Source organism: Giraffa tippelskirchi, chromosome 13 (genome assembly GCF_054371585.1).
Source record: "Giraffa tippelskirchi isolate mGirTip1 chromosome 13, T2T-mGirTip1v1.2.pri, whole genome shotgun sequence".
Taxonomy (NCBI): Eukaryota; Metazoa; Chordata; class Mammalia; order Artiodactyla; family Giraffidae; genus Giraffa; species Giraffa tippelskirchi.
Window position 1 is genome coordinate 95,336,446 of NC_137287.1, and position 72,089 is coordinate 95,408,534.

Genomic DNA, 72,089 nt, shown 5'->3' on the forward strand with positions numbered 1-72,089 from the left:
TATTTCAAATCCTAAAAGATGATGCTGTGAAAGTGCTGCACTCGATATGCCAGCAAATTTGGAAAATGCAGCAGTGGCCACAGGACTGGAATAGGTCAGTTTTCATTCCAATCCCCAAAAAAGGCAATGCCAAGGAATGTTCAAACTACTGCACAATTGCACTCATCTCACACACTAGCAAAGTAATCCTCAAAATTATACAAGCTAGGCTTCAACAGTACATGAACTGAGAACTTCCAGATGTTCAAGCTGGATTTAGAAAAGGCAGAGGAACCAGAGATCAAATTGCCAACATCCAATGGATCATAGCAAAAGCAAGAGAGTTCCAGAAAAACATCTACTTCTGCTTTTATTGACTATGTCAAAGCCTTTGACTGTGTGGATCACAACAAACTCTGGAACATTCTTCAAGAGATGGAAATACCAGACCACCTTCCCCACCTCCTGAGAAACTTGTATGCAGGTCAGGAAGCAATAGTTAGAACTGGACGTGGAACAACAGACTGGTTCCAAATTGGGAAAGGAGTATGTCAAGGCTGTGTTTTGTCACCCTGCTTATTTAACTTATATGCAGAGTACATCATGCAAAATGCTGGGCTGGATAAAGCGTAAGCTGGAATCAAGACTGCTGGGAGAAATATTAATAACCTCAGATATGCAGATGACACCACCCTTATGGCAGAAAGTGAAAAGGAACTAAAGAGCCTCTTGATGAAAAAGAAGAGTGAAAAAGCTGGCTTAAAACTCAACATTCTAAAAACAAAGATCATGGCATCTGGCCCCATCACTTCATGCCAAGTAAATGGGGGAACAGTGGAAACAGTAAGAGACTTTATTTTCTTGGGCTCCAGAATCACTGCAGATGGTGACTGCAGCCATGAAATTAAAAGACACTTGCTCCTTGGAAGAAAAGCTATGACCAACCCAGGCAACATATTAAAAAACAGACACATTACTTTGCCTACCAAGGTCCGTCTAATCAAAGCTATGGTTTTTCCAGTAGTCATGTATGGATGTGAGAGTTGGATGATAAAGAAAGCTGAGTGCTGAAGAATTGATGCTTTTGAAATGTGGTATTGGAGAAGACTCCTGAGAGTCCCTTGGATGCAAGGAGATCCAAGCAGTCGATCCTAAAGGAAATCAACCCTGAATATTCACTGGAAGGACTGATGCTGAAGCTGAAGCTCCAATACTTGGGCCAGCTGATGTGAAGAACTGACTCACCTGATGCTGGGAAAGATTGAGGGAAGGAGCAGAAGGGGGCGACAGAGGATGAGATGGTTAGATGGCATCACCAACTCGATGGTCATGAGTTTGAGTAAGCTCTGGGAGTTGGTGATGGACAGGGAAGCCTGGCGTGCTGCCAGGGGTCCATGGGGTCACAAGGAGCTGGACAAGACTGAGTGGCTGAACTGAACATAGAAAGAAGAAAAGTCGGTCAGTCATGTCTGACTCTTTGTGACCCCTTGCACTATACAGTCCATGGAATTCTCCAGGCCGGAATACTGGAGTGGGTAGCCTTTCCCTTCTCCAGGGGATCTTCCCAACCCAGGGATAGAACCCAGGTCTCCCACATTGCAGGCAGATTCTTTACCAACTGAGCTATCAGGGAACTAAACATATTGTCACATAAAATGTAAATATAAACTGGAAATTAGCATAACCTCAAATTTTGTTGAAATATGTATACATAGCTGCTAGCCTTCACTGAGTTGTTTCTGTATTTGGGACTGTCCTAGGTGCGATAAATAAATACTAATTAAATAAATATATATATAAATAAATACTAATTTATTCCAATACACCTACAGGTTTTTTCATTATTATCCCCATTTTCCATAGAAACTGAGGCTCAGAAAGGTTAGGTTACTTTCTCAAAGCCATAGCACTAAGAAGTGATGGAGCTTGGTTTCAAACTGAGGTATGTCTGATTCCAAAGCTGGTGGTACTTATATATACTCATGTTAGTTTCTACATACATAAAGGAAACATTTGGATAAATAGTACTCTACATGCCAAAAAGAATTCTCTCTAGGTGATTCTTTCAACATTTCTGTATTATTTGAACTTTTTAGGTATTTAATATTTGGTATTAGTTTTTAAGTACTTTTTTGTAGATATAAAAAGAAATAAAATTCAGTTTACAAGAATGTGCAATAATGTAAACTGCACTTCCTTGCTCACTTGCTTACTGAGCATCGATTAAGCTCCTACTGTCTGCTGGATTAGAGACTGAGATGAATGAAACCCAGTTCCTGTCATAGAGGAACATAGGATCTTGTGAGGACCAGAAAGAAGCACTGAGTCCTCAGTGTTTTCTAGCTGTATTGCACTATGACTTTCCTGGATATTTTGGTTGGCCAGAGAGAAATGAGGTTGCGGCGTTGGTATCAACATTCAAAGTGTTGCCTCTTTCAACTGATGGTACCAGGTATTGTGCAGAGACCTGAACATAATACACTCTCAGGATCTTGTTATGAATAAGGCACACTTTCTGCTGGCAAAATCTAGTATTGTGAGGAAAACTGCTATTTTTCTGAATAGTTACAGTTCCCCACTGGGGAAAATAATGATAATAACTAACACTTAAGAAGTACTCACTAGACACTGATTCATATACGTTTTTAGGTGCTTTTTTTTTTTTATTGTAGAAGTGTAGTTGACTTACAATGTTGTGCTAATTTCTGTTGCATAGCACAGTGACTCAGTTATATATACATTCTTTTTTGTAGTCTTATCCATTATAGTTTGTCCCAGGACACTGAATATAATTCTCTGTAGGACCTATAATTCCCAGTAGGACCTTGTTGTCCGTCCATTTTATATGTAATAACTTGCACCTATACTCCATACTTCCCATACATTTCTTACATATACTAATTTGTTGAATTCTTAACCCTCTGAGATACTGTCTTTATCTCTGTTTTACGGATGAGGAAACTGAGGCAAAGAGAGTTTAGGCAACTTGCCCAAGATCACACACCTAAGAAATTCCACTGAAGACCAGGAAATTCCAATCCAGGTAAGTGCTTAGAAGAGCACAACTAAAGAACCCAATGTGTGGGAGAACAATCATGATTTAAAAAATTGTATTAACAACCCTAACAGTACCTGTCACAACCACACAGAGCTTTGTGAGTTTTAAATGCTTGTGAATACACATCTCCATGATAGGTGATCCCCAATATAAAATGATCCTCCCATTTTTCACAGTGAGAAGTTTGCAAAAGAGAAAATATTTGGAGGCCCATCTTGAATGTATAAATTCTTAAGGCTGTCGATAAAATTATCAAATGTCTATGTATAATATTTATTATTTTAGGTATGTACATGTTTTAAATATTATTAATATATTTAAATGATATTTAAATATAGCATATATTAATGACTAATATATTAATTTAGAAATACTGTTTTTTCCCCCTAATCTGACACTTTACAAAACATCTTTATTCCATCTCATCCTGTGCATCTTTGACCTCATATCTTTATCACCCCTAGAATAGGAAATGGCAACCCACTCCGGTAGTCTTACCTGGAAAATTTCATGGACAAATGGTTTCTGAATCATCCAACTCACTTTCTAGATGACATACATTTCACTCCTATATAATTTGTTTGTTATCCAGAACTTTCTGAGCTTTATATGATGTTGTCACTGAGATATTTTATACTTAAAGTCCCAGTTCACTTAATCTTAGGACAGTATTGTCTTTTTGCATGTCTTATTGGTTTATATTTGTGATCACAACATCCTTTTTAAAGTCCTCTTTATGAGGCTTGCATCTTTACAAGGGATATGAAATCAACACCTAGTATAATAACTACATCTGTGTCAAAAAGTTTTTTTAAACCCCTTCCTTCAGATGACTTCTGTACATTGGTCTTTTGCAAACAATACTTTGTTGTTTAAAGTAATTGAAGAGGGACTTCCTTGATGGTCCAATGGCTAAGACTCCGCTGGTCAGGGAAATAGATCCCACCTGCCACAGCTAAGAGTTCGAGGGCTACAGCTAAAGAGTCTGCGTGCCATAACTAAGACCTGGTGAAGCTGAACAAACAAATACATAGAAAATAACTTTAAAAATATAGTAATTGAGATAGTCTAGGTAGTACAAAAGACCCTGTGAGGCTTTGTAAGAACTGAAACGCAAAGCAGTTCCCACTTTTCTCTGAGGGATAATTTATGGGGAAAACCACCCTGCCTTATATTCAGGTGTAGACCACACATTAACCTTATCTATTAAACTCGGCCAACTTGCCTGTACATATCTGTATAGTGGGCCCTATCCTCACTTAACACATGAGTAATCTGAGACTTAGAGGTGAGGTTACTTGCCTGAGGCACCTCACAAATGGCAGAACTGGAACACAACTCAAACCAGAGTCTGTCTGATCCTTTCACTCACCCTCTCCCATTAAAGCCACGGGGAAAGTTTCTAAACTGCCTTCCTAATTTAGATGGCTGGCCCTGGTAAGAATGTGGGGCTGTGTTGACAGAATACTAACACTGATTTATTTATTGTTCTCTTATTGCCTTATGTTTGTCTAGCTGTGTGCAGTATTTCATAAAGAGAATGGCAAAGCAATTTGCAAATATAAAACCCAGATGCTTAATTTTAATTTCTGGGTTTCTGTTTCAAATTTAGTGCAAGGCAGTTTGTTTATACTGTAAGTAAATGCCCTAGTGTCTGTAGAGATCCCTGGAAGCTGCTCTTGGGTCCTGAAATGGTTTATTTGCTTACATTTGTTTTGTTGTTGTAATATAATCCCTTCAGGTATGAAGTGGGAAGAGTCAATGGTGCCTGGTTTGGGGGTGCACGTTCCCCTACAAGGCTGCGCTGGAGCTGTTTCCTCGAGGCTCATGAGAGCTGTTCGTGCACATCTCTCCCAAGCTCTGCTCAGTGACATCAGGGCGGCAGCTGGAAATCAGCTAGGGGGAGTATTTATTTTTTTTATTTTTATTTTATTTTATTTTATTATTTTTTTTTTTATTTTAGTTGGGAGCTAATTACTTTACAATATTGTAGTAGTTTTTGCCATACATTGACATGAATCAGCCATGGATTTACATGTGTTCCCCTTCCTGGACCCCCCTCCCACCTCCCTCCCCATCCCATCCCTCTGGGTCATCCCATTGCCAAGCTCTGCTCAGTGACATCAGGGCGGCAGCTGGAAATCAGCTAGGGGGAGTATTTACACCATGGAGATTGGTAAGCCTTACAGAGGAAGTCCTTCCATTCCCCCTCTGCCCCTTCCCCAAATGATTTAACCTCCCTGTACCTTATGAATAGTTAAGAGTACTTTCTTTCCAGGTTTTCTGAAGATTTAGTGAAATAAAACATGGCAATGCTTCTATGTTTATTGATTTAGATAAATAATGCATATGCAGGGTTGAAATAATCAAACAAAAAGGGTTACAGTGAAAAGTAAGTTTCCTTCCCAATCTGGACTTCCACTCCAATTCCTATCCTGAGAGGCAGACTGTTTCTTGAAATCCTTTCAGAAATGTACTCTGCATATATAAGCATATAGTGAAAAAGGAAAGTAAAGTCGCTCAATTGTGTTGGACTCTTCACAACCCCATGGACTGTAGTCCACCAGGCTCCTCTGTCCGTGGAATCTTCCAGGCAATAGTACTGGAGTGGGTTGCCATTTCCTTCTCCAGGGATCTTCCTGACCCAGGGATCGAACCCAGGTCTCCTGCATTGCAGGCAGATGCTTTACCATCTGAGCCACCAGGGAAGCCCTTAAGCATATAGACAGGTATACAAATGTAGATCTGTAAGCCAGTTTAGAATAATCACAGATGACAGAGATAAAATATGTCTCAGTGTTTGTGTTCTGCCCCTTGACACACACACTGACACATATATTTTATCTCTGTCTATCTGTGATTATTCTAAACTGGCTTCTAAGCTCTGTTATTTTTTTTTAATTATTTTTTTTATTTGGGTCTTCATTGCTGCTCCGGCTTTTCTCTAGTTTCGTTGAGTAGGGGCGACTACTCTCTAATTGCAATGCATGGACTTCTCGTTCCAGTGGCTTCTCTTGTTTCAGCTCATGGGCTCTAGACCACAGGTCAGTAGTTACGGCACACAGGCTTAGTTGCCGCATGGCTTGTGGGGTCTTACCAGAGCAGGGATTGAACCCATGTCTCCTGCATTGACAGGTGGATTCTTTACCACTGAGCCACCAGGGAAGCCCTAACTTGTTATTTTTAAGGGTTGCCATTATTCCATTTTTAGATGCACCATGTGTTACTTAACCAACCCTCTGTGGGTGATATTCAGATTGTTTCCCATCTCTTGCCAGTACAATGAGCATGAAATAACTTGTCTTTTGCACATAAGCATGAGTGTATCTATATGCTCAATTCCTGGAAATGGAACCACTGGGTCAAAGAGTATAGGCGTTTAGAATTCTGGTTTGATTGTCAACTGCCTTTCAAGAGTTGTACCAATTTTCTCTCCAACCTATGGGATAGGTGAGTGCGAATCCCTACAGCCTTGGGACATTGTCCAACTTGTTGATCTGTCTCATCTGGCAACCTGGGTACATAAATGGTCCTCATTATTATTATTGATGGAAAAACTTAGGTGTGGGAGTGGCCCTTCGGCACTGGAGTTCCATGAACTCTGCTTTTATCATCTCCGTTTTTCTTGAGAGAAATTTCTCAGGAACATTAAGGATCAAGAGGGTGAGAAGCTCTAGTGCTCTGGGAAGTTCTAGTACAGCTTATTCCCTGTCACTGTAACAGAATCAGCTTTCTGAAATACAGACTTGCTCTTCTTGCTCTTCTCTCTAAACTTACCGTGGCTCCACATTTACCAAAGTTCTTGAACCAGCAGTGCCAGCATCCCCTTGAACTGGTTGGAAATGTACATTTTTAGTCTCCTCTGCAGACCTACTAAATCAGACACTCTGGAAGAGGGGCTAAGTTCCAACAAGGGTGATGCTGCTGTGAGCTCAAGTTCGGAACCCCTGACTTACAGAATGAAGTGGCCCTCTTTCGACTTGTGACTCAAACCTACCTTTCCTACTGTGTTTCCTTCTCTGTCCTACAACTTTTAAACACGCCTAGTTATTGGCTTCTCAAACCTCCCTCCACTTTCTCACCTCTGTGCTTGGGGCAGGAACCTCTAGTTGTCTGCCAGTTTCTTATAGAGCAATAGATGCTTGCATTTTAAAATTGCATTTCCCAGCCTTCCTTGCAACTATGCCCTGGCAAATGGGAAGTAAAGTGTGTGACTTCTGAATTGTGCCTTCAGAAGGAAGGAGCATGCCTAGCCTTCTGCTTATGCACTCCCACTGGCTGCCTTGATGATTCTGAACTGCAGAACAGATGAGGGCCAGGCCTCAGGTGTGGGGGGCATCAGGAGGGATAGGCCTGGGTCCCTGACCCTGTGGGGTCACTATCGGGGCCAGAAAACCACTTAAGCCTAGACTGTGATGATAGAAAGAGATAGACTTTCATTTTACTTATCCCACTGTTCCCTGAGGTCAGCTTGATCACCGTTGACCATCTTCCCTAATACAATGCCCTCTGGTGTGCTGTTCCTCCACTTGCCTGGCAACAATCTTCTCTTTCCTTTCAAGGACACAATCCGCCTCTCTCCCTGATCCTATGAGAGGTGATTTCTCCTCACCAGGAACTCATTTCACTTCAGAGTCCCTGTTCCCAGCCAGTGTGGAGTCAAATCATTTCCCCACTAGAGCAGAGGGGCTCCTTGAAGGGGGGCAAGGGTCATCATCCGAAACTATCCCACCATCTGGTTGAGCGTCTGACACAAAGCGGATACCAAAAAACATTTTTCAGAGGCAGTTTTAAGCCAGCCTCTGCCTTTTCTGTGTTCTCTGATAAACTGTGCTTTGGTGAATACCTTGGATGAGACTGAGAACAATTGGCGGCCTGGTGACTAGAAGCTGTTTTCCTCTCCCCAGGGCAGCTGTGTACCGAGTGGACCGAGATCGGCCACTGAGGGAGCTACGGGGGCGATCTAGGGAGTCAGGGGCACGAGAGGAAGAAAGAAGTCAAGAGAGAAGCGTTTACTGTGTCTCTGCACAGCCCACTTAGCCATCTCCTCGCCATGCTTGGGCTAAGCGGCGTGGAGAGACCTCAAGTTCAAGACTGTGAGAAACTGCCACTGCGAGACCTTTCTCAAAAGGCCAATCAGTCATTGCAGACCCAGGTTTCATGCTCCGGGAGTCAACTGATTTCTCAGAGCAATGTTTGTTCCGTGGAGCCAAGCTCCACCAGAACATGCTGACCTTTACTCTGACTCAACTGAAAGTCTGAAGTAATACACGGTCAACCAGATTGGCGATATCTGCCCCCTACCCCCTCCTTTCTCCTTCCCCTCCTCTCTTCCCCACCCCCCCATCCCCCGCCCTGCAGGGCTAACAAATTGTTACTATTCCATTGGTTCATCAAATAGTCATTCAGTGTCAGCTTTGTGCCAGTCGCCGTGCAAGGCGCTTGGACTTAGAGATGAAGATGTTCTCTGGTCCTTACTCCGTGCAGGAACACGTGTCGCACTAGTGCAGGAGTTTCTCAGCTGTGGTCCCTGAGACCCTTTTAGGGGATCTGTATTATTTTCATAAGAATACTGACTCTGTTTGCCCCCTTTACTCTCAATTTTCCATGTGTGTACCGTGGAATTTTCCAGAAGCTGCATGATGTTTAGAAACGGATGTGAAAATCCCGTTGTCTGTGAAGTTAGACTTTTAAGACGTTTGTCAACTTGTAAAATATGGTCATTCTTCTCAATATTTTTGAAAATATACTTGTTTTTTACAAAAATGTTTTGTTGTGTATTTACACATTTTAAATTTATGCATATTATTGTTTCAAAGATAAGTCACTAAATAAATACTGTTAAAATGTCCCCCTTTTAATGTCAAATTTGGTAATATAGCCCAAATAGTGCTTCCCTGGTGGTTCAGACGGTAAAGAATCTGCCTGCAATGTAAGAGACCTGGGTTCAATCCCTGGATTGGGAAAATCCCCTGGAGGAGGAAATAGCAACCCACTCCAGTATTCTTGCCTGGAGAGTCCCCGAGGATAGAGGAGCCTGGGGGGCTACAGTCCACGGGGTCACACAGAGTCAGACATGATTAAGCATAGCACAGCTGAGCCGAAATAAACAAAAGTCTCTTATGGCCTTCAGTTCTTTTTTTAAACTTTTCATCTTGAGATCATTGTAGGTTCACATGCAATCGTAAGAAATAATATGGCAAGATCTGAATACCCTTCCTCCAGTTTCCCTGAATGGTAGTGTCTTGCATAACTTTAATACAATATCACAAACAGGAAACTGGCCCTTGCACGCATCTTTTCCAGATTTCACCCATTTTACCTGTATTTGTGAGTGTGTTCAATACTGTGCAGCTCTATCGTGTGTAGATTTGTGTGACCACCCCCAGAGTCAAGATACAGAACAGTTCCGTGACAAGGGTGCCTCAGTGCCCTTTTGTAGACACAGCCACCTCCTTCCCTCCCCTCCCTAACCCCTATTCTCCCACTCTATAATTTTGTCAGTTCAAGAACATTATATAAATGGAATAATTCATTTACATTATGTAACATTTTGAGGTTGGTCTTCTCAGTATAATTCCTTTGCAACCTATCCATGTTGTTGCAAGTGTTAATAGTGTGTTTCCTGCTACAGCTTAGGACTGTTCCAGGCACAAATGTGCCACCATTTGTTTAATCGTTCTACATTAGGGTTGTTTCTGATTTCTGGCTATTATGAGTAAAGCTGCTTTACGAATAAAGTTACTTTATTATGAATAAAGTACCTGAATGTTTATAATTCATGTACAGATTTTTGTATGAACATAAGTTCTCTTCTCTGGGATAAATGCCCCAAAGTACAGTTACTGGGTGGTATGGTAAGCACATGCTTAATTTTGTAACAAGTCACTGCAACTTTTCCTGAGTGGCTGTACCATTTACATTCCTACCAGGAATTTATGACTGATCTGATTTCTCTGCATCCTTACCAGCATATCGTGTCATCAGTATTTTTTGTTTTAGCCATTCTGATAGTGATGTAGGGATATTTCAGTGTGATATTAATTTGTATTTCCTGATGGTAATAATTGTTACACAATGTTATACAATTATACAATGAGTTGACTCATTGGAAAAGACCCTGATGCTGGGAAGGATCGGGGGCAGGAGGAGAAGGGGATGACAGAGGATAGGATGGCTGGATGGCATAACCGACTCGATGGACATGGGTTTGGGTAGACTCCGGGAGCTGGTGATGGACAGGGAGGCCTGGCGTGCTGCGATTCATGGGGTTGCAAAGAGTCGGATACGACTGAGCAACTGAACTGATGGTAATAATGTTGAAAATACTTTCACATGTTGTTGTTCCTTCCCTAAGTTATGTCCGACTCCTTGCCACCCCATAGATTGCAGCACACCAGGCTTTCCTATCCTTCACTATGTTCCAGAGTTTTCTTGAATTCATGTCCATTGAGTCAGTGATGCTATCCAACCATCTCATTCTCTGCCACCCCCTTCTCCTTTTGCCTTTAATCTTTCTCGGCATTGATGTAGGAGATAGATGGGCCCATGGGCCAGGCAGCTGATGTTTGTCAAATGGAGCAAAACTGAAGTTTTTGTCTGCAGTCAGCCAAGAACAATACCTGTTTCCTTTTCTCCACTGATACAGAGGCAATAACTAACGGGGGGAGTTTTTTGCAGCAAACAGAAATGAGTGAACAATCTTTGGCACATACCAGTCAAACAGGCCTATGAGAGTTAAACAATCTTGGTTATCCTTTAACTGTTATTACAAACAAATACTTGTAGCTGGATTTGTCCTTCCAGAGCCAATTACTCTCTGACTCCATATAGATTATACTCTGCCCCTGGCATACTTTTTCCCCTACACTCTCTTGTAGCATTCTGCATTTCAGAAAGAAGGTCATGGGCCAATAACTTCAGGGACACAAGACCCAGTTGCTGAGTTTCCTGATGCCAGCTGTAGCCGTTTTGAAATTTTGCAGGAGAGAAAATTAAGCCAGACCTTCAAGAGGGTATAAAACCTCTTCCTTTTCCTGAGAAAGGAGGGCACAGTTCTTGAGGTGTTAGCCTGCTATGTTTCCCTTTTGCCTGGTAAAAATAATAAAGCTATTTTTTTCTATTTCCTCCAAACTCTGTCTCCATATTTCAATTTGGCATTGGTGGACAGGGAGCCAAGATTTTGGCAACAGCATCAAGGTCTTTTCCAATGAGGCTGCTCTTCGCATCAGGTGGCCAAAGTATTGGAGCTTCAGCTTCATCATCACTCCTTCCAATGAATATTCAGGGTTGATTTTCTTTAGGATTGGCTGGTTTGATCTCCTTGCTGTCCAAAGGACTCTCAAGAGTCTTCTCCAGCACCGCAATTCGAAAACATCAATTATTTAGCGCTCAGCCTTTACATTCAGTTCTTACATCCATACGTGACTACTGGAAAAATCATAGCTTTGACTATAGGGACCATTGTCAGCAAAATGATGTCTCTGCTTTTTAATACCCTGTCTAGGTTGGTCATTGCTTTTCTTCCAGGGAGCAAGTGTTATTTTTCATGCCTGCAATCCCTGTCCACAGTGATTTTGGAGCCCAAGAAAATAAAATGTCACTGCTTCCACTTTTTCCCCTTCTATTTGCCATGAAATGATGGAACCAGATGCCATGGTGTTAGATTTTTGAATGTTGAGTTTTAAGCCAGCTTTTTCTCTCCTCTTTCACCTTCATCAAGAGGCTCTAGTTACTCTTCACTTTCTGCCATTAAGAGTGGTATCATCTGCATATCTGAGGTTGTTGATATTTCTCCTGGCAATCTTGATTCCAGTTTGTGATTCATCCAGTTCAGCATTTCACATGATGTACTCTGCATATGAGTTAAATAATTAGGATGACAATATATACCCTTCTCATGCTTCTTTCTCAATTTTGAACTAGTCTGTTGTTGCATATCTGATCTGACTGTTACTTCTTGTCCTGCATACAGGTTTCTCAGGACACAGGTAAGGTGGTCTGGTACTGTCTTGGGTGGCCCTGCATGGCATGGCTCATAGCTTCATTGAGTTATGCAAGCCCCTTTGCCACAACAAGGCTATGATCCAGGAAGGAGTTTTTCACATGCTTATTTGCCAACTGTATATCCTTTTCATTGCTGTATTTGTTCATGTCTTTTGCCCATTTTCTAATTGGGTGGATTGTTTGTTTTCACTCTTGAGTTTTGAGAGTTGTTTATGTATTCTAGATACCAGGCCTTGTCAGTTATGTGATCAGCAAATATTTTCTCCTAGTGTGTTTATCCCCTTCACAGTCTCTTTCTCAGAACAAAAGGCTTTCATTTTGAATGATTCAATTTATCTTTTTTTTCCTTTATGGATCATGCTTTTGGTGTTAAATCTAAGAACTCTTTACTCAGCCCTAGGTCCTCAAGATTTTCTTTTTTTTCTCTAAAAGTTTTGTAGTGTAACATTTTACATCCAATCTTTCATACATTTTGAGTTAATTTTTGCATAAGTTGTGGGGTTTAGGTGAAGGTTCGTTTGCTATGAATGTCAATAATTCCTAAGGGATCCTGGGACCAAAGATGTGAGAACTTCTACAATAAGGTGTATAAGATACTCTGAAACAGGTAAGTGCAGAGAGCTAAGGGAAGGTTAACTTTGAGCAAGGTGGTACTGGAAGACTTCCCCAAAGAGGTGACATTTGAGTTCTGCTTTGAAGGATGGATAGGGTTATTGGTTTTCCCTGTCTCCCATATCCAGAGATATTCTCAGTGTTGGGGTTAATTTTAAAAGAGGGAGATGTGGAAAATAAAGAGAAGGACCTAAGAAATCGGGTAGATCTTGGTTGAAATCCTTCTTAAGTAGCTAAGTTACCTTCCCTAAGCCTCAGTTTTCTTATCTGCAAAATGGGGGAATAATTCTTTTCAAGGAAGCTGAAGATTAAATAAGTGTGTAAACGGGCAAGCATGATACCTGACACATGGTTGCCACTCTATGAATTACCTGCTACCCCACTTTCATGATTTCCTTTACCTTTTCTTCATGTGATGGAGTTAGAGCCTCCCTTTGATGTTCAACCTATGCTTATTTCATTCTTTCCCCCCAAATTGCTCTAGATGAGTGAGTCTCACAATTTAACTATGAATCAACAGTCACAAAGCTAACAGTCAATATTTAGTTGTGGAGAGGCTTTTAAAACACAGATTGTAGAATTTCTGATTTAGTAGGTCTATGGTAGAACCAGAGAATTTGCATTTCAACAAATTTCTAGGTGATGCTGATGTAGCTGATCTGAAGACCACACTTTGAGAACCACAGCTTTAGATATTCCCTGTAATTATCTCAATAAATTGTATAGAAGGAATAAAAATAACCACATTCTACACATAAGTAGATGTTCAAGAAAATGGCTTGTTGTTTTTGTTTTTCAAAATTCATAGAAAATTGAACAGGGAGACTTCTGTTTTTAAGATGGCTGAGTTTTGTTTTGTTTTTAATTTTGGCAAAAGAGCACATAATATTAAATTTAGCATCTTCACCGTTCTTCAGTGTGCAGTTCAGTATTGTTAAGCATATTTAAGAGTAGCTGAGTCTTGTTTCTATGCTGTTCTCTTTTTATAAGATATAAAAGCCATTCCAGACCACAAGGAGAACGTGCAAGCACCCTCTCTATCTTTGATGAAACCAGGAGACAGCTCCAACCCTGAGACAGCAAATGGAGACAGTAACTTGGTTGGGGAGTGGCAAACAATTTGGCAAAATGGAGGAGAGTCAACCGTCTTACCTATGGAGGGGCGTGTATCCAGGAACAGCCCATTCACCCCAGAACCCTGGAAGGCTCAGGAGCTGGGAGAACCAGGTAATGGAGGAAGTGAAGATGAGGCAGAGGATTGACCCAAAGTCTCTGTTGTGGGGTATTTTGACCCATTGCAGTCAGGCACTCACCCCTCAGAGGATACCCGGGATCGAATACTCTACAGAAACTGAAATCTGAGAGGGCCCAGATTTAGTGGCCACAGTATAGGGAAAAGGTGAGGCCATGGTAGAGGCTGGACTGGGACTTACGGATTGACTGAAAATCTGCACCCTGAATGATAACACCCTGAGTTCATTCCCAGTCAAGCTCCAGAATATTTACATCTAAGCTTATTCAGCAACATGCCCTGCCCACCCCTACCTCCACCCCCTTGTCACAAAGAGGGGATTTGAGCTTCCCTATATGAAGAAAACCAACTGCCTCAGAGAAAAGACTGGCTATTGTGGTGTTGGGGGCTTCCCAGAAAAATCTGACTTGGCACTTAATTACCCTGAAGTGAAGCACATCAGTTGTCAAGCTGTCTCCATGCTTGCCAAGCTTGCAGTCAGCTTTCACCTGCTTCATTTTGAAATAAAGCTCATTAGTCACTTAAGGTGAGTTTCTAGTCTGAACAAGAGAGACCAAAGAAAATACTGCTGCAGAGGCAATGCTTTGCTGTGACTGCCACCTTGACATTCTCTTGGCCTGTTTGGGCATCTGTGAATGAAGAATTGACTTACATAAAGAATTCTTAACTGGAGATCCTTGGACAGTGGATGTCAGTTTCTGTGTGTGTGCATGTGAGCTCAAATCTAAGGTAGCACTCACCAGATCCCCAGGGGGTCTGAGATGCACTAAGAAGTGATAAGCCACTTATTGACTGGATTTCTGAGCTTTCTCCCAGCGCTTATTCCTTGAGTATAGTTTGCCCTCTCACGCCTTGGGAATTCTGCACACACAGGTACTTTGATTGGAGTACCTTTTCCTTCACAATGGAGTTAATTCCTACTCTTTCTTCTAGACTCATCAGAAATATTGGATTTTCTAGGAAGTCTTCCTTGACCTCAGCCTCCCTTCTGGGTTGGGTGACCCCTTGGGTTTCCTCACACCTCTGTATACTGTCCTCATCTCCCTTAGAGAGATGGGTCTGCTGCCTCTGGATGCAAAGGCCCCTCTTCTCTCAAGAGCCTGGTTGGAGAGCTGAGTAATAATATCCTAGCAGCACCCGCCTGCCCAGTCCCAGGGCAAAGCACTTGTTAATTGGGTTGAGAGCTGGACTGGATGGATGCTCAGGAGTAAATCAGTTCCTGCCTTTGTGATACACTTCAAAGCTCAGCAGAAGGCAGAGTGAGCTGACTGAAAAAAGGAACAGGGAAAGATAGGGCAATTATTAAAACCCTTTTTGCCTCTGTCCTTAGGTTACCTACTAGGCTGGGCTTACTGAGCCTCTTCTGAATACTGTGAACATGAACTTAAACTTGGTGAAGGAAAATCAAGGTCAAGGCAATACCTCCATCCTCTGATTCAGCCCTCCTAGCATCTGTCAAAAGAAGGGAGAGAAGTGTCTGTGTTGGTCCAGCCTGAACCCACATGATATGTGGAACAGACATTTTATTTGGGGGTTGCCCTATATCTGAACCCTTTTGCTGTATTTGGAAAGTTTCTCATGTTATGAGTCTTCATGGAAGGCAGAGACCACTTCATTTCTGTTACAGACTTTTTAATCTCTAACATTTCTGTTTCATTCTTTCTTAGAATTTCCATATCTTTGCTTACATTGCCCATCTATTCTTGCAGGTTGTCTACTTTTCCCATTAGAACCCTTAGCATATTAATCAAAGTTATTCTGTGTTCCCAGTCTGGTCGTTCCAACATCCCTGCTCTTTCTGAGTCTGGTTCTGATGTTTCGTCTGTCTCATCAAACTGTGTTTTTGCCTTTTAGTATGCCTTGTAGTTTTTTTGGTTGAAAGCCAACCTGCATAAAAGGAACTCTGGTAAACAGGTTTTTAGTGAAGTGGTGATAAGGTGTAGGGTGAGGGGAAGCATTCCACAGTCTTATGAATGGGTCTCAGTCTTCTAGTGAGCCTGTGTTTCTGGGCCGTGAGCTTCATAAGCATGTCTCAGTTTTTTCCTCCCTTAGATGGGGCAGAATGGGTAGAGAGGACTGCTACTGCTACTGCTAAGTCACCTCAGTCGTGTCCGACTCTGTGCGACCCCATAGATGGCAGCCCAGCAGGCTCCACCGTCCCTGGGATTCTCCAGGCAAGAACACTGGAGTGGGTTGCCATTTCCTTCTCCAATGCATGAAAGTGAAAAGTGAAAGTGAAGTCGCTCAGTCATGTCCGACTCTTAGTGACCCCATGGACTGCAGCCTACCAGGCTCCTCCATCCATGGGATTTTCCAGGCAAGAGTACTGGAGTGGGGTGCCATAGCCTTCTCAGGACTGGAGTTGGGTATTTTCCTTCCCCCAGGCCAATTAGGCTCTTATAAAACCCCAATAGGTTAGGCTCTGGTAAAATAGTTTCTCTTGAAGGCAGGTCTTTTTAAGAAGAACAGAATGCCTTGGCATATATAAAAATACCATATATTTCCTTTTCCCCTGTCAGAGGCATTAAGGAATTTCTCTCTCACGTTCACTGAAATTCCAGTATTCACTGTGAGAGCTTGGTCAAGCTCCCAGAGGTGAAGTTCACAAAAGTGAGAGGGCTCCTGATGACTAGATTCCACTGGAGTTTGTATCTCTCAGTTTTAGCCATATGGAGTCTCCAGCTATCTGTCAATTACAATTCAGGTTTTCCTACCCAAGGTTTCTGTGGAGGTTTCTGCTCCAGTAAGTCTAACTCTCTGTATCTGCCCGTCTCTTCAATTCTGGGGGCTGAAATTTTCCCTGTGACCTCATTTCTCTTACAGACCAAAGAAGAGATGTTGATTTTTTGGCTTTTTGCTTTCTGTTAGGACAGTGACAACTTCTGAGTTTCTTACATGCTGGACTGGAAACTGGAAGTCAGTGATTTTTTTTTTTTTTACATTTTTTTCATTGTGGTAAAAAAAAAAACACATGAAATTTATCGTTTGAACTATTCTCAAGTGAACCATTCAGAGGCATTCAGTACATTCACAGTGTTGTGCAACCATCACCACCATTCATCCTCAGAACTTTCTCATCATCCCAAACTGAAACCCTGTTTTCATTAAGCAATAACTCCGTGTTATGTAAAGTGCTAGCTTTTATATTATTCTTGATGCTATTGTTATTATGTAGTGTTGTTGTTGTTGTTCAGTTGCTCAGTCGTGTCTGAACGTGACTTTTGTGAACGCATGGACTGCAGGATGCCAGGCTTCCCTGTCCATCACCATCTTCTGGAGCTTGCTCAAACTCATGTCCATCAAGTCAGTGATGCCATCCAACCATCTGGTTCTCTGTCATCCCCCTCCCCTCCTGCCTTCAATCTTTCCCAGCATCAGGGTCTTTTCCAATGAGTCAGCTCTTAGCATCAAGTGGCCAAAGTATTGGAGCTTCAGCTTCAGCATCACTGCTTCCAAGAATATTTAGGGTTGATTTCCTTTGGGACTGACTGGTTTGATCTCCTTGCAGTCCAAGGGACTCTCAAGAATCTTCTCCAACACCACAGTTCAAAAGCATCAATTTTTCAGCGCTCAGCCTTTTTTATGATCCACCTCTCACATCCATACATGACTATTGGAAAATCCATAGCTTTGACTATATGGACCTTTGTCAGCAATGTCTCTGCTTTTTAATATGCTGTCTAGGTTGGTCATAGTTTTTCTTCCAAGGAATGAGTGTCTTCTAATTTCATAGCTGCAGTCACCATCTGCAGTGATTTTTGGAGCTCAAGAAAATAAAGTCTGTCACTGTTTCCATTGTTTCCCCATCTATTTTCCATAAAGTGATGGGACCAGATGCCATGATCTTAGTTTTTTGAATGTTGAGTTTTAAGCCAGCTTTTTCACTCTCCTCTTTCACTTTCATCAGATTATGTAGTGAAACTACAATTGTTCTATTAGGTTGTTAGGCATCATTCTCAAGACCATTTGGAGTGGGGCATCATAACTTAAAGAGATGGGAATACCAAATCACTTTACCTGCCTCCTGAGAAATCTGTATGCAGGTCAAGAAGCAACATTTAGAACCGGACATGGAACAACAGACTGTTCCAAATAGAGAAAGGAGTATGTCAAGGCTGTGTATTGTCACCCTGCTTATTTAACTTATATGCAGAGTGCATATGCGAAATGCTGGGCTAGATGAAGCACAAGCTGGAATCAAGTTTGCAGGGAGAAATAATAATCTCAGATATGCAGATGACACCACACTTATGGCAGAAAGCAAAGAGGAACTAAAGAGCCTCTTGATGAAGGTGAAAGAGGAGAGTGAAAAAGCCGGCTTAGAGCTCAACATTCAAAAAACTAAGATCATGGCAGCTGGTCCCATCACTTTATGGAAAAGCTTGAAAGAAAATCTATGACAAACCTAGACAGCATATTAGAAAGCAGAGACATGACATTACTGACAAAGGTCCGTCTAGTATGGATGTGAGAGTTGGATCATAAAGAAATCTGAGCACCAAAGAATTGATGGCTTTGAACTGTGGTGTTGGAGAAGACTCTCGAGAGTCCCTTGGACTGCAAGCAGATCAAAGCAGTCAGTCCTAAAGGAAATCAACCCTGAATATTCATTGGAAAAACTGATGCTGAAGCTGAAGCTTCAATTCTTTGGCCACCTGATGTGAAGATCTGACTCATTGGAAAAGACTCTGATGCTGGGAAAGATTGAAAGTAAGAGGAGAAGGGGTCGACAGAGGGTAAGATGGTTGGATGGCATCACCAACTCAATGGACATGAGTTTGAGCAAGCTCCATCAACATGGTGATGGACAGGGAAGCCTGGCATGCTGTAGTCCATGGGTTCGACAGGAGTTGGACATGACTGAGACACTGAACTGAACTGAACTGATCATAACATACTTTTTGAAGGGAGCTGATGGGATCAACACGTTTTAAGAAGGAAGGGTCAATGATCAGGAGAAACTGGAGACTGAGTGTGATGTTAATGCTTCTTTAAGTCAGAGCTGAGAAAGCTGTCCTGAAAGTCTGTCCTAAATGGAAACATTTATCAGTGTGAATGTGGTAGGTCCACATTAACTTCATTCCAGCTGTTTTGTTTTATTGTTTCATCTGCCCAGGAATGGAACCTTGAAACTCCAGGGAGATGAGTGGGAAGATTCCATGTACTAAACTCGTTTCCAAATGTAACTGACAACTAACTAGGAAGCTCTCTGCTTCCAAATGCTATATTAATAGAGTCATCCATCCTCTTGCCCATCTAGGTGGGCCAGCCTGCCACTGTGATGCATGTTCATTGCTCCAGCAATGGTACAACCTTTCTGGAGGACAGTTTGGCAATATGGATCAAAAATGTTAATTTGCATAAACTTCGGCCCAGCCATTTCATTTCAAGGATTTAATTTAGCTCAAAGAAGTAATTGGATAAATGGGTAAGGATGTTTGTACAAAGATGTTCAATGCAGTTCTGTTTATAATTGTAAAAAATTGGAAACATTCTAAATGTCCAGCAATAGAGAACAGTTTATATCCATTATGGCATAAACAATGACATATTTACTCTGGAACTGTTGCCAAAGTTGAGATAGAGTTGTATGTAAGGGGAAACCTCCATGGTATTAAGGCATATCCTGCAGAACATTTTCCTGGTTAATGTTTGCCCAGTAGAATGACTGTTCATTTATAGCACACAAACTTAGTGTATATGTGTCTCTTCATAGCAACATTTTTTGGCAAATGTTTTTATAGGAAAGCATATCTACTGACATCCCTCTACCTCAATAGAGCATTTTAAACCAAATTACTTGGGGGGGAAATGTCTCATGTTTTATCCCAAATAAAGTTGATACCTAGAATTACATGTAGAAGTATTGAAAAATTAAGCAAGTGACACAGACCCTCTAGTACTGAGAGATTCTGGTTGATGAGTGCAGAGGTCACTGGGTGAGACTCCCAGGAAGGCCTCTGTAGAGGAACAGACTCCACTTTCTTGAGCCATTTGGGCATTCTTCCTGCCTGGAACACTGACATGATGCCTAGAGGTACAGCAAACATCGAATAATTCTGAGGCTGCAATGCTGAAGATGAAAGTCTTTGCACTCTGACAGAGGAGAAAGAAGGAAAGAGGAGGCATACCCAGGGCTCCTTGTTACATGAGACATAACAAGCCTGCAGTTGTTCATTCCTCTTTTTTTCTTTTTTAAAAATCTTCACCTTTATTTATTTACTTTCTAATATTTATTTATTTGGCTGAGCTGGGTCTTAGTTGTGGCATGTGGGATCTAGTTCCCTGACCAAGGACTGAACTCCAGCCTCCTGCATTGGGAGCCAAGAGTCTTAGCCACTGGATCACCAAGGACATCCCTGTTCCTCTTTTTTCTTATCTTCTGTCATATACTTCCAAACACAATCCTGATACAATTGTTTTCAGTTCCCTCTTTCTCTTTCTAACAACAGATGATAAAAATCATGTACCAATAAATATATCTGGCTAATGAAATAAAAGAAGATATAATTTAAAAAGTTAATGGAGTGATAGCAAAGCATTTGTGCACCTTGGCTGTCATTAGCAGAGAGAGAAGCTATGTCACCATACCCTTAGCAAATGTCTAACAACAAGTTTGTTGATGATCTGGAAGTAATGATAAGCATCTTACAACCTAATGTGTATAGTTTTAAAAAGAACACGTGTCACTGTTCACCTGAAACCATCACATTTTGTTAATCGGCTATACCCAATATGAAATAAAAGTCCAAAAAACTGTATGTGTGGTATCTGTGTGTGTGTGTGTGTGTGTGTGTGTGTGTACATTTTACTGAGTTTTAGTAAAATTTCAGGCAATTGGTTGAGGGTTTTGAGCTAATATGGGTATGATTTTTCCTATTCAATATAATGGAAATAGGTTTCCTTTCAGCATTTTCATTAAGAATACCTGTCTTTTTAGGACCTGATTACTGATACTAAGTGGGACATGCCAGGTCTGGAGGGGCCCCTGGTGCCCTGAAGCCAATTCCTATCTGCATAGGCTCTCTTGTCCGCAGTTCCAGTTTCACCCTTTCCCTCCCCCAGGGCCCTGAATCTGCCTACCTGCTGGCCTTTGCAGGTGCTTTCTAAACCCTGACCTCATCTGGCACTTGCTTCTGCAGCTGTGCAGGCCTTCCCCTTTATAGAATCTCTCCCTTCTGCCCTCCAGTGGCCCCAATCTGGGGAGAGTACCTACTTTCCAGATTCCTTGCTGGAGCCCTGCAATTGCCTGACCAGTTTTTTTTTTTTTTTTTAATTAATTTATTTGGCTGTGCCAGGTCTTAGTTGTAGTATGTAGGATCTTTAGTTGCACCATGTGGGATCTAGTTCCCTTACCAGGGATGGAACTGAGGCTTCCTGCATTGGGAGTGTGGAGTTTTAGTCACTGGAACCTAGGGAAGTCCCTACCTGACCAGTTATTAATCCTCCCTTCTAATGGATGATCCCCAGAATGAGGGGCTGAGAGCAAATGAGCAAGAAATGCAAAACTGCAATAACAATTTTTTAAAAACTAAGTTAAAAAGTAGGTTATAACAACTTTTATACTGTACTAGTCAGGGAGTTTTGGCTGTATGTAACTTAAAATGGTAGAAACATTAATGAAATCTTATTATCTCACTTCATAGCGGAGGCGTCTGTCGGTGGTGGCCTGTTGCAGGGTTGGGGGAGCTGAGTGTAGCAGTACATGCATGAGATCTTTTGAAGGAGGTCACCATTATCTTCATTACCTCCACCATAGTTTGCTGCTGCTGCTAAGTCGCTTCAGTCATGTCTGACTCTGTGCGACCCCATAGATGGCAGCCCACCAGGCTCCCCCGTCCCTGGGATTCTCCAGGTAAGAACACTGGAGTGGGTTTCCATTTCCTTCTCCAATGCATGAAAGTGAAAAGTGAAAGTGAAGTCGCTCAGTCGTGTCCACCTCTTCGCAACCCCATGGACTGCAGCCTACCAGGCTCCTCTGTCCATGGGATTTTCCAGGCAAGAGTACTGGAGTAGGGTGCCATTGGCTTCTCCACCACCATAGTTTGGCCCCAGGCAAATAGCAGGGAGGGAACACAGCTCCACCCATCAACAGGAAATTGGATTAAAGATTTACTTAGCATGGCCCCACCCATCAGAACAAGACCCAGTTACCCCTCAGTCAGTCTATCCCATTAGAAAGCTTCCATAAGCCTCTTATCCTTCTCCATCAGAGGGCAGACAGACTGAAAACTACAATCACAGAAAACTAACCAATCTGATCACATGGACCACAGCCTTGTCTAACTCAATGAAACTATGAGCCATGCCGTGTAGGGCCACCCAAGACAGACAGGTCATGGTGGAGAGTTCTGACAAAATGTGGTCCACTGGAGAAGGGAATGGCAAACCACTTCAGCATTCTTGCCTTGAGAACCCCATGAACAGTATGAAAAGACAAAAAGATAGGACACTGAAAGATGAACTCCCCAAGTCAGTAGGTGCCCAATATGCTACTGAAGATCAGTGGAGAAATAACTCCAGAAAGAATGAAGAGGTAGATCCAAAGCAAAAACAATACCCAGTTGTGGATGTGACTGGTGATGGAAGTAAAGTCTGATGCTATAAAGAGCAATATCACATAGGAACCTGGAATGTTAGGTCCATGAATCAAGGCAAATTGGAAGTGGTCAGACAGGAGATGGCAAGAGTGAACGTCAACATTTTAGGATCAGCGAACTAAAATGGACTGGAATGGGTGAATTTAACTCAGATGACCATTATATCTACTACTGTGGGCAGGAATCCCTTAGAAGAAATGGAGTAGCCATTACAGTCAACAAAAGAGTCCGAAATGCAGTACTTGGATGCAGTCTCAAAAATGACAGAATGATCTCTGTTCATTTCCAAGGCAAACCATTCAATATTACCATAATCCAAGTATATGACCTGACCAATAATGCTGAAGAAGCTGAACAGTTCTATGAAGACCCACAAGACCTTCTAGAACTAACACCCAAAAAAGATGTCCTTTTCATTATAGGAGACAGGAATGCAAAAGTAGGAAGTCAAGAAATACCTGGAGTAACAGGCAAATTTGGCCTTGGAGTACAGAATTAAGCAGGGTAAAGGCTAATCGAGTTTTGCCAAGAGAACGCACTGGTTATAGCAAACACCCCCTTCCAACAACACAAGAGAAGACTCTGCACATGGACATCACCAGATGGTCAACACTGAAATCAGATTGATTATATTCTTTGCAGCCAAAGATGGAGAAACTCTATACAGCCAGCAAAAACAAGATCAGGAGCTGACTGTGGCTCAGATCATGAACTCCTTATTGCCAAATTCAGCCTTAAATTGGAGAAAGTAGGGAAAGCCACTAGACCATTCAGGTATGACCTAAATCAAATCCCTTATGATTATACAGAGGAAGTGAGAAATAGATTTAAGGGATTAGATCTGATACACAGAGTGCCTGGTGAACTATGGATGGAGGTTCATGACACTGTACAAGAGACAGGGATCAAGACCATCCCCGAGAAAAAGAAATGCCAAAAAGCGAAATGGCTGTCTGAGGAGGCCTTACAAATAGCTGTGAAGAGAAGAGAAGCGAAAAGCAAAGGAGAAAAGGAAAGATATACCCATTTGAATAAAGAGTTCCAAAGAATAGCAAGGAGAGGTAAGCAAGCCTTCCTCAGTGATCAATGCAAAGAAATAGAGGAAAACAATAGAATGGGAAAGACCAGAGATCTCTTCAAGAAAATTAGAGATACCAAGGGAACATTTCCTGCAAAGATGGGCTCAATAAAGGACAGAAATGGTATGGACCTAACAGAAGCAGAAGATATTAAGAAGAGGTGGCAAGAATATACAAAAGAACTATACAAAAAAGATCTTCATGACCCAGATAATCATGATGGTGTGATCACTCACCTAGAGCCAGACATTCTGGAATGTGAAGTCAAGTGTGCCTTAGGAAGCATCACTACGAACAAAGCTAGTGGAGGTGATGGAATTCCAGTTGAGCTATTTCAAATCCTGAAAGATGATGCTGTGAAAGTGCTGCACTCAATATGCCAGCAAATTTGGAAAACTCAGCAGTGCCACAGGACTGGAACAGGTCAGTTTTTATTGGAATCCCAAAGAAAAGCAATACCAAAGAATGCTCAAACTACTGCACAATTGCACTCATCTCACACGCTAGTAAAGTAATGCTCAAAATTCTCCAAGCCAGGCTTCAACAGTACATCAACCGTGAACTTCCAGATGTTCAAGCTGGTTTTAGAAAAGGCAGAGGAACCAGAGATCAAATTGCCAACATCCATTGGATCATCAAAAAAGCAAGAGAGTTCTAGAAAAAACATCTATTTCTGCTTTATTGACTATGCCAAAGCCTTTGACTGTGTGGATCACCACAAACTGGAAAATTCTGAAAGAGATGGGAATACCAGACCACCTGACCTGCCTCTTGAGAAACCTGTATGCAGGTCAGGAAGCAACAGTTAGAACTGGACATGAAACAACAGACTGGTTCCAAATAGGAAATGGAGTACGTCAAGGCTGTATATTGTCACCCTGCTTATTTAGGTTATATGCAGAGTACATCATGAGAAACGCTGGGCTGGATGAAGCACAAGCCGGAATCAAGACTGCTGGGAGAAATATCAATAACCTCAGATATGCAGATGACACCACCCTTATGGCAGAAAGCAAAGAAGAACTAAAGAGCCTCTTGATGAAAGTGTAAGAGGAGAGTGAAAAAGTTGGCTTAAAGCTCAACATTCAAAAAACTAAGATCATGGCATCTGGTCCCATCACTTCATGGGAAATAGATGGGGAGACAGTGGAAACAGGGGCAGACTTTATTTTCTTCGGCTCCAAAATCACTGCAGATAGTGACTGCAGCCATTAAGTTAAGACACTTTTTCCTTGGAAGAAAAGTTATGACCAACCTAGACAGCATATTATAAAGCAGAGACATTACTTTGCCAATAAAGGTCCATCTAGTCAAGGCTATGGTTTTTCCAGTAGTCATGTATGGAAGTGAGAGTTGGAGTATAAAGAAAGCTGAGCGCCATAGAATTGATGCTTTTGAACCGTGGTGTTGGAGAAGACTCTTGAGAGTCCCTTGGACTGCAAGGAGATCCAACCAGTCCATCCTAAAGGAGATCAGTCCTGATATTCATTGGAAGGACTGATGTTGAAGCTGAAACTTCAATACTTTGGCCACCTGATGTGAAGAACTGACTCGTTTGAAAAGACCCTGATGCTGGGAAAAATTGAAGGTGGGAGAAGAAGGAGATGACAGAGGATGAGATAGTTGGATGGCATCATCGACTCAATGGACGTGAGTTTGAGTAAGCTCTAGGAGTTGGTGATGGACAGGGAGGCCTGGCGTGCTGCAGTCCCAGGGGTCGCAGGGAGTCGGACGTGACTGAGTGACTGAACTAAACTGAACTGAACTGATTATCTCAGTTAAGAAGTTGATGAGTATTTCTGCAGTTGTCTCAGCTGGCAGCACAAAATGACATCATAAAGAACTCAAATCCTTTCCATAGTCCTGCTCTGCCATCTCCAGGTCATTGCCTCATCCTCTTAGTTTCATTCCCCTCATGATCTCAGGATGACTGTTACTGTTCAAGGAGTGTCATTCTGTTGTTAGTGTGTAGAGGCAACAAAAACCTTAAGCATATCCTTCTCTGAGATTGAGGAAAACTTCCCCAGAACCTCCATCAGCTTTCCCATCATTGCTCATGGCAAGAACTGGGTCGTGTGTCCCACTCTTAAGCCAATCAGTGGCAAGGGGAATGAGTCCAGTAGTTCTCAATGCCCGGGGCATATTAGCAGTACCTGCAAAGGCTTGATCCCCGAGCTTCTAGCAGGCCAGTTTTGAGTAGTATCTCTGAGGATTGGACCTGGGGCTTTGTATATATTAGTATTTTAAATTCCCTAGTTATTTTTGATGGGCAGCAGAGGTCAGAACCACTCGTTTACACTAAACATAATTCACCTTCTGGAGCTAGGGAAGGGGCTATTTTCCCTGAAGCGCCTGGCCATTAGACACTTGGAGAATAGTAAGGTTGTTAGCAAGGAAAATGATGGAAAATGTTTGTTGTGTAGGCAAATGATAGTGTTTGACATTTAGAGTGTGCTCTTATTTCGTGTATAATATGACACATATGCCAAGAAAAAATTGTGGAAGACCATGGATCAAATTTTTAATAGTTACTATCATGGTGTGATGAGGGAGACAATTAATTATAGCTGATTTCCACTTAGTTGAACTTTTTCCATGAACATTTATCACAATCAGAAAAACAATGAAGATACATGCATTTTGGGGAAAATATTTTTTTTTAAAGGAAAAAAAGCCATTGTAAGGAATGAAATGCTGTTTTTCCCTCTGTGGGGTAACCACTAGGGAGCAAGCCCTGTTTCTTGTTCAGCAACTTGTTGCTAGGAGCTTAGAATTTATTACTGACCAGTAAGGATACTTCTCTTTCCCACCTGACCAGGAGAAAAATAAACTCTCATCTGGACAATCTCACTTCCCTTGCCAGCGATTGGATTAAGACAGGACCTATGATGCAGTTGTAGCCAATAAAATGTCAGGAGGCATCAGCCAGGGGTATGGTGTGTGTTTCTAGGAAATATTTCTTTACTTTTCAAAAAGACTCAGGAGAAGAGGGTCTCTTCTTCCCCCAAACATTCGTGACTATATATGATGCCTGGATATTGCAGCCATCATCTTATGATTATGTGGGGACCAAGTCCACACGCTAGCGGTGACAGGGTGAAAATCCTTGGTAACGTTTTTAAACCTTAAGTATAATTTTATACAATAAATTACAAAAATCTTAAGTGTACAGTTTGGTGAAGTTTTATGTTTGTACACATCCATGTAACCACTACCAGATGAAGATACTGAACGTTTCTAGCACACCAGAGAGCTCTCTCCTGCTCCTTCCCAGCCAATAGTCAATAGCCAGCACCTACTGTACTGATTCCTATCTTCATAAATTATTTAACTGTTCTTGAGCTTCACATGAATGGATTCATACAGTACATATTCTGTACAGGGCTTCTTCTGCTCAATGTTTTCTTTGAGATTCATTCATGTTTTTATGTATGTCAATAGCTTATCAAACCACTGTGTGATATTCCATTGGTACCACAATTTATCCATTTCCTGCTGATGGGCATTTATTTCCAGGTTTTGGCTGTTATTTTTTTTTTAAAGGTGCTATGAACATCTATGCATCTGTCTTTGAGTGAATATATGTCCTTATTTCTCTTGTGCATATATCTAGGAGTGAAATTGCTAGGACTTGGGGTAAACAGCTATTTATTTAGCTTTAGTTAGATATAGCCAGTTTTCCAGAGTGGTTTAACCAACTTACATTTCCACCAGACGTGTGAGGTTTTTGATTGTTCTACTATCTCAGCAACACTTGGTATAGTCAGTCTTTGATTTTGTCCATTCTGCTGGGTGAATAGTAGTATCTGATTATAGTTTTAGTTTGCATTTCTCTGATGACCTTTTCAAGTGCTTTTTGGTCATTTCCTCTCCTAAGAGGTGCCTGTTGAAGTCTTTTCCTCTTCTTAAAATTGGGTTGTTTTGTCTTCTGCTGTCAATTTGTAGGAGTTTGTTCACATTCTGCATATAAATCTTTGGTCATATATATGAAATGCAAGTATCTTCTCTCAGTCTGTAGATTGCTTCTTCAGTTGCTTCATAATGTGTTCTGATGAGTTCAAGTTCTTATATTTAATGAAGTTCAAATGATCGACGTTTTTAGTGCTCTGTTTTGGAGGTATTTGCTTACTCTCAAGATCATAGAGATATTTTCCTCTTTTCCTCTACAAGCCTGATTCGTTTTAAGATTTATATTTAGGTTGGTGATCCATACCACATTAATTTTTAGGTACAGTGTTGGGTAAAGATCTATTTTTCTAATATATATTATTTTCTGTATGGATACCCAGTTTCTCTAGCACCACTAATTGCAGTGGCACCCTTGCTGTAAATCAAATGAACATGCATGTTTTGGTCTATTCCTGGACTCCCAATTCTGTTCCATTGGTCTATTTATCTATCCTTGTATCAATGCCACCCTGGTTTAATTATAGCTTGATATTAAGCATTCATATCTGGTGATGTGTGTTCTTCTTCAAGATTGTATAGGTTGCTCTAGGTCCTTTGTATTCCCATATAAGTTTTAGAGTTGACTTGATAATGTCCAGGAACAGGGGAGCCTGATGGGCTGCCATCTATGGGGTCGCACAGAGTCGGACACAACTGAAGTGACTCAGCAGCAGCAGCAACATAAACTTAGGAAATTTGATTGTGATTGTAATAAATCTGTAAGTCAATGTAAGGAGGATTGACCTAACAATATTGTCTTCCAATCCATTTATTTAGATCTTCTTGATGGCTTTGTTGAACATCTGATTTTACTTACGCAACCATGGGGTTACCTTACCTTTTTCATGTTATTATAAACAAGATTTCAGCTCAGTTCAGTTGCTCAGTCGTATCCGACTCTTTGCAACCCCATGAATCGCAGCACGCCAGGCCTCCCTGTCCATCACCAACTCCCGGAGTTTACCCAAACCCACGTCCATCGAGTCGGTGATGCCAACCAACCATCTCATCCTCTGTCATCCCCCTCTCCTCCTGCCCCCAATCCTTCCCAACATCAGGGTCCCCTGCAACGAGTCCACTCTTCGCATGAAGTGGCCAAAGTATAGGAGTTTCAGCTTCAACATCAGTCCTTCCAATGAACAACCAGGACTGATCTCCTATATAAATGTAATATATATATATTTTCATTACTGCTTAAGGCATTTTTTCTGGTTACTTACAGCTAAAAACATCCCAAGTGATATAACATTCTTGCTCTGTTATATGGATTGATTAAGTAGAAGGCTTGAATCAATGCTACTCCCTTTGTGGCCATGGTAAGTCACCTAACCTCTCTGGGCCTATTTCCTCATCCATGGATATCTCATAGGGTTGGAAAGTTCTCTTTTTCACAAACTAATGAACTCTGACTCATATTTTTTGTCTCAATTTAAGTATCATTTTCTTTGGGATGTCTCCTCTGATTCTTCCAGTAAAACCTAGATATTTTTTTCTATGCATGCCTTTCAAAGCAGTCAGTACACTGTAATATCATTGTTTGCTTACTTGTCTCCATCAGTACCTTACTAATCAGGGAACAGAGGATGCACTTAAAGGGCTTAATTGAAGAGAGTTTAATGAAGGGACAATTATAGAGGAATAGACAGGATTAAGGAAATCCGTACAGGATGATGAGGAACCCCAGGGACTAGCCACAGAGGCAAGTCATTACCATTCTTGGGTCTGAAGGATTGAGATAAAGGAAGCATTATTGGAACACAGTGAGACCTGCAGCTATGGGGAAGGGGCTGTCCGACAGATGCTATGAGCTATAGGGGAACATAGCCATTGGGAGAATCATGGGCAGTTAGAGAGGGGAGAATAAATACCCCATCCCCTCTGTCATCCTCCGATTTCCTTCAGCTCTAATTCAGTCAACCCAACCAGAGAGAGAAGGCAAAAGAGTCCAGGTGATATAATTGTAGAGGTCAGCCTCCTGGGGCACAAAATAAAGCAGCAAGAGGCAGAGAATGGATATAGGAGCAGAAATAGGTAATGATTAGTATACTCACCTTCAGCATAACCTTCTTGAGAAGGGACTGAAAAATAATGCTGCCATAGTTTTTCATACACCTGTTAACAAAAATCTGAACATATCATAGAAAATAAAAGGCCTTTACTTCCCACGTAGCTCAGTCGGTAAAGTATCTGCCTGCAATGCGAGAGACCTGGGTTCAATTCCTGGGTCAGGAAGTTCCCCTGGAGAAGGAAATGGCAACCCACTCCAGTATTCTTGCCTGGAGAATCCCATGGACAGAGGAGCCTGGCAGACTACAGTCCATAGAATCTCAAGAGTTGGACACAACTTAGTGCTCTTTCTTTCTTTCTTTATAATGCCGAGAAATAACAATAGCTTCCTATTTGTTATATACCATTTCAGACTTAATGTACATGCACGCTTCCCAAGTGGTGCTAGTGTAAAGAACCTGCTTGCCAATGCAGGAGACATAAGAGACGTGGGTTCAATCCCTGGGTTGGGAATATCCCCTGGTGAAAGGAATGGCAACCCATTCCAGTATTCTTGCCTGGAGAATCCCATTGACAGAGAAGACTGGCGGGCTACAGTCCATGGGGTCACAAAGAGTTGGACATGACTGAAGTGGCTTAGCATGCACACTGAATATATGGGTCTGTGGAAGATTGTATTTCCAAAAATGACCACAGCAATATTTCTGATCTTGCATGGTCTTTCTGATACTGGCACTCCCCATCACGAAGTCAATCTGTATGCTCTCTCTGAGCCTGGGGAGGGCCTTGTGATGGTCTTGACAGATGGGATGAGGCAGATATGATGCTGAATGGCTTCCAAGGCCAGGTCATAAAAGGCAAGATGGATTCACCTGGAAATCTCTCTCGGGATGCTTACCATGTGAACACACCACCACGTTGTGAGGAAGCCCAGGGCACATGAAATGCCACGTGCAAATATTCTGGCTGGTTGCCAGCTGAGGTCCCAGCTGACATTGCATTAATTGCTGGATGAGTGAAAGAATGGGCCTCTAGATGACCCCAGCTTCCAGGCTTTGAGCCACTTCAGCTGATGCTGCATGGAGCCAAGGCACGTATCCCCACCAAGCCCAGCTCAGATGGAAGGTTTGTGAGCACAGTAAATGTTGTGTGTGTTTTCTAAGCCACTGAGATTTTTGAGTGCTTTGTTACACAGTAATAATAACTAGAATAGAGGCAATATTAGAAAGTTATGATGTCAGGCTGTGGAACTAGACTTCTCGGTTTCAATGTGACCTCTGTCACTTATTTCCTGTGTAATATTTGGCAAGTTGCTCGAATTCAAATCCTCAGTTTCTTCATCTGTAAAATGGGAATAATAGTAAAAGTCTTACAGAGTTGGATTGGTCTACAAAACAATCAGCTTAGTTCTCAGCACATATTAAATTATTATAATTATTGATCACCAATTCCCTCAAAGACCACCAGGAAAAACCTGATGATTGGACAAAACTAAGTATATTAAACTTATCACAGAAAGGGAGAATAACATCTTGGAAAAAGTCTCAGTAGTATCTCCAAGTGAAAACATTAAGGAATGATATTTACAGGGTTTTGAAGGCTGCACTGGATGGTTTTAAGGTGGGTCATGCAAAGCAAATAACTAGTTGGATTGGGCAGAATTTGTGACATAAGAGCTTCAGATTGGTGAACACAGAAGGGCAAGGGCCCTGAAGTGAGTCTAGAGGAGCAAGTTTTCTGTTTTGATAAGTAAAGTGTTAATTTTTCTCTGTCTTATCTTCAAAGAATGGGTACTTCTTGGAGCAAACCCCTAAACTATTACTTGATCTTAGTATTATTTAACAGTGGAACAGAAAAGTATGTTGCTTTCAGTTCTCATTAATACAGTTATTTTTTTTCATGAAAAAGGGCTCATAGTTTTCCCAACTCATTACATTGAAATGTTCCTTTTCATTGAACAACATACCTTGGATATCTTTCCTTAGAACATATCAATTAATTTCATTCTTTTTAACATCTGCTTGATATTCACTGGTACAGCTGCATTGTGACTTGTTTGCCCTTTCATATATCAGCAGATACTTGGTGTGTATATGTAGTAGGGTGGGGGAGTCCCAGACCCTCAGAACAGTGTCTGGCACAGAGTAGGGATCAGAAAGAGTTTGGTGTTGAAAGGCGAGTGTACCTGAAGTCTTTAAAACGTCAAATACATGTAAGGTAAGGATGGACGGTTGGACTCCCCCGTTACTGCATCTTATCCCATTCCACTTTTGTCACCTGTGTTAGGAATCATCTCAGGTTGCACACAGCATGAAAGAGGTCTGAAAGTCCTTATATGCTTACCGTGAGGAATGAGGGAGATTGCTGAGAGGCACGAGCAACAGTGAGTGTGAAGGGCTACTGTATGGTAGCCAGCCAAGGCAGAGCTGGATGGAGGATGGAGCTGAGACTCAGAGGTGCTCAGGTGCCCAGGAGAGAGGCGGTGGCATTGAGTCAAGGCCAGTGAGAACATATCACGAGTTTTAATGGCTGTGAGCTTTAACAACTCATGACAAGCAGGCAGGGCAAGGGGTACCTCATGAAACCAGCAAGGACTCAAAAAACAATAGGAGGGCCACCTCTTCCCATTGCCATGAGGACATTTCCCTACATCCAGATGTTGTCTTCAGGAGAAGGAAGCCAAGGAGGAAACAATTTGAAGGAAAAAATGCCAGCCCCATGGCAGTTTTAAATTAAAAACCAGACACAACATTTATGACAATGAAGCTGATACAAAATAAAAATACAGGTTTTCAACCAGAGGTGTTAACACACTAATAAGGGACATTTGGAAATAGGTGGGGCATTCCCAACCCCCACAACTTTTTGTCCTGAAAATTTTCAAACAGAAATGTAAAAAGAATAATTGAAGAAATACACATACATCCATCACTTAGATCTCTCAATTGTTATGGGGATTTTTTTGGCCATAATTGTTTTATCTATTTTCCCTGAAGTAGTTTACAGTAAATTACAAACAGTCTGACATTTCACCCCAAATACATCTCTGAAAAATAAGAACATTTTTCTGCATAATGCGGGGGTATTCTTGGACGACAGTGGGGAGTGCTCCTGGAGGCAACATGGGCGAGGGGCAGTGCTGGGTTCACCTCAGCTCAGGGAAGAATTGTCTACACAAACCTCTGACAGCGTCATCTTGTGGAAAGCCTGCTCCACAGAAAGACACACTTGTGTAGCAGCGTGTGTGTGTGTGTGTGTGTGTGTGTGTGTGTGTGTGTGTGTGAGGGGGTGGCGCAGGTAGGACAGGTGCTATCCTATATTTATTCATAAAAGTCACACACAAACTGATAAGATATTAGGTGTGTGTGTTAGTTGCTCAGTAATGCCTGACTCTTTGCGACCCCATGGACCATAGCCCTCTAGGCTCCTCTTTCCGTGGAATTCTCCAGGCAAGAACACTGGAGTGGGTTGTCATTCCCTTCTCCAGGGGACCCTCCTAACCCAGGGATCGAACCTGGGTCTCCTGCATTGCAGACAGATTCTTTATGGTCTGAGCCACCAAGGAAGGTGCTCTAACATATGAGGACATACACACAACAAGATTATAAAGAAACAGCAGGAAAAAAATCACCTATAATCCTACCCTCCAGGATCAACCACTGTGAACATTTTGCCTTATTTCCTTCTAGTCTCTATCTTTTTACATAGTCGAGATCAAACCATGTTTGATGAGACCATACATATTCAGTTTCTATCTTAGACTTCTATCAAAAGTCTCCTGACTCCTGTCCACTCACCACCACCTAGTAGGTTGAGGGCCTGGAGAGTAACAGATCTGTTTCTGAAATGAACAATATGCCGCATTTTAAATAATGAGCCTGATTGTGCTTAGTCGCTCAGTCGTGTCCTACTTTTTGTGACCCCAGAGACCATAGCCTGCTAGGCTCTTCTGACCATGGGGATTCTCCAGGCAAAAATACTGGAGTGGGTTGCCATTTCCTCCTCCAGGAGATCTTCCAAACCCAGGGATCAAACCCAGGTCTTCTGCACTGCATGCAGATTCTTTACCACCTGAGCTACCAGGGAAGCCCTGATGAGCCTGATTGATGGCTTGTTAATTTACCTTACTCTAACTATTTGTGACCTCAATTAATCCTCAGGGAGACTTTATGATGTAGAGTTTATCATGCTCATTTTCCAGGTGAGACATCCAAGGCTGAGGGAGTGCAGGAAGCTACCTAGAGGTTCCATAAACTACGAGCTTCTCTACTCTGACGTAGAGCCCCTAATACAATGATCAGCTCCCTGACCAGCTGTGAGGAGAGGGAGACAGGGATACTGGGGACGCAGAGCAGACTCTTCACCCAGGGTTCTTGGGAAATGAGAGACTCACAGACTCTCTTCTGGAGAATCCTAAACGACAAGTAGGATTTATCCAGTTTTTTGGGGTATGTGTGTGTGTGTCTCTCTCTCTCTTTCCCCTTTTGGTCATCTCCACCTCTGCTGGAGCATGGTTTAGGAAAGAAGAGTTCACCCGTTTATGTCTGTGTACGTGTGCCTGGGGCCAGTACTGGAGTGAAAACACAAACTGTTTGTAATAAACTAAAGATGGCTGCAAATTCTTTAACATTCTTTCCATTCAAGAGGAGGGATCTATGTGCCTCCCCTTGAGTTTGGCAGGGTCAATGATTACTTGACTAACAGAAATCAGTAAGAAGTGAAATTGTGTCTGTTTGTGGGCCGAGACCTCAAGAGACTGGAAGCTCCACATTCGTTTGCACTTGCTCTTAGAACGCAGCTGCCGTACTGTGAGGAAGCCCAAGCAGTCGTGTAGAGGGACCCAGGTAGAGATAATGTGGGCCACTGGTGTAGCCCCAGCTGAACTCCTAGCCATCAGCCAGCACCAACCTGCTACCCAGTGGAGTGAGGCATCTTGGAAGTGAATCCTTCAGTTCTATTCTAACCACTCCAGCTCATGCTTCATGGAGCAGAGATGAGCCAACTCTGCTAATCCCTGCCCAAATCACAGATTTGTGGGCAAAGTAATTGACTATTGTTATTTTAGGCTGCTACATTTTGGAATAGTTTATTATGCAGTATTAGATAACCAGAATACTATTGTTTTCTGAGCTGATCTAATAAGCCAAATTATATATGAAACCTTTTACACATGCTGTCTCCTTTAATCCTCATACTTCCCTCCAAGGTAAGAAAGACAATAGCTAACATTTACTGAGTGCATGCTATATGCCTACTGCAATTCAAAATCCTTTTGCAATTCACTTAATTTCATTGTTCTAATAACTCTTTTTTATAGGTATTCTTATCCTCCTTTTACAGATATAGAAACAGGAACAGAGAAATGGAAGAACTTGCCCCAAACCATGCAGGAGGTGGTAGAGCCAAGGACTCAATAACCTGATTTGAAAGCCAGCAATCCAATCACTGTGATTGTTTGCCTCTGACAGAAGGTTGATGAGAAGACCCCTCACAGAGATGAAGTGACTTCCCCAAGGTTGCACAGCTAATGGGAGGTTTTGGACCACTTATTCTCTGGGTTCCTCCATTGAAGCTGCCGTGGCCCTGACAGCACTGCCTGCCCTTTTGGGCTTATGTCTGTACGAGACACGGCTGTGTCTCAATCTCCAATGGTATCCCTTAGTTTGATCTGCGTCCTTACTCTGCAGCTGTGGTCCCCAGTGACCTTTGGCTGTTCCCACACATTCAATTCCATCCTCAAAGCACAGAATTTTTCCAATCAAGAAAATTTTTTAGAAGAATGTGCCTCAGGCTCAGAAGGACTTTCCAGTAGAACTTTCCAACATTCCAAAGATACTTTGTGCTTTGAGCACAGCCTGGCTCTAGATGTCTCACCCTTCCTGCTGGTCTCTGGCCTTCCCTGCACCTTCCTCCATCTGCTTTGCAAATGAGGGATGGGGGTGAGCTGGGGAGAATGTCAGGGATAAGAGAAAGTGAATGTGAGCTCTACTGTCACACAGGCATGCGCCCTAGGGCAACTACTTAACTTCTCTGAACCCCTACTTACTTACCTGTAAAATGGGGTTTTGAATAACTTTTTCCTCGTCAGGTTGTTGTGAGGATTAAATGAGGCAGTGTATGTGTTTCTCCGGACTCCCTTCAGTAGGCCTTGTTGCCTGTTTGCCTGTCGCTCCACAACAGCCCGTAGCTCCCACACTTGTGAGAGAAAGTCTAGAGGCTGCTGCAGGCCCCTGTGTGGCCGTCACTGGAGCCCACGTGTCTGTCCACTAGTGCAGAGGAGCACAACATGCCTTCTGCTTCTCTTCCGCCTCCCAGCGCTGATGTGAGTGCCTTTTGTTGGCACATCCAACCTACAAACCTGCTGGCCAGGGAGTCCTGGGAATGTCCCTTCCACGCGTCTAGTCCCTGCCATGGGGGAGAGCGTGGACGTGGGGGAGTGGTGCTGAGTTGCCAACAGGAAATCTAGCATATTTTCATTTCTAAAGAACCCACAGGCAAGGGCAGTGCTTAACCCAGATGGCGACCAACAGGCCTCATTGAATGAAGATACACGAGGCACTGTTGAGTGGAAGAGAGCCAAGAGGAAGCCGGGCTTACCTTGTGAATAGCCTAGGAAGCCAGAAAGACTGGTGTCTGGGTCTCAGGCACTTTGGAGCTGAATTTGAACATGTGCCCTGGCTCAGAAATAAGATGTGTGCTACGCTTCGAATCAGGGGCTAGGAACCCAGGGATGAGGGAGGGGTGGAGAGCTTGCTGCGGGGCAGAGGCAGCAATGCCTGGGGAGAAGAGGAGCGTTCCAAGATGGCAGTGTGTCCTGTGAGCAGTTCTGTCAGGTGCAGTGGTGTGCAGGACAGGGAACCGCATGGAAGCGGTGTTCTCACTTGATTAGTTCTATGGCACAATTTTTGGTTGCAGAGTTTCCAAGCCTCGTTCTCTAGGCTTCCGCTTCCCAGTGACTTCACTGAGTTCATCAATATCTTTTTAGTAAGTTCATTTTCTGCTTAAATTAGTCAAAGTTGGTTCTTGTGCTTGCCACCAAGTTCTAGACTGTAGTGAACTCAGGCCATTGTGAAGATTAAATGTAAAGACTTAGCACAGGTGGGGTATATCACAAGCACCCAGTATTAGTCAGGTTCTGCTGCAGATAACTCAGACTAGGTTAAGCTGAAAGAGACTTAATATAGGGGATTAGGTGCTTGCAGGATTGTTGGACGTGCTGGATGAACAAGTTCTAGGAAGAACTTTCAAGAATGTCTTCCAGAATATATCAACAAGATTGGTGCACCAAGGGAGCTTCTAAATCTTCTATGATGAGGAGGATGGATTTCAAGAAGTCCCTGTCCCCATTGCTGGCTCCGTGACCATGTTGTCTCAGCTGAGAGGCACAGATCAGGAAATTGTGCTACTGCTGTTGTTTCCAGGGCCACACTGCCTCTGCCTTGGTTGATGGCAAGAGAACATATGTCCATGACCTTCCTCTCAGTAATACAGAACAAAACATCCATCACTGGACCTCTGCTATCACCACTACAGGAAAAAACAAATGTTTGCCAAAGCGGAGAATGGAAATACATTCTCTACTGCACTTCTGGCTTTACAACAGTGCATCCATTTTTGGAAGATAGGAGTATCAAGCACCCAGTCTGTAGACTTGAATTTGCCAGCTTTTTGGTCTGCAGTTAAAGGATGTACCAGTGGAGATGAGTGAGCCAAACTGTGATGTCAGAAACACACCAAATATAGGAATCACTTTTCCTGCTTAGTGCCCATGCTTTGCACTTATTTACTGTCTTTTTGGTGCCCTGCTTTGCTGGTACCCTAAGCATGCCTGCTCCTGCTAGACCAAGAACCCAAAGAGGAGAAGATGAGCAGCCGTGGCTTGGGTCTTCCAAGGCAGAGAGTCAGCAAGTGGGCAGGATGTCCATTCCTTCTGTGCTTGGATGAACTAGTTTGACAGAACAAAGAGCCTTGCCATGTCACTCGTCTCTGCAAGCCTTGAGGCCTAGATTCAAAATTCATTCCCCCAAGGAGGTGCTTCGAGATGCCCCTGCCTCTGGGACATGTGTGGGCCAAAGAGGCAAAGCCCGAGGCAGAAGGGAGGAAGACTTTCTCCCACCCACCTGAGCTATTTTGGTGGGACACCAATTAAGAAGGCAGAGCAGCAGCAGACATGCCAGTTCCTGGCAGCTGCTTCTCCCGAAGCTAATCTGGGTCATGTCTGACAAGGGAGGGTGCTGACTGAGACATCTGGCATCCGCGCTCTGAAATAAGTGCAACTGAGCAGCGTGTCAGAATCAGCCCTTGGCAGCGTAAGGTAAAGCTGAAGAGCAGGGGCCCTGAAGTCAGACAGATACGGTGCTTATGTGCTCAGGGAGGGGACAAAGTGACTTAAGCTCTCTGAGCCTTTGTTTCCTCTTCTGTATAAGGTGGTTAATACCGTATCATGGGTGTGGGTAGCACTGGTATAGTGCGTGGCACCAAGTAAGTCCTATGTATGGTAAAAGTGAAAGTCATGTCTGACTCTTTGTGACCCCATGGACTGTAGCCCGAGGCTCCTCTGTCCATGGAATTCTCCAGGCAAGAATACTGGAGTGGGTTGCCATTCCCTCCGTTAGGGGATGTTCCCCCACCCAGGGTAACATTGCAGGCAGTTTCTTTACCATCTGAGCCACCAGATGTGGTGAAATAATTATTCAATGAAAAAGGGAAGGAGTGGACTCATACTGAGGGCCTACTCTGTGTCAGCCATTTGTTTGTTCTACACCATCTCCTTTAATCTTCACAGCAACTCAGGGCCTCCAAGTCACCAACAGTAACCCCTGGAGTTTGCAGTTCAGCAGCACAGAGGCAACTCTGTGAGGTAGAAATTCTCCTCACCTTTTGTAGAGAGGGAAACTTCGGTGTAGTAGACAATTTCAGAGCCTGTACCCTTTTGCTCTCACTACCTTGTTGACTTCTGATGGTTGGCACCTGCATTTCTTTGCCCAAGGATTTCCTGTTGCTGTCAGGCTGATTGTCTGGGAGGATGGGGACATAACAGCCCCCTTCCCAGCAGCTTTCAACCACTGACTGATGGGAATTTGTGCAGAAATACCCTGAGACATGAGGGCTGCACTGTCTCCCCAAAATTCCCAATAGGATTAAGCTTTTCATCTAATCAGATATAGTTATCCTTGTTACAAGTGAAGAAGTTCACACCTTCTCCCCAAGGTGAGGAGAAGCACCAAACTTGTGGTCATGGTATCCATTGTTAGTTTGGTTTTTTTAAATTTTTATATTGGAGTATGGTTGATTAACAGTGTTGTGTTAGTTTCAGGTGTACAGCAAGACAATTCAGTTATACATATACGTGTATCAATTCTTTTCCCATTTTCATTATTACAGAATATTGAACAGAGTTCCATGTCCATTGCTAGTTATATTAATTGTTCTTTACAATCCCACTGAAAAGTCTGTTACCTAAAGACCAAATGTAAAATTAAAGTTAAAATTTTGTGCATAGGAATAAAAATGAGAAGAAAGTAGCACATGAAAATGATCACAGGTATTTAATAAGCAAAGAGAATATATGCAGAGTTACATATATTACAAGCTTTCATTCTGTATTTGGTCGGGAGCTCATGGTTGGTGTCTGTGGCTTCCTTCTTTGCTACACATTCTGTGTTTTCCTTACTCTCAGACAGAACCTGAGCTAATTAAAGTTCTTTTATTTAATGGAGTGACCCAAACCATCCCTCTCAAAGGGTCTGGGTCCCCATTTGTACTACTTTTTGTTTGTTCATTTGCTATAGTTTTTTCTTAACATCGACCATTGGGCATGGACACACTAAGTGATGATCTAGAAAATCCACTGCATTGCATTGTGGATTTCTTGTCCCCATTTTTTAGCTGCAATCTACTTTCTTCTTGGTAATCAAGATCAATCATTCTATCCTGTAAATAACCTCCTTTCTACTGATTGCTTCAGTGCCATAAGGAGCTCAAAACTGCCAGGTTGACAGTCTCATCTTCCACTTCAGTGGAGCTGTTCTTGTGTCCTCTGGTTGAAGTATTCCCACCTGGAGACTAAGACCTCCAACCCAGCAGAGTTCAAGTTTCCTCGGATGGGAAGTGGGTTATTGGGTATAATAGTGAGAGGAGACACTTCTGTGTCTATCCCTTTATTATTATGGTTCTTCATAACCAGAATCAGTGGTCTCTGATTCAAAGCACATACAGTATCCTGTAAGACAGAACCCAGTCCTTTCAGGATGTTGACTCACAACGGGTGCAGTAACTGAGCCCTCAGCAAGTTATTCCACCTTCCGATTAGTCCAGCCACTTGCAGGTGATAGGATGTGTAGCAAGAACAATTAATTCCATGGGTATGATTCCATTTCTGCACTTTCTTTGCTGTGAAATGAGTTCCTTGATCAGAATTAATATTGCAGGGAATGCCAAAATGGTAGCTAAAGCCCTCAGTGAGTCCACAGATGATGGTTCTAGCAGATGCAGTATGGCTAGAGAAGGCACACATGTATACAGAAAATGTGTCTTTTCCAGGGAGGATGGATCTCTGCTCCCTCCGAGATCAAAGAGACTCAATGTAGTCAACCTGCTACCAGGTGTTTGGCTGGCTTCCCCGGGAATGATGCCTGTTAGGAACTCAGTGTTTATCTCTTCTCTTGATAGATTAGGCACTCAGCAGTAGCTTTAGCCAAGTTGACCTTATGGGGAAATTCAAGTTGTTTGTCCCATGTATAGCCTCCATTTCTGTTGCCATGGCAATTTTGTTAATGGACTCATTAAGCATGCACAGAATGCTTTGGGAATGGGAATGACTAACATTCACTGAATGTATCATTTGGTCTACCTGATTATTAAGAACCTGCTCTGCAGTGGATACTCTGGGGAGGATTCCTATGGGCACGAATATCCTTATAGTGTGTGCCCATTCTGAGGCGGTCCATTCATATGTTCCTTCCTCAGACTTCTTTGTCACCAATCTTCTAATTATGTTCCTTCCAAGTTCATGACCATATGGCCAAACCATGTGGTCTACCTTCTCTCACTCTAGACATAGTAGACAACCAGATGTACTACTTGAAATTTTGCCCATTGGGAAGATTTTTCTTTATTATTGCTGTTCAGGATGACTCGTGAGTAGGACTGTGCTTGTCTACATTCAGGTAGTACCAGAACTTTGTTCATACTCATCTGTAAAACAGATTTTGGTTTTTCTTCCTTAGTCAACTGATTATAAAAAAACACCCCAAGAAGCCAAAGGCATTGATCAAGAGAGGGGAGGTGATGCAATAAAAGTTTATGTCAAAGGAGTCTGAGCCATCTGCTCATGCACCTTACTTGTACCTTCTGGACATGTGTGAGTTTGGCCTCATATATGCCATTTCCATTTTATGATCGATTTATATTGCATATGCACAATTTTATGTTTAGATGGGTCAGGCAACACCCAGTTCATGATGAGAAGCTCAGCTTCTCATGTCCTGCAATTAAATGTTCAGTCTCTACTAAGGCTCAGTGGCAAGTCAGAAGCTATTTCTTTAAAAAGGAGAATAGTTATCTGTAGAAAAGGTCATAGATTTGCTCCATAATCCTAGGGGTCTGGGCTGTGATTCTCCTGTTGGTACTTTCCAGAGGCTCCACAGATCATCCCTATTTGCACTTCAGATATTTTTGGATATGCTTAGATCACAAGGCCAAAGTGGTTGAGTGGCTTATATTGCTGCCCAGACTTGCTGTAGAGCCTTCTCGTGCTCTGGCTTTCACTTGAAGCTGGTTTACAGACAACTCTCAGAGGGGTCTAATCTCATACTTAAATGTGATATATGCTGTGCTGTGTGTTGTGCTTAGTCGCTCAGTCATGTCTGCCTCTGAAATATGATATATATCACCTCCAAAATCCAAAAAAGGCCTATTAAGTATGGTATCTATTTTCATTGTAAGTGGTAGGGTAGAGTAACCCGTTTTTCACTTTAGAGGAGATAATCTTGATATACTTCAGACTATTGACTCCTCAACACTTTACCTCCCACCCTTTATTCACATGTCTTTCTAAGGCATCTAAAGTACCTGCTATTTTCTGCTCATCAGATCCAGTGAGCAAAATGGAGTAGCCCAGTATAATGTTTCATGGAATGTCAAGACAAATAAAGATCTCTACGGTTGGTTATGTGATCATGGCAGAGAACATGAGAATTGATGTATTCTTGAAGCGTGACTGAGAAGGTAGACTGTTGTCCCTACTAGGTAAAAGCAAGCTGCTTCTGATTGTCCTTGTACTTGGGTGTGGGGGGTAGGGAGTCACTAGGCAATATGGTAGCTGCTTATTGAGTGCCAGGGCCATGTTGGTTTGTTCCAGCAAAGATACTACATCTGAAACAGAAACTTCAATGGGAATCACCACCTGATTAGGTTTATAATAAATAGTTCACACTCATTTTTTTCCAGATCCATATGACTTCTGCATAGGAGACACTGGAGGGCTAAATGGGAGATAAAATAATTAACAGTATTCCTACTTTTTCGAAGGCGTTCATCTTTGCAGTTTCCTCAGTGGTGTGATACTGCTTCAGGTTCACCACAGTAATAAAAGGGAAAGTTGCAAGGACTTCTTTGTAGTCTTCCCTTTCATAATGATCCTCATCCCATTACTCAAAGAGCCAATATGCGGGTTCTGCGAGTTTTCAAGTGTATCAACTTAAATGATAAATTTAGAAACCGAGAACATAACTCACAGGGTGGAGATGTGGACAAGCTGGGTCTACCATGAGTCTGACTTGAGCTGAATAGCTATCACTTGACACTATAACCCCCATTTGAGGCCACAGGAACATTTTGGAACCCCAGGAATTAGCATAAGTTCAGAGCTCATGTAATCTCTGAAAATTACTTTTTCCTCACAACATAGTTACTCTAGCAAATGGCTGCAGGCCCTTTTGGGGAATGCTTAGAGGAAGATTTACTGTGTGCACTTAAGACAGTGGTGCAGAACAATCCTTCAATAATACCATGCCTCCCTTACAATTGAAGCACTGTTGGTGTGTAAATTGATGTAGGTTTCAAAACTGAGAGAAAGCCATGATTCTTTGTGGTGGAGACTGTCAGATTTTTGGCTACTGGATCTAGAATTTTTCCAGTTACAGAAACAAATAGTTTTCTAGTAGGGTACCCATCTATTTCATTCCTAGGACTCTCTGATCAATTAAACATTATCAAAGACCTCTGTGGACCAAGACATTCTAATAACTTGGACATTCCCTACTTCCCTTTAAGATAGATGTGTCCACCTGGTCCTCATTAAGTCCAGCCATTAGTCTTCTGCTACTTTAGGATTCCATCATTTTGACTGAAATCAAGGAGGCTGTATCAATAGTGACATTCCCCATGATTGAACCTATCATTCAAAGAAATCAACCACAGAGCTTTCCTGGACACAGGTGCTCCCATCTCAAGGCCTTAGTCAAGGCAGTGTCTCCTAGGCCTTCTCGTGGAACACAGTTGATGGGTGGGTGTGACAGCTGCACATGATAAATCCAGTCAAAACTTCTCATGTCCCTATGCCTTTGAATTTCCTCCTCCATATAATTCAGGCATATAAACCCAGGCTCTGGCATCCCAGTCTCATTCGATGACACTCACTGTTGGTTCAAGTTTTAGTCAATCACAAAGTAAGCAATTAGAGACATCTCCAGGGGCATGAGATGACACATTATATCTGGAGTCTCTATTAAGATTAGCTATGTCAATGAATTTGCTCACTATGGCATTATATTTCACCATTCTTGGGGTCCTTACTCATGGACAGGGGCTGGTTGTCCCTCTCTAGCCATTACTCAGGACCCTGTTCATACCATAGGTGTGTCTTTTAAAAAATAGTTATTTTATTGAGGTATAATTGACATACAACATATATTGTGTATAATTGACATACAACATATAATTAACATACAACATATGCTGTGGTATAATTGACATACAACATATATTGTGTACAACATAGTTATTTGCTATTTGTATGTATTGTGAAATGATTACCATTTCAATTCCACATACAAGTGAGATCATATGTGCGTTTCTGTTCCAATGGGTTCCCAATGATGCCTCTCCTCACTCACCTGACTGGCCCTATCTCCTTCCCCTTGTGAACCTATGAGGCCTTAGCATGCTCTAAATTGCAGGAATTGTAAGTATACATTTGGAAGTTGCCTATGTTTATTTATGGGCTTCCCTGGTGGCTCAGTGGTAATGAATTCACCTGCCAAGCAGGAGATGCGGGTTTGATCCCTGGGTCAGAAAGATCTCCTGGAGAAGGAAAAGGCAATCCACTCTAGTATTCTTGCCTGGGAAATCCCATGGACAGAGGAGACTGGCAGGGCTAGCGTCTATGGGGTCACAAAGAGTCAGACATGACTTAGCAACTAAACAACAACAACTCTGTATGCTTATGGCTCATATAAATGATACAAAGAGAGCAACAAAAATAACCTGCAAAATGCCAGCCTTCAGCTGCCTCCCCTTCTAGCTGACTCTTTTTTTTTTTTTTTTAACATTAGTATGGTACATCTGTTATAGTCAGTGAACCAATATTGATATATTATTATCATCAGGTCAGTTTATTTCTCTCCCTGGGTTCTTGCCTCATTGTAACAAAGATTTGGAATGATTGACTAATTACAGCTCAGGCAGGATTCCTAGGCTCCTGTGTTATCATAGCAAGGATCCGAAACAACAGACTCGTTACAGCTCAAGCAGACACATCTTTTATTAAAAAGAGCATAGTACACTCCTGTGACATGGGAGTGGGCTGACCTGGAAGGAATAGCCCGAACTGGCTCTTAAATCTGCCTACTTCTCTATCCTCACCACCACATGCCAAAATAGGCACCATCATCTCTTATCTTTTACCTGTAAAGGCCTTCTAATTGTCCTCCAACCCCAACTATTCCTTCTCAGTAGCAGATGTGTTATTTTTAAAAGGTATTATTCATAAAAAAAAAACCAAACAAACAGGGTTTCCCTTGTGACTCAGTGGTAAAGACTCTGCCTGCCAATGCAGGAGACGCAGGTTTGATTCCTGGATTGGGAAGATCCCCTGGAGAAGGAAATGGCAGCCCACTCCAGTATTCTTGCCTGGAGAATTCCATGGACAGAGGAGCCTGGTGGGCTACAGTCCATGGAGTTACAGGATCAGACACGACTTGAGAGTGACTGAGCACACACACATTCATAGAAAATAAAATTCACTGAACACTAAATAGTGTACAGTTCTGTGAATTTTGACACACACACACAGTCAGGTAACTGCCACTATAATCAAGATACAAAACAGTTCTGTCATGCCAATGATCATGCCCCATGATCCTTTTCAGTCAGCCCCACCCTCTTCCCTTACTCGCTGGCAGCCACTGATCCATTTCTATCCATGTAGTTATGGCTTGGAGAAGGCAATGGCACCCCACTCCAGTACTCTTGCCTGGAGGATCCCATGGACGGAGGGGCCTGGTAGGCTACAGTCCATGGGGTCACTAAGAGTCAGACACAACTGAGCAACTTCACTTTCACTTTTCCCTTTCATGCACTGGAGAAGGAAATGGCAACCCACTCCAGTATTCTTGCCTGGAGAATCCCAGGGACCGCGGAGCCTGGTGGGCTGCCGTCTGTGGTGGGGTCGCACAGAGTCGGACACGACTGAAGTGACTTAGCAGCAGCAGCAGCAGCAGTTATGGCTTTTCTGAAGTATCCTATAAATAGTCTTCTTGCCTGGAGAATCCCAGGGACGGTGGAGCCTAGTGGGCTGCCGTCTATGGGGTCGGATACGTCTTCAGTGTCGGATACGACAGAAGCGACTTAGCAGCAGCAGCAGCATAAATAGGATATGGTAGGTACTCTTCTGAGTCTGTTTCATTCAGTATAATTCTTATGAGATTCGTCCATGTTGTGTGTATCAGTGATGTGTTTCTTTTTGCTGCTGAGGAGCATGCCATTGAAAGGCTGTCTGTGGTTAGTTAATCCCTTGATCAGTAAATGGGCATCTGGATTGCATCCAGTGTTTGGTGATTATATATATATAAAACCACTGCAAACATTCATCTCTATTATTTTTTTGGTTTGTGTGAACATGTGTTTAATTTCACCTGGGTAAATACCTAGAGGGATTTCTGGGCTACATAGTAAGAGTATTTTTATCCTCATATAAAACTGCCAAACTGCTTTTCTTGTTTTTTGTTTATTTATTTACATTGAAGTATAATTGACATACACCATTATATTAATTTCAAGTGTACAATGTGATGTTTTTCAAAGTATTAATAGTTGTGATCATTTGCACAGAGTTGTATGAGAGTTCAGTTGCTCCACATCCTTACCAGCTCTTGGAATGGTCTATTGTTTTTTTTTTATTAAGAGGATTCTTTCAAAAATTCCAATTTGATCACTTCACACTCCTGCTGAAATCTTTTATTGCTCTTATCACTCAAAATTCTCAAAGAGGCCTTAAATATTCTATACTTTTGCTATAGAATATTTTTGCTAACTAAGGTCAGGCCTGTTCTCAGACCAAACATTACTTCCTGCCCTTCACCCCATATATCAGACTGGGTTCCTTTATGTCATCATGTATGCATCACAATTATAATAAAATAATTAACTTTGTAACTAGACATGGAATATTCATCTCCCTCTTTAAAACATTAGCTCCATGAGGGCAGGTCATGATCATAGTCATCACTGTATCTGAAGGGCTAGAACAGAGCCTATATATAGTAGATTCTTACCAAGAATCTCTTGCACAAGAGATCTCAGTTAGTTGTCTCCACAACCTTGAATGGGGACGATGATGATATTCACTTTACAGAAAAGCTCAGAGAAGTGTGGTAAATTGCCCATGTCACTCAACTGGAGCCAAGATTTGAGTTCTGGTCATGTGGAAGCCATTCCTCTCCCCTCAGTCATCTGGTTTGGAGGGCCTCTGCTCCCAGGTTTACAAATTGCTGGGAGGAACTGGAGCCTGGAGAGGAGGAAGCCACCTGCAGGAGTCACCCAGAGCCTTTCCTCTCTGTTGGAGTTCCCTTTACTATAAAGATATGCATGTTTCCAAAGCCAATGAACTAAACCATTAAACTAGCAGGAGACTGCCTTACATCCCAGGGACATTTTCCTAAGGACTTCCAGGAAGACAAAGCAGGTAGAATGGGCCAACAGGCTTGTCATTTCCCTAACTTCATGGACTCTGCACAACAACCCTGTATTTTCACCCATTTCTTCCGTTTTACACTTTACAATGGCTCAGGCGAAGAGAAAGACCCACCTGAGTCATCACCATTGCTGCTATGTTTATCTGTCTTAGAGGAGTCACCATGAGGGGTGTTTTAGGAGGCATGCTTACAGCTCTCAGATTTTATCATGTATCAGTGTCACCCAGAGGGTTTGTTAAAGCCCAAATCTGTGGCCCCCACCCCCAGAACATCTAATTAGTGGGTCTGGTAGGGCCTGAGAATTTGCATTTCTAGCAAGTTGCCTGGTAAAGCTGCGATGGGAGCACACTTTGAGGATCACAGTCTTATGGTATACTTATTTCTTTAGGCTAGTGGGGACTCTCATGGTCCCTGGAACCCCAATAATAATAGTAATCCAACATTTTATTGAGCAATTACTATGTTGTTGTTCAGTTGCTCAGTTGTGTCCAACTCTTTGCAACCCCGTGGACTGCAGCACACCAGGCTTCCCTGTCCTTCATCATCTCCCAGAGCTTGCTCAAACTCATGTCCACTGAGTTGGTGATGACACCCAACCATCTTGTCCTCCTCTTGCCTTCAATCTTTCCCAACATCAGGGTCTTTTCCAGTGAGTCAGCTCTTCGAATCAGGTGGCCAAAGTATTGGAGCTTCAGCTTCAGCATCAGTCCTTCCAATGATTATTCAGGGTTGATTTCCTTCCGGATTGACTGGTTTGATCTCCTTGCAGTCCAAGAGACTCTCAAGAGTCTTCTCCAACACCATAGTTCAAAAGCATCAATTCTTTAGTGCTCAGCCTTCTTTATGGTCCAGCTCTCACATCCATATACGACTCCTGGATAAACCATAGCTTTGACTATACAGACATTTGTTGGCAAAGTAATGTTTCTGCTTTTTAATATGCTGTCTAGGTTTGTCATAGTTTTTCTTCCAAGGAGCAAACATCTTTTAATTTCATGGCTGCAGTCACCATCTTCAGTGATTTTGGAGCCCAAGAGAATAAAATCTGTCACTGCTTCCATTGTTTCCTCATGTATTTGCCATGAAGTGATGGGACCGGATGCCATGATCTTAGGTTTTTGAATGTTGAGTTTTAATTACTATGTACTTGGTACTGTTCTTATGACCTCACACACAATGACTCATTCAAACACACCACATCCACATATTCCACATGGGGAAACCAAGGCACAGCTATGTTAGGTAACTTACTCAAGGTTGTATCACCTGTAGGAACTGGAAGGGAGCTTGGGATACAGGCAGTCTGACTCCAAAGTCCACATCCATGAGGCCACACTCTAGTCCCACGCTCATTGTTACCTGTCTTTCCACCAAGACTGAGGGGTTAGTCCTACTCAAGCACTCTTCAGGGCACCAGCCAGAGGCCATGTTCACTATTTGGTTTACAACTATCCTCTCACCCTGCTTAGTTCCTAGACTGCGTTTAAATGGAGTGTGAACTTTCCTCAGTTCTCAAGGAAGTGACTGTTGACACCTCTGCGGGCATTTGGGGAGCCAGTCTCCAGTCTAATGCTACTTGTTGACAACTCCTCAGCTAGATGCAGTTAGCAATTATACCCTGTCAGAGGTTTATAAATAGCTTCTTCCTTGGAGTTAGTGGGTCTGGGAGGCCAAGGTGTCTTGAAGAGGATTGTGTAGAGACAAGCTGGCAAAGACACCAGAGGGCCAGGAGAACAAAGCTTTATATTGAACAGTGACCAAAAATAACTCTTCTATGCTTTGGAACTTCAAGATAGTGCAGAAAAAAATTGCAGATGTCAACTTTCCTGAGGCTGTTATGAGTGGCTAAATGTTGCACATTTAGTCACATAATCCCAGAGAACAACAGAGGGAAGTGCAATGTCAGAGCTGGAGAAAGCCCTAAGAATCTGTGAGCCAGCCCCTTCCTATCCTGTGAGAAATCTGAGGCCCAGTGAGGTCAGGTGCTATCTAAGGTCACACAGCAAGTTAGTTGTCTTGACTTCCCATCCAGTCAGTAAACAGACTCAGGGAACTGGGAGGTAAAATGCAGGTCTAGGCAAAGGCAGGCACGCAGAAAAGGTGGACTTACAGAAGAGACCAGTTTTGTCTTACTCTGTCCAACCTGCATAGTCATCAGAGGGGTTATTTCTAATGCATACATTATTCAGGTTGTTTCCTGTTTAAAAGCTTTCAATGGCTTCCCATTGGACAGGATGAAGATCAAATTCTTGTGGAATGGATAAAGTTCAAGTTCACACAGGGCAGTATAGCATGGTGGTTAAAAGCATGAACTCTATAGTTAGAGAGACCTGGGTTCAAGTCTTGACTTTGCCATTTTAGCTGTATAACCTTTAGTAAGTTATTAAATCACACGCTCAACTTTCTCAGCCACAAATTAGGGTAAAAGTAGCAATTAGTCTCACATATTTGAAAGGTTGAGATGAGAGGATACAAGTAAAAGCAGCTAGCAAAGAGCTTGACTCATAGCATTCATTGCTACTAATATCACCATTAATCATTCTGTCTATGGCATTCAAAGACCCTCCATGACTTGGTCCTAGCCTACCTTTTCTGTCTTGTCTTTTTCCTGCTTCCTTCTCACCAGTAGGAAGGAATTGATACACCTCCTCAGCACTAGGCTCTGTTCTGTCTTGAAAGCCCTTTATTCTCCTGGCCTTTAAGACTCAGCTCAAGTGTGTCCCTCCCTGGTAGATATTTCCTGACTCCTAGATGGTGTTATGAGCTTCCTCTGTGAAGAAAAAGTCTATCACAGAAACTGACCACACAGGTTAAGAACAGGAGCTTGGAGTTTTTAGCAGCCTGAGTCTGAGTCCTGATTCTGCCAGCTACTTGCTGTGCATCTTGGAGCAGCTCTATAAGCTCTAGTTCCTTCTTGAATAATATTAATGACCTCAGGACGTTTGTGAGATGACCTCTGTAAAGGGCTTAACACTGGCTTTGGCACATAGCAAGTACTGAACTATAGTATTTATCAACTACCATTAAGCAGATGATGGTTTAACGAGGAGCAACAGAGCTGTTAAGTTTCTGGTGCACTTTGTTACACTTCACCCTGGGCTACTGTCATGAGCTTTTAAGTATAAAGCAAGCCTGTGCCTCTGTCCACTTATCTGCCATCCATCCATCTCCTCCCCATCAATTTATCTTTCAACTACCCAACTATTCGTCCACCCACCATTCTTCCCGCCCCCATCCACCCATCCATCTGCTCTACATCTATCTAGCCACCATCCATCCATTCATCCATCTACCATCCCTCCATCTCTCCTCTACATCCTATTCATGTTCCATCCATCTCTTCACAATCTACCCACTACACACCATCTATCCATCCTTCCATCCTCTCCACCAATATAGGATGGACAGCTATTATGCTTCAGAACTTGTGAGGATGTAGAGAGAAATCAGTGAAGACAATGGGATGTCATAGAAAGATTAGGAGCTTTGGCATCAGGTAGATCTGAATTCTAGACCAGGCCAATTCCATGATCTCTAACATTACTTTCCTGCGAAAGTTCAGCAGGATACATCTCAAAACGTGTTTGTCTGTAACAAATGTCTTTGTGTTCATCTGGGCATCAGATGGGCTTGATTCTAGGCTGATTCCCAGCTAGAGATGAATTAGTTTCCATTCTTATTCTGTGGAGCTCATTCCAATGCCTGTACTATTTGCATGAGCATCAATGGTACCTCGAAACATCTTTTATAGGGGACTCTTTTTTAATCACTTTGCTTCCTGCTGCATTTTGCCCTAATTTGCATTTGCCCCTCCCCTAATCTAGAGGTGAGATCCTTAAGAGCAGGACAGTTTTCTTGCCTCTTTGTGTCTATCTCCATGTCTAACACCACATGGAGATCTCCCCGATTGCTTGTCTACCTCTGTCACCCCTGGGCTATCTGTAATAACAATAATAATAACAGCTATTGTTTATTGAGCTCTTGCTGTGTGCCAGGTTTTGCTATTGCATTCATTATTTCATTTGAGCTTATGACAACACTATGAAGCAAGTACTTTTCACCTGATTTGATAGATCAGGGAACTGAGGCTCAAAGAAAGAGTCCCTGGCCCAAGATCACAAAGCTGCTACCTGTCAGCACCAAGAGTGATTGCAGGCAGTCTGACACCAGAGCCCATGCTTCCCTCTGTGACACTGCTATCAGAGGAACGGATATGACTATATTTGTTCCACTTGCGTCAAAGGATGGCCTGAACACAATAAAATGAAGAGTGCATTAAAAAAAAAAAAAGAAGTAAGGAGTTCAAAGGAAAAGCATTGCTATTAAACCTTGGGAATTTTCAGAAGTTATTTAATAGTGCAGATTCTCTGACATTATCGTCCAGTACCGTCTCCCCTTTAGTAATGCCTCCCAAGGGAATGGTGTTGATGAGAAATTCATGGTAATTGGGAGGAAATTACCTTCAAGGTCTTCTGGAGGGAACCTTAAATCTCTGCCTCGCTGATAAAGCCTGCTTCTGAGAAGTTCAAAATTCAGGTGCCTCATTTGAAGAAATGACAGAAGTGAGAGCCATTGATCTTTTGGGGATTTGGGATTCTGGAGAGCTGGATCTGCAGCTCGTCAGCCTTCCCTTCTAGACCCAAGGGGCTCCTGGGGCCAGGGCTGGGATATATGCACTTCTGTACTTCTGGATCACTGTAGGTTTTCCACATCATGGAAAGGTTTCCCAGGAAGAACCCTGGGTAAGATGTTTCTTATCCTTAAAGTAAGCACTGTGGCTTGAAGGAAGGAGCTTTATGTGAACCTGGGTGGGTGGCTACTCTGGTAGCAATAGAGGAAGTAGAGTTAACCCAACTCCAATCACATCGAGTTGATTCCCAGCTGTAAACGGGTTTTTATTAATCAAAGCAGGTGGAGGAAGGGGCCCTAAACCACAGGTGTCCACCAGTCAGGCACCCAGATTCAACAGTTGGGGTGAGACCTCCTTCTGCTCCACCCCACAGCACACACTGTGACCACCTTATCTTGTGCTGACAAGAAAACAGCACCCTTTAGCTGGGTGATGACTTTCCTGCTAAATCAAGAGAAACTCAAGACGATGGAATTATGTATCCATTAAAAAGAATGAGGCAGATGATAATGACAGTTAACATTTACTATGTCAGGAACTCTGATAAACACTTTGCAGGCATCATCTCATTTAATTCAACAGGCCCGTGAGGTAGGTTTTATTATTATCTCCCTGTGACAGAGAAGCTCTTGGAAAAGTTGAGTCACCTTCCCAAATGGATCATGTAGATCAGACTCCAGAGTCAACTCCCTATCTACCAGCTTTTTATTTTGAAAATTTTCAAGCCTACTAAAGACTTGAAAGAAAAGTATAATGAATGCCCATTCATCTTTTACCTAGTTTCACCAGTTGCTAATGTTTTGCCATGTTTATGCTGCACTCAGAAAATTCGACATTAATACATTCATTAATACATTCTATATTCAATTTTACATTTCATATTCAAATTTATCCCATTGTCCCTCAAAGTTCCTTTTTAGCTAGTTTCTTCCCAGTCTAAAATTCCCCTACATTTAACTGTCAAATCTCTTTAGTTGCCTTCAATCTAGAAGGCAGCAGCTAAAGAGATTTCCAGCTCTTTTTCCCCCTGCTCCCATAATATTGACTTTTTTGAAGAGTCTAGGAGACTTTCTCACATTCTGGATTTATCTGTTTCCTCTGGGTTAGATTCAGGATGTGTGTTTTTAGTAGGAAAGACTTGGAAGTAATATTATGTCCTTGGTAGTACAACACATAAAAAGACACATGGTATCAGTGAGGCCAAAGTTGACCCTTTGGTTAAAGCAGTGTTCATTAGATTTCTTACTGGAAAAGATTCCCCCCTTCTGTAAATAAGGAACCTGTGCTGTGATACTTGGAGACTGCATGACTATCCTGTTCTTCATACATATAAGTCTATTGCACATAAATGCTTATGCGTACATACATAGGCTGTGACCAAAGTATATAATTAGATTAAGAAAACAAATGACAGAACAATGTGGATAATTACAACCTTCCCCACTTTGTAAGTGATTATATATGTAAATAAATGCGTAGGAGATAGGTGATGATTGGGAAAATCCTGATTGGCTGGGCTGTTTATTTGGGGGAAGCCTCAGCTCTGAGTACCTGGGGGCCTTTTCTCTTGGATTGCTCGTTTTTCCCATATTAGAAATCTTCCAGTTACCTGCCTGGTGGAATAAAAGCCTGATTGTCAGAGTAGAGAGGAGAATGAGGCCTCTGCCTTCAGATTATAACTCTCTCTTAACTCAGTCTCTCCCTGATTTCCAGATGGAAATCCCAAGGCCAGAGTCTCTTGTTTCAAGCCAGAAAGACACCGTCTAATAGGCTTGACCGAGGGGTCCTCACCCATAGGCCTAATCACTTCTTTTATGGACTTTGAACAAACTTGCCATTTCCTTTCCTATCTGTTTCCTATTTTAAAAGGCACATGACACCTCCAATTCCTGAGCCTTTGGGAGGATCCAGAGCATAAATTTGATGGGTTTTCTGCTTCTCTACTGCCTTGTACAGGGTTCAACTTTCTTAGACTGGCTGAGTTAGTCACCATTTGCCCATTGCTACATAGTGTCTAAGTTTTATTGCTGTCATCTTCTCCCTCATTCTCCCCACCCTGTGGGCCACATCTTTTACCTCTTTAATTGTAGTGGGAATTTAGGAGGGTCAGAGGAAGCCTGTGTGCTTCAGTGGTTATGTGTATGTAACCATACAGTTGGTTAACCCCAACTCTATACCTTAAATAGTTCTGCATGATTTCAGTTTTTTAAATGAGCATTTTGTAAAACAAGAACTAAAATGTTATATATATATAACATTTAGTGTATATATATATATATGTAAAAAATATATATATATATATAAAAATATAGATAAAGATATATGTTGCTATTTAGTCACTCAGTCGTGTCTGATTCTTTGCCAGGGCTCCTCTGTCCATGGGATTTCCCAGAGCAGGAATACTGCAGTGGGTTGCTATTTCCTTCTCCAGGGGATCTTCCTGACCCAAGAATCAAACCTGTGTCTCCTGGTTGGCAGGCAAATTCTTTACCACTGAGCCACCTGGGAAGCCTTTTTTCTTCTTTTTAAAGACACCATATACAAGGGGCATAATAGTCAGAAGACTTGTAATTTCAAGTGAGAGAAAGTCAACTCAAGCTGGTTTAAGTAAAGGGGAGGATTTATTGACTTACATAGCTGAAATGCCAAAGGTGAAGTTCTGGGAACTCTCCAGTCACTGATAATGTCATTAGCCTGCTCTCTTTTCATCTTTGAATTTCTCTTCCATTTTTGATTTCTTGTTATAGCCTTTCTCTACCACTCTCCATCTGCATCTTTTCCCACCTGCAAAATGGAGCTGTCAGGAAGCATGAGTGAAGGAAAGGGCTGCAAATTAATGCATTCAGCAAACAGAGAAGGTTTCTGAAATCCTAACCAGTAATAAGCATAATTGCTTTTCAGAAATCTACCCAAAGCCCCCGCCCTCAAGAACAGGCACACAATGAGGTAGCGGAGAATTTTCAGCTCTGCATCAGAAACTGCCTGCCTTGAGAAAATGGGAGAGATCTGGGTGGATGAGTCAGTTGTCAGCCTTGGTACAGACTGCTCCTTGGCCCCAGGGAGCTGTGCCCCACTGGAGGGTGCTCAAGCCTCCTTGTTCTCAAGGCTGAGCTCTGGGAGGGCTGGAGAAACAGGTCTCAAGGTCACGTTTTCCTACCTTTCAAGCTGACGTGGGTGTGTGTCTGTGCTGGAGCTCTCCAACCCTTACAGGCTGAGCACTGTTCTGCAGGTTGGAGGATGTGATAGGGTCTATTTGTGCAGCAGATACTGGGGGAATGAGAGAATGTGGTACATACAGTCAGTGAGAAGCACAGAAAACAGCAGGAGGGAAGGCATGGGGGCAGGAAGATGTGCTGCAAGTTCAGGGTCAGTAGGTAGTTCCCATTGCAGAACATCATCTTTTAGAGTTTCTGAGATGGTGAAAGGGTAGGATTGCAAACAAATTATTGCAGTTCTTCTAACCTCAGTTTTTTTTTTTCACCTATGAAATGAAGCAGCACCAGCCTTCTACCTTATAGATGTTAAAAACCTGGGAGAAAATTTTCTTTTCCTTTTCCCTCCTGTTATTTGTATGGAAATAAATACTTCGATAAGTCTATGGAGGATGATGGACACCTACTCGTCCTCCCCAGGGCATGTTGAACCATTAAGGTGGTTCTATGCTGCTGTACAGACAGAGAGAGGAATGTATTCTGCTCCTCAGAGGGACAGAGAAAATAAGAACCGATGAGGTTGCCCAGACAGTGTGCAATAAGCCTCTTGCCTGCTTCCTGTGGCTCCGGTCTTTATTCATATCGACAAAACTTAAAAAGTGCTCTGTGTGAGTAGAGCTCTTGGACAAATAAGTGAAAAAGCAGAGTAGACAGAGGACGAAACCTAGACTTTTCTGCAGAGGGCACATTAAAGAAAATTCCTTTGCAGAAATTTTGAGGGAGATTTGATAACCATGAAATTGGGGTCTCTGAGCAAAGCTCTGGGTCTTCAAGACCCTAATGGATGTGATAATCAACAATGTCTGAGGAGGCTAACCATGATGGTGACTAGAGAGTGTTGGGAGCAAAGCTTGATCCTAGTAAATGGTCTCTGACAGTCGTTATAATTATTTCAATTATCATTACAATTAGCGGTCTTGTTACTCCCCACTGCCTCTCAGGGGTTGGGGGCTCTGGGCTCTGAGATCAGCCACTCTGACAGGCATTTTGCTTCTCTACCAGGAAACGCGACTTGTACAGGAGGAATTGAAATTCACTGAGCCTCACTAGCAATAAAAGAAATGTAAATTAAAACCACAAAATATCATATTGTGTGTTTGGCAAAGATTTTGTTGCTAAAGTGTTAGTACCCAGTGTCGGTGGGGAAATCAGCAATCTTAAATCATGTAGGTGGGAGTATAAGTTGTTACATTTTGTGAAGATGATTTGATGAAAAAGCATCAAGAGCATTAACAACATGCATGTTTTTTGACTTAGCAATTCCACTTCTGGAAATAATATTTAGTGGATGTTTGCACAGATTTAGTTAAAAGGCGTACTGTACTGATGGTTGCAGTGAAAAATTGGAAATATCAGAATGCTCAACAACAGGGAACTAAATTAAATAATGGAGCACCCCCTCATAGGGCTACAAAGCAGTTATTCTAAATGATGTTATTGAAGCATATTCATAGGCATGAATATAAAGTTAATCAGGAAGAAAGCAGAGAACAAAGCTGCCTGTGGTGGACATGAGCTTTTCATCTCCCCAGGGTACTCTTGGGCAGGCTACTCATTAAAGGATGCCCTGGGCTCATACCTCAAGCTGGGCCAAATAAAGATCATCCCTAGAATGATGATAAATCTCTCAGGAGAGAAGCAACTCTCTTTCTACAAGCATAAAGACTAAAGACCATGCATGCCAAGAGCTGTAGTGTCCCTTTTGGCACCATGTGGGAGAGCTTGCCTGAGATAAAACCAACCAAGAGAAAAAAGAACCAGGAGGTGCAGTAAGATAGATCCTGGTGACACTCATCAAGCCTTAGGATCCACCATCTCCTGAAGTCAGCTCTGTGGGATTTTCACCTCTAGGAGCCAATACATTTATTTCTTTTATTGCTTTGTTGTTGTTCAGCTGATCAGTCATGTCCAATTCTTTATGATCCCATGGACTGCAGCACACTAGGCTTTCCTGTCCTTCACCATCTCCAAGAGCTTGCTCAAACTCATGTCCATTGAGTCCATGATGCCATCCAACCATCTCGTCCTCTGTTGCCCCTTCTCATCCTGCCTTCAATCTTTCCCAGGATCAGGGTCTTTTCCAGCGAGTCAGGTCTTCACATCAGGTGGCCAAAGTATTGGAGCTTCAGCTTCAGCATCAGTCCTTCCAACAAATACTCAGGGTTGATTTCCTTTCGGATTGACTGGTTTGATCTCCTTGTAGTCCAAGGGACTCTCAAGAGTCTTCTCCAGAACCACAGTTCAAAAGCATCAATTCTTTATTGCTTATATTAGTTTAAATTGGATTTCTCCCCCTTTTAAATCAAAGAGTATTGTCTTAAAACTAAACCAGTGTTATAAAATTAATAACAGAAAAGTATCCATAAAGGTAGCCACCAAGATGTTGATTGTGATTTTCCCTGAGTGGGCACAGCTGAGTTGTTGCTATGGTCTTTTTACATGAATCTTATGGTAGTTTTAAATATGTCTGCAAATTCTTTGATTCCCTTGCCGGCAAAAGATGAGGTCTGTGTCCCCTCCCACTGAATCTGGAGTGACCATAGTGACTGAATGTCCATTGGAATGTGGTAGAAGTGAAGCTATGTGACTTCCAATGCTGAGTCAGAAAAGGCCATAAAGTTTTGGTCTAGTTCTTTTAGGACATAAGCCTTGAGCTTCCATGTAAGAATTCTGAGGCAGCCATGCTACAGAGAAGCCCAGGCCACACAGACAGTCCATATGTATGTATTCCAGCCCCAACTGAGGTCCCAGCTAACAGCTGCATCAAAGGCAGACATGTAAGTCTAGTTACCTCTAGATACACTTCTGCCTAGGGCTTCCCAGGTGGTGCTAGTGGTAAAGAACCTGCCTGCCAATGCAGGAGACGTAAGAGATGCAGGTTCAATCCAGGGTCAGGAATATCCCCTGGAGGAGGGCATGGCAACCCACTCCAGTATTCTTGCCTGGAGAATCCCAAGGACCAAGGAGCCTGGTGGGATACAGTCCATGGGGTCTCAAACAGTCAGACATGACTGAAGTGACTTAGCACGCACGCATGCATACTTCTGCCCAAGCAATCAAGTCAGTCCCAACATGTGGTGTTTCCAGTTGAATAAATACATGGTGGAGCAAATCCATGCCATCCCCACTGTGCCTTTTTCAGATTCTTGACCCCAAAAATGTGGTAGCTGAAAAAAATTGTTATTTTAAGCTGCTAAATTTTGGAATGGTTCCTTACACAGCAGTAGATAGTTGAAATATAGTATTTTCTGATTTTTCTGTAATGAGCAAGGGTTGTTTTATGTTTTTAAAAAAAAACAGAAAAGGTTATTCTTAAAATTTTTAGGCATTAAAAAAAATTGACAGCATCATCTGGGAACAGAAATTTGTCTTTCATCTACTTGTTCCTCCAGATTAGGGGTGACAGACATCACTTGACTTTATACTCTACTGCTCACTGGGGTGGAGGAAGGGGGTGGCAGTGTGACTGAATCACTCCTAGAGTCTTTGTGACCCCTGATATCCTGAATTATTGAATTCTTAGAAGCAGCTGTCTTACCTAATAAGATAAAGACAATTTCAGCCTAGTTGCAAATGTTGACAACTCTTTGAAAAACAGTTTGGCAGCAGTGTAGTACATGAGTTAAGATGCTTTTGAAAGTAAATTTGAAAATAAGTACAAACAACAAAAAATCCTATTTAAAGTGTCTTAGACAAGAAAGGAAATTTATTGACTCACATAACTCAAAACCTGAGAGGTAAGTAAGTTTCAGGTGAGGCTTAATCCAGCAGCAATGTGAGCACAGTAGTTTCTTTTTCTGAATTTTTCTCCTCTGCTTCTTTGTAGGAGGCAGGGGTATGTGCTAAACCTTAGATTTCCTTTTTTGACCACAGGAATGGAGTCACCAACAGGGTTATTATATGCTTTTTGGCTCCTGTCAAAAGAGTACATTTTCCTAATAGTGGGAAAAAAAAATATTGGATCAGGTGATGATCCCTACATCCATCACTGTGTGTGGCTGTGCATAAGTGTAGGGAGTGGTAGGTTATCCTGATTGGACTAAGCCACAGATCTACTTGAGGGATTAGGCTTGGGTCAATCCCATCTAAACTCTATGAGTGACACACTCTGGGTATTGTTGGTTAGACACATATACCTACAGAAATAGACACAGGAATCTTTATGCCCTTGTTCCAGTAGCCCTACTTTAAGGGAAATATTCCAAAACACAATAATGAACATATTTATGGATATATTCACCATTATTTTTAAGAGCAGAAAGCCAGAAGCATCCTCACTGTTCAATCACTCAACATATTTATGGATATATTCACCATTATTTTTAAGAGCAGAAAGCCAGAAGCATCCTCACTGTTCAATCACTCATTTATTCCACAATACTGCAGCTCTTTTACAATAGGGTAGACTTTTGTATTAGACTAGGGAAATGTCTGGGGAGATGCCCGCAATAAGATACAATATGGATGTAGCACTCAAGGTTCAGAGTGGAAGAGAAAGTAAATGCACAACTTCACCAAGATCGTGAGTGTGAACGTAGTAGACTCAGAATGTGCTATGGGAGTTCAGAAGAGATGTACCCAATTAGGAGTTGTGGAATAACAGCAGGGAGGCTTCCTGGAGGAAGTGAGACTGAAAAGGCCAGTGAGAGTGAACCACTCAAGGGGAGTGGAAATGGTTATGGGTAGTGGTGGTTGTGGTGGTTGGATTAAGAAAAATGCCAACACCTGGGTCCTACCCCTACAGGTTTGGTTTCTATTGGACTGTGGTGGGGCCTGGAAAGCCCTGTAATTGTTTAAAAGACTAAGTTGATAAGCTCCTTGGGGTAGGTGGATAGAACATGGGACCCTTCAGACCAAGGCTTAGGGTAAGGAGGTGAGTGCTAAGGTGTGGACGCTGAGACTAAGGGGAGAGTACGTTCTGGTTCTGAAGTAAATTAGGAAAGGTTATGGGGTTGGCCATCACTGTTTATGGTCCTCTCTCCCTCCCTCCCCTCCTCCTGGAGTGCCTGCAGGATCAGGCAGTTTCCAGCTACCATCCAGCCCTTCAGGACCCCTCCCCTCTCCATGAACTCAAGTTAGATTGTTCATCCGGTTACTATTGTTATGAATCTTTTCTTCTACATAAGAGAAGAGCATGGATTCAGTCCGTAAACACTGTACAACACTGTACCTTCTATATAAAAAATACTTGGCACTCAACAATAACTGATGATCAAAGAAGCAGTTTCCCTCTGTCCTCAAGGTTGGGCCAAGGGGATCATCGCAGTTAAGAAAAGGGTGCCAGAAGGGCGCTAAAGGAATCCTGGGGGTAGATCCATAACCCTCTGGAACTAGGTTTGTATTCTGAGTTTGAGGCCTGATTCTACCAGTTAGTAGAAGCGTGATCTTGGGCAAATCACTTTACCTCTTTATGTCACACTTTTTTTCATCTGAAAAATGGGGGGAGTGTGGGGAGGGGAATAATAATATCTATCTTCTAGGGCCTGTGGGAGGATTAAGTGAGTTACTACACATAAATGCTTCTTGTCCCTGGCACAGACTGAAAACTGAAAAAGTGTTCATTATGATGATAACGATGATGACAATTCTTGAGTGTTTACTCTGTGCCAGGCTTTACAGTCATTGTCTTGTTCCAGACTCATGCAAACTCCAGAAGACAGAAAAAAAAAATATATATGAAAGAAAGTGAAAGTTTTAGTCACTCAGTCGTGGCCGACTCTTTGTGAGTCCATGGACTATATATATATTTACCCATAGAAGTGAGAGCTTGGGCTCAGAAACTTTAAATAACTTGCCAAGGTCATGCAGCAAGTACATGATGAAGCTGGTATTTGAATCTCCATCTATTTGATTTCAGAGTCTAAATTCTTAACCACCCACCATCCTTCCTCCCGTCAGTCAGCAGCCCCACCAGACTTTGAATAACATGAGGGCGAAAAGCACGTTGTATTAACTTTCATACCTTCCAACACCCCGCTCCCATTCCCAAGTGCTCCTCCCAGAGTCAGAATCAGGAAACATTCAGCTGAATGAATCGTTGATCTCTCCTCCCACTCCTGACACTCCCAGTCCTTCAAGGGCCTTCATCTCCACATCCTTGAACCAGCTTTGTCTAAACACAAAAGGAGAAGTGATGAAAAAAGTCTTTCTCACCAAGGATACAATTAATCAGAATGCTTCAGTTGCGCACATACCTCTGTATAGATACATATACTTGTATCTATATAAATAGTAGCGCTCACAAAGGTTGCTGGCTCAGTGATGCAGTTGAATGGGAGACTGACAGCATGATTCATGGCTCAGGTCAAATTTAACTCTAACCTGTTTGTGCAAGACAGATTTACTTTGAGAGCTCTTTCTGTTGCATAATTGCCTTGGGCCCACCTTCTCCCCAGGGAGAGGATATTTTCACACCAGCCCACAATGTCTTATCAGATCAAGTCAGATCTGGAGTCTCTTGGCTACTTGCCAAGCAGTGTGGGCCCAGGTAAGATCCAACCAGGCAGTTTTTGGCAGCAAAGGAAGGAGGAGTCATCAAAAGCGGTAGCAGGAGGCAGCCTGCCAAGAAACATGGGAATATGAGATGAGAAGCATCAGGGAGAGTGGTCTAGAGAAAGCCTCTCATCTGTCCACCCATCCATCTATCCATCCATCCATAGCATCTGGCTGCTCATCTATAACATCCATCTGTCTGTTTACTCATCCATCCATCCATCACATTCATCCACTCATTTAATTACCTATCCATCACATTCATTTATCTATCCTTTCAAGCATAAAATATGTACTGAGAATCTACTACATGCCAGACACTGTGTTGAAGATTGGGGATTTATAGAGTGAAAGAGGCAGATACTTGGCCTTCATGGAGCTTACATTCCAGCATGAGTTCAGACAAACAGATAATCATGCTAATATCTTTTTAGTCATAGGCTCAGAGAAGTGCTATAGAAAGGGATAGGTGGTGTTAAGATACCCTAGGGGACCTGGGGAACTTGATCTAGTCTTGCAGTTGGGGGAAGCCTCTGAGAGCTGATGGATGAGAAAGAGCCATCCATCCACTTGGGAACCGCTGAATGGAGCAAAGTGACCTGAGGGCAGCAAGATGGGGAGAGTCACAGGACACTGGATTGGGAGATAGAGAGAAACCAGCTCACACATTGTGTGGGAAGCTATGGAAGGAGTTGGCCTCTGGAAAGGTTCCAGTTTTCCCAGTGGTTCCATTTTTTTCTGAAGAGATGGGAGTTTCATAGCTTTATTTAACGGAAAGATGATAGACTATGGTAGGAAAGCACAGAGCTAAGCTGAATTCTTGACTCTACCATTCTGCAAATGTATGACTTCAGGTTAGGCAAGCCATTTAACTTCTCTGAACCTCAGATTTTTCACCTATAAAATAATGATAATCCTGCTTTTCTTTTTTTTGTTGTTCAATATTTTTAGAGCACCTGCTATGTGTCAGGTGCTTTTCTGGACACTGGTGAAATTCCAATGACTAAAACATACTAAACTCACTGAGTTGTTACAAAGATTAAATGAGATATGTATATAAAACATTTGGTAATATGCCTAGTCCATTGTTTGTGCTTATTAGATGTTTTTTACATTAATTAAGGAACACTTTCTTAGTGTTCAATACATAGGGAGCCCTAAGTAAATAGCAGGTAGCATTTTCCCCTGAAGTCCCAGCATCCCTATCCTCCTATTCCACCAACTCAGAAACCTGAGAGGCTTCCTTCATTCCTGTTTCTTTCTCACATCTGATAGCCAATCAGTCACCAGGGTCTGCCCTTTCAATCTTCTATGTAGCTCAAATGTATCTGCTCACCTTCAGTCCCCATTCACTGACATAGTTTGGGGCTATTAAACTCACAACATAGACATTGTTAACTGCTTACCCAACATATACTTCCCTCCATCTTCCATTCTAAAAACATCATGGTTTTGTTTGCATCTATAATGTGCTTAATCTCAGATTAAGTACTCACTTTCTGAGCCTCTTTTGTACTTTAAAGTGACAGTTCTGACAAAGGAGATGAAAGCAAACATCTCCTGGATTAAAAGAAATAGATGTAGAGCCTTATATATATTTTGAATTTTTCTCTTTTTTTTTGAACATGGATGCGATGTTTGGAGCTGTGGCAGCCAACTTGGACTATGAACTGACAACTGTGAAGATGACTGCCTATGTAATAAAACAAAAAGACAAATAAGTAACAAAAACCACCTGGATCCTTGGTGAAATAGTTAACACCAGTAACTGCTGTCCTTTGATTTTCTTGTGAGAAGAATAAACTCTCTTTTGCGTAAGCCACCATTATTTGGATTTTCTGTTACTTAGAGCCACATGGATTCCTAAATGGTTTACCTATTTTTATTATAACAGCCTCTCAACTTGCTTCCTCCAGACTTAGCCCTCTAATTCATCCTCTACACAGCAGCCACAGGTATATTGTGAATGATACAAATTCAGTAACTCCTGTGCTGAAAACTTTTCAAAGTTTTCCCACCACCTACAATTGTCCCTGGGCACTGTGTGGCTAGTAAAGATTAGATTTTCAGAAAACATCTCAGCACCTTGATCAGTTTTTTTCCTAATGATTATTAATATATTAATCATTCAACTCATGTGACACTGGTGTTATTGCAATAGAGTTACATGGTGTTTTAGATGAAAATACAATATAACTTTACCTGAATTTAAAGAAAAAAGAAACTGAAATGAAATTGAACTAATTGTTGATTTTCAAGTAATTTTTCTTCACCAAAGGGTTATCATTTATTAATGACTACTCTAAGAGAATTATTTGGGAGATATATATGCAAAGTACATCATGAGAAACGCTGGGCTGGAAGAAACACAAGCTGGAATCAAGATTGCCGGGAGAAATATCAATAACCTCAGATATGCGGATGACACCACCCTTATGGCAGAACGTGAAGAAGAACTAAAGAGCCTCTTGATGAAGGTGAAAGAGGAGAGTGAAAAAGTTGGCTTAAAGCTCAACGTTCAGAAAACTAAGATCATGGCATCTGGTCCCATCACTTCATGGGAAATAGATGGGGAAACAGTGGAAACAGTGTCAGACTTTATTTTTTGGGGCTCCAAAATCACTGCTGATGGTGATTGCAGCCATGAAATTAAAAGACGCTTACTCCTTGGAAGGAAGGTTATGGCCAACCTAGATAGCATATTTAAAAGCAGAGACATTACTTTGCCAACAAAAGTCCGTCTAGTCAAGGCTATGGTTTTTCCAGTGGTCATGTATGGATGTGAGAGTTGGATGGTGAAGAAAGCTGAGCGCCGCAGAATTGATGCTTTTGAACTGTGGTGTTGGAGAAGACTCTTGAGAGTCCCTTGGACTGCAAGGAGATCAAACCAGTCAATCCGAAAGGAAATCAGTCCTGAATATTCATTGGAAGAACTGATGCTGAAGCTGAAACTCCAATACTTTGGCCACCTAATGTGAAGAACTAACTCATTGGAAAAGATCCTGATGCTGAGAAAGATTGAAGGCAGGAGGAGAAGGGGGTGACAGGATGAGATGGTTGGATGACATCACTGACTCAATGGATGTGAGTTTGAGTAAGCTCCAGGAGCTGGTGATGGACAGGGAAGCCTGGCATGCTGCAGTTCATGGGGTCGCAAAGACACATGACTGAGTGACTGAACTGTACTGAACTGTTCCTTGGAAAGAAAGCTATGACAAACCTAGACAGCACATTAAGAAACAGAGATATCACCTTGCCAACAAGGGTATGCATAGTCAAAGCTACGGTTTTTCCAGTAGTCATGTACAAATGTGAGAGTTGGACCGTAAAGAAGGCTGAAGGCTGAAAAATTGATGGTTTTGAATTGTGTAGCTGGAGAAGACTCTTGAGAGTCCCCTGGACTGCAAGGAGATCAAGCCAGTCAATCCTAAAGGAAATCAACCCTGAAAATTCATTGGAAGGACTGATTCTGAAGCTTAAGTTCCAATACTTTGCCCACCTGAAGTGAAGAGCTGACACATTGGAAAAGACCCTGATCCTGGGACAGACTGTGGCATCACTGACTCAATTGATGTGAATTTGAATAAACTCCGGGAGATAGTGGAGGACAGAGGAGCCTGGTATGCTGCAGTCCATGGGGTCACAAAGAGTCAGACATGACTGAGCAACTAAACAATAATAACATAAAATCAGAATACAGAACAGTTCCATCATCCCCTCAAGTTTCCACATGCTACCTTTATAGACAAACCTTTCTTCAACCAGTAACCTCTGAAAACTGTGGATCTATTCTTCGTTTCTATCATTTTGTCACATAGATGTCATATAAATGAGATTATACAGTATGTACCTTTTTGATGCTGACTTTTTCCAGTCAGCATAATTCTTCTGAAATGCATCTGTATTGTGATGTGTATCAACAGTTCATTCTTTTTTATTGTTTAGTAGTAGTATATTTTGTTGATGATCCACTGTTGCTTATCAGTTGTTGAGGAACAGAATGGCTGTACCATTTTGTCCCACCATCAATGTATGAGAGTTCCAGTTCTGAATCCTAATCAGTAGTTGGTATTGTTGGGTTTTTCCTTTCTTCATTGTAGCTATTCTAATAGGTATATAATGGTATCTCAATATAATTTTAATTTGCATTTCCATAAGGGCTAATGATGTTGAGCATCATTTCATATTCTTTATTTACTATTCATAGATCTTTTCTGATATAGTAGCTGTTCAACTAGTTGGCCTGTTTCTTTTTTTTGTCTTATTGCTGACTTTTGAGGGTTCTTTGTACATTTTGAATACAAGTCCTTTACAAAATATATGTTTTTCCAAATATTTTCTCACCATATGTATCTTGCTTCTTCATTCTCTTGGCAGAGCAAACATTTAAAATTACATGAAGTCCAACTTATCCATAATTTTTAATAGATCACGATTTTGGGATCATATAAATGAATGCTTTGCTTAACTAAAGATCATGAAAATTTCTCCTATGGTTTCTTTCAAATGTTTTATATGTTTTGCATTCTTCTGTGGTTATTTTGAGTTAATTTTTGGGTAAGATGTGAGGTACAAGTTGAGTTTTATTATTATTATTATTTTTTTTTGCAGGTGAATGTCTGATTGTTCCAATTCTATTTGTTGAAAAGACTATCTTTTCTCCATTGAATTGCTTTTACGACTTCATTGAAAAGCAGTTGACCATGTTTATTTGGCTCCCTTTTCTGTACCCTCTGTTCTGTTCTATTGATAGTATCTGGGCTTTTGTTGGTGCCACAATGTCTTTGTTACTGTAGCTTTATAATAAATGTTAAAACTGCGTAGTGTGAGCCCTCCAACATTTTCTCTATCAAAACTGTTTTGGCTATTCTAGTTCTTTTGCATACTCATAAAAATTTTAGAATCATCTTGTGTCTATCTGCAGAAAAATTCCTGCTGCAATTAATTTGGGGATAATTAGTATCTTAACCATGTTGTTTTAAAATCAGTAAACATGATATGTCTTTTCATTTATTCAAGTCTTCAGTGTTTTGGAATTTAGATTGTATACATATTTTGCTAGGTTTATACCTAAATAGTTTACCTTTTGAGGACTTGTATATGGTACTATTTTTAAAACTTCAGTTTCTTATTGTTTATAGATAGGATCCAGAAATATGATTAATAATAATCTACATATTGACCTTATATATTGTGACTTTGCAAAGCTCACCCATTAGTTCTAGAAACTTTTCTTTTTGTAGATTCTTTGGAATTTCCTATGTAGACAATTCTATTGTTTGTGAACGGTGATAGTTTTTTTCCTTCCTTTCCAATTTACATGCCTTTTATTTCCCTCACTTGCCTTTTTGCAGTGGCTAGGACTTATAGTACAATGTTGAATAGGAATAGTGAAAATGAACTTTCTTGTTTTGTTCCCAGTCTTAGGGAAAGCATTTAATCTTTCACCATTAAGTATGACATTAGCTGTAGTGTTTTGTAGATACCTTTTATCAGGTTAAGGAAGCTCCCTTCTAATCTTAATTTGCTGAGAGCCTTAAAAAAGTCAAATGGATGTTGGGTGAGTCTTAACTGTTTTTTCTGCATTAGTTAATGTGATCGTGTGGTTTTCTTCTTTTCTATGTTAATATGGTAGATTATGTTGATTTTCGAATGTTGAAGGAGCATTGCACTCCCAAAATAAATCCCACTTGATGAAAATCAGTTATGTGGTTGTGTGCCTCTGTGTGTGTACATATATATTATATATAGATGCATATATGTGATGTGCTAATATTTTTTAAAACCATATGAGCCTGGAGTCATATTGTTCAGGATGTTTTTAACTACTTATTTGATTTCTTAGACATAAGGATATTAAGGTCATCTATCTCTTCTTGGGTGAGTTTTGATATTTTGTGGCTTTCAAGAAATTGGTCTATTTCAACTAAGTTGTAGAATATAAGTTATAGAGTTGTTACAGTATTTTCTTATATTCATTTATGCCTATGGGGTCTATAGATATTCTCTGCTTCACTTTGGATATTGTTAATTTATGTCTCCTCCCTTTTATTCGTTGTTAGTCTGGCTAGAAATTTGTCAATTTTACTGACATTTTTACAGAAGCAGCTTTTGGTTTGATCAATTTTCTCTATTATTCTTATTTTCAATTCCATTGATTTCTGGCCATCTTTATTATCTCCATCTTTATTTTTGATTATTCTCTATTTTTATATCTATCTTTATTATTTCCTTCCCTCCGGTTGCTTTGTGTTTATTTTTTTGCTCCTTTTCCCCCTAGTTCTTAGATTGTTGGTTTGACACCTTTCTTCTTTTCACATATATGCATTTAATGATATGCAATTTCCCCCAAACACTGCTGCTTTAGCTATATCCCACAAATTTTGAGATGTTATTTTCGTTTTCCTTCGTTTCAAAATTTTCTAATTTTCGTTGAGACTTCCTCTTTGACCCATGGATACTTACAATTTGAGGCTTTGTTTGTTTGTTTTTGGTTTTGGTCATGCCACATGGCTTGTGATTGAACCTAGACCCTTAGCAGTGAGAGAGCAGAGTCTTAACCACTGGATCACCAGGGAATTCCCTATTTACAAATTAAAATAAAAAATTTTTCTAAGTATTTGGAGGATTTTCCAGATAACTTTTTGTTACTAATTTTTAATATAGGTCCATTATGCTCAGAGATGTTTGGATGATTTCAGTTCCTTAATTTTGTTAAGGTTTGTTTCATGATGCAAAATACGGTCTATTTCAGTGAATGTTTCTTGAACATTTGCAATGAATGTATATCCTGCTGTTCTCTGATGGAGTGTACTGCAAATGTCAATTCAATCCAATTTCTTGGTGGTGTTGTTCATCTCTTCTCTATCCTTGTTGATTCTCTTTTACTTGTTCTAGACATCACCTAGAGAATAGTGTTCACATCTCCAAATATAATATGGATTTGTTCATTTCTCCCTCCAGGTCTAGCCATTTTTTACCTTGTGTAGTTTGAAGCTCTGTTGTTAGATGCATAGACATTTAGAATTTTTTTTTTTTTTTTTTTGTGAATTGCCCCTTTTATCATTATTTAGTTCCCCTCTAAAATTATCTCTGGTAATTTTCTTTTCTCTGGGGTGTACTTTGTCTGATATTAATAGAACCACTTCAGCTTTCTCTTTATTAGTATTTGCATGCTATATCATTTTTCATCCTTTTGCTTTTAACCTTCCTATGTCATTAGTTTAAAATGAGATTCTTGTAGACAGCTTATAGTTGAATCTTTTTTAATCCAAATCTTATAACTTCTGTCTTTTAACTGATATGTGTAAATTATTTTTATTTAATGTAATTATTGATAAGCTTGAATTTAGTTCTCCTATTTAAATTTTTTTCTATTTTTGACTTTTGTTTTTCTTTGCTCAGCTTTCCTTTTCCTGACTTCTTTTGAAGGTTTTCTTTTGAAGAGCTTCCCTGATAGCTCAGTTGGTAAAGAATTTGCCTGCAATGCAGGAGACCCTGGTTCAATTCCTGGGTCGGGAAGATCCTCTAGAGAAGGGATAGGCTACCCACTCCAGTATTCTGGCCTAGAGAATTCCATGGACTGTATAGTCCATGAGATTGCAAAAAGTTGGACATGACTAAATGACTTTCGCTTCACTCTCACTTTGAAGGTTTAAACACTTTTTAGTGTTCCAATTTCCTTTTAACTTTACTGTATCTCTTTGTATAGAGCTTTTAGTGGTTGTTCTAAAGATTACAATATTTACGCATACTTTTTAAAACATAATTTTATTGATTTTATTTATTTGTCATTAATTTTTCATTAATGTCATTCATTACCAAGGTGAATTTAAATGGAGGATATCTAGGGGAAGAGAGTTTTGTTTGGAACACATAGAGTTTGGGATATTTGTGAAACATTCAAGTGGTGATGTCAGATGGCAATTTATCACATGGGTCATAAGTTAACAGAAATGTTTTGGGCTTAAGGATAGATTTGGACGTTTTCAGTTGTAGTTGGCACCTGTCGTTTTTGCCACTCAACATTTGTTTACTTCTGGTAACCTATCCCTGACTCTTGACCACAGGAGAGGCACTAAACCCACTTTTAACTCTACAAGTGGGTCTTAGGTAAACTCAGCTAATTATCATCTCATTCCTCCTGGCCACAGGGATTGGTTCAGGGTTAGATTTCTAATCATATTTAGCCAGTGAAAATGAGATCCAATGCTCCTGTCCCCTTATCTTGGGGAGACACGCTTTCTTCCTATTTGGAGTTAATCCAATAAGAAGTAAAATCTGAAGACGCTTGCTGAAGGAAGATGCTTGCTTCCCTGAAGGAAGAGCCACCTGAAAACACACCAGCAAGGGAGGTAGAAGAACTGAGGGATGCTGGGAGTGAGTAGGTCCAGGGGAAATTGAGCCCCTGGTCAATCTGTGCTCAGCCTCTGGACTTTGCAATTACATGAGCCAATTATGTTCCATATATCCTAGATTATGTTCAATCAAATGAGAGTTCTAACTGATATATAAGCATCTAGTGGGTATGGAAGCGATAGTGGTAAATGAGAGCATGTCAAGAGAGGGAAGAAAAGAAGGAGCCCATTTAAGGAAAGGGAGCCCATGAAGGAGCATGAGAGGTGTGCTCAGAGAGACAGAGAGTTCTTTGTCTTGGGAGCTCCAGAAAGTGAGTCAAGAGATAGAGAGTAATTAGCAATGTAAAATACCTATAAGGTATCAGTAAAGGTAAGGACTGAAAAGGACCCTTTGGAACTATCAATGAGGAGGTGTTGACAAAACATTTGGAGTTACCAAGCTAGAAGGATCCTCTGAAATCATTACATTGTACCCTCTTATGAGGATGAGGAAATTGAGGCAATGAGATACTTAGATTTTTTTTGGTGGCAGATACAAGATTACAAGTAGAAAGTAGGGCTTTAAGAGTCCTTAAAGATCACATGATCCAATTACTTAGCCAATTACTTATATAAATCTCTTATATAACATCTCTCTGAAGCCTGTACTGAAATACAGCTACTGAGAAAGAACTCATTACTTCTCACGTCTAATGAGAACCCTTGATTTCTGAGTTCTTATGTCATGTTCTCTTTATACCACAGAGTAGACACATGAAAGGAGAGTATATGCATCCCAAGTTGATCCCTGGAAAAGCTGGTTGTGTTTGAGGAATTCAACAGGTTAAGCCAGATTTTTGAGTTTTTAGGAGGTTTTTGCCTCCACTCCAGTGAATACTCCAGTCGTGGTTTCAGATGAGCCTAGTCTTTGAGCCACCTCAGCCCAGAACTATGTGAGTGAATAATAACTTCCAGGTTATTCCAACTGCCAGTCTTTTAGATTTTCCCATTTGAGGCCCCAGATTTCATGCAACAGCAACAAGCCATACCTGTTATGTCCTATCTGTATTCTTGACCTATGAGCATACTAAAATGGTTGTTTTGTTATGCTGCAACGTGTTAACATGTTATTTTTTTTATACAGGAATAGATAAGAAGGGTAAGTATTATTTCCCCATTTTACACATGAGGCTAACTGAGTTTCCGAAAGATTAAACAATCCGGATTGTATAGGTAACCAATGGCAGAGCCAATATCTGAACCCAGGTGTGGCTAATTGCATAGCTTGCTCTCTTCCAGTTATCCTAGATACCTCCTGCTGAGTTAGACCCCTTAACAAAATCTCCCAAGCCTACCATTACTGTTCTTCAATCTGGAGACCATCCTTGACCAATCTAGAGTTCAATGACTAAGATGTGGTTAGAAAAACAGCCTTTATTGAACAGCTGATTCACATTCTTTTCAAATAATTGAAAGATACTCACTGTGCAATCAGTTCTTTTCTGATTTTATTTTCTCCTCTACACCCCCAGGCAGGAGCCGGATACGACTGCCAAGCCTGACGAATCTGCTCCTCCTTTCCCCACACCACCCAGTACACAAATACCCATTGGCCCCCATTAAATCCCAATCAGGCTTGGAGAGAGCTGATTTCAGCCCCCTCTCCTGCCTCCCGGGAAGAGTTAGGGATGAGCAAATCACTTATTGGAGTAATTCTGGGAGCTGAAGCAGAGCCGTGGCTGGAAGCCACCCACTAACTAGAAACCCAGGACATCAATCAACCAAACTGATTTTTCCGCTGCCGCAGCCATTTAAACAGTTATCTTTGCTTGGGGCTTTGTCCAAAGTTACTCAACCAGTGGGTTCCTGGGTGATAAGTCACCGCAGCCTCATTCCACTGTCTCTGTATCCTGGGGCTGCCTCTTTACTCACTTCTCAAGAGGGGTTGAAGTTCATTTGTTGCACTCTAAAAAGAATAGACCCTGCACGGCTGGCGCACAAGTTCTGGATATAGCAGGAAGATGAAAAAGGAGCCCGAAGTCTGCGGGGCTATCAATACAGTACTTCTCATTTGAAGCCCTGCTGAGGCAGGGGGAGGACGTTTCAAATTCATTTTATAACGCCCCCTGCTGGTATCCTTTCCCAACTGCTGCAGATATCTGATCGAGTTTGGGAGAGGACAGCTGGGCAGAGTCCGGGATTGGTGAGAGCAGCTTACAAGCCAGGTGCGGGGAGAGGGGAGCCCTTAGCCTGTACCAACATCCTTTCCTCGTTTTACATATGGGGAAACTGATGCCAGGAAGAAAAACGTTTTTACTCAAGGTTGTGATTTACTCAAAATCTATATTAAGGCTAGAACTAGTCTCTCTATGGCTAGAATTTTTTTCTAGAATCCAATAGTAATTGTCTCTGATTGGCAGACTTGTGTGAAATCTGGGGACCCTGGTTTCAAATCCAAGCTCTGCCACTGAATAGTTGTCATGAGAAAGTAGTTCTCTGAGCCTCAGATTTCTCATCTGAAAAATAAGGGTTAAAAGACAAGGCGTGAAATAGGATTTTGTAAGAATTTCTTCATACATTCATTCAAGAACTATTGAGTATCTGTCGTGCCAAGCACCATTCTGGGCACTTGGGATATAACAATGCATAGGACGTTGTAGTACCTGTTCTCTTTAAGGATGGT

General features: G+C 41.7%; 1 long non-coding RNA gene across 1 annotated transcript; it reads left to right on the top strand.

Moving 5' to 3' along the window:
• The first annotated feature begins 10,661 nt into the window (after nt 1-10,661).
• On the top strand, nt 10,662-35,659 carry LOC145533475 (uncharacterized). The gene is made up of 3 exons (XR_014074107.1): nt 10,662-13,882; nt 28,757-28,850; nt 34,882-35,659. It is a non-coding gene; the product is annotated as an uncharacterized LOC145533475 (long non-coding RNA).
• Nucleotides 35,660-72,089: the final 36,430 nt, after the last annotated feature.